We start from the raw sequence: 72,089 nt of genomic DNA on the forward strand, positions 1-72,089 counted from the left end.
AGTAAATCATGTGGAGGTCGATAAATAGCATGGGGTATGACTTACATGTGGAATCTAAAAACTGATACAGATCAACTGATTCACAAAACAGCGACAGACTCAGAGACTTAGAAAACAAACTTATGCTTACCAAAGGGGAAAGATGGGGGAGAGGGATACAGTAGGAGGTTGGCATTAACATGTATACATGAACATATATACAATACACACTCCACAAACACCTACTCTACAACACAGGGGACTCTGTTCAACACTTTGTCACAACATATATAAGAAAAGGATCCTAAAAAAATAGACATATGCATATGTACGACTAAATCACAACGCTTTACACCTGCAAGAGACACAACATGGTCCATCAAGTTGCTTGAAAATGAAAGAAAAATGCAGTTAAAGAAAAAGAAAGGAAGAAAATAAAAGACGTGTACTCGATTTTTTGCAGCCTCAGGGACCTGGGCTGGTGTCCCATTCCTGGAGCCTCAGCAGGCTGTGTCTCAAGGCTGGTTGTCGTGGGGCTGAGGGGACTGGGGAGGATGTGCCAGCAAATGAGCCCCCCTGGGACCTGCAGTGTCTGGTCCACTCAAAATGGAACCATAATCTCCAAATCAGGGCAGGCCCTCCTATAGCTCAACCAAGAATAGTGCACCAAAAGGAGGGTGGATCCTCTGGGCTGCAAGAGCTTTGAAACGTCACCTGATCTCCACATCTCCTGCTGCTGGGGTTCCCACCTTGAGCCTCCTGCCTTTGTGTTGTACCAACTACAGTACCCTCGGCACCCTCCCTCAGTGTAGCACTTTGGCAAGGGTTGCGACTTGTGTGGGGGTGAAGGGTAACAGGCAGAAAGGAAGGAGACACAAGCCCTTGGGTGCTGGTTCTGGCACGTGCCCCTCCAAGTTACAACCCGGGAGCACCGCTTTCTTTCGCTAAGGCTCTGGTTGCCAGAGGGACCAGAGATGGGCACGAAGAAGCCTGCCGCCTTGTGGACGATTCCTGGAACAACAACTTGGAAACCGGTGCTTCTGGGTACTACTATTCACAAGGCCTGCAGGGCTTTAGAAAAATAACACCTGCGCTCAAGAAATGTCCTAGGATACGTAATTGAAAAGACTTCAGAACAGGCCAGATTTGTCAGAAGACAATTTCAAGAGGTACATTTCACTCACACTGTTGGGAAAGAAGAAAAAGAAAAACAACATGAAAAGAGGCTGAAGATCACCAAGTACTTGAGAATTGCAAATCGAAAGAGCAAAGAGATATCATCTGACAGCAGTCAGAATGACCATCATGAAAATGTCTCCAAACAATTAATTCCAGAGAGGGCATGGAGAAATCAAACCCTCCTCCACTGATGGGGGGAATGTAACTGGTACAGCCACTGGGAAGTACACTTGGGAGGTTCCTTCAAAAACGAAACATAGAACTACCATCTGATCCCCAATCACACTTCTGGGCAAAACACCCAGAGAAAACCATAGTTCAAACACCTACACGCACCCCAACCTGCATGACAGCACTCTATAAAGCAATCGAGACACCGAAGCAGGCAAAATGTCCCCCGACAGACGACTGGATACAGAAGATGTGGTACATATCTACGATGGAATACTACTCAGCCATACAAAAGACGGAAATACTGCCATTCGCAGCAACACGGAAGGACCTCGAGATGATCTAACTAAGTGAAGTAAATCAGGTGGAGGTCGATAAATAGCATGGGATATGACTTACATGTGGAATCTAAAAACTGATACAGATCAACTGATTCACAAAACAGCGACAGACTCAGAGACTTAGAAAACAAACTTATGCTTACCAAAGGGGAAAGATGGGGGAGAGGGATACAGTAGGCGGTTGGCATTAACATGTATACATGAACATATATACAATACACACTCCACAAACACCTACTCTACAACACAGGGGACTCTGTTCAACACTTTGTCACAACCTATATAAGAAAAGGATCCTAAAAAAATAGACATATGCATATGTACGACTAAATCACAATGCTTTACACCTGCAAGAGACACAACATGGTCAATCAAGTTGCTTGAAAATGAAAGAAAAATGCAGTGAAAGAAAAAGAAAGGAAGAAAATAAAAGACGTGTACTCGATTTTTGGCAGCCTCAGGGACCTGGGCTGGTGTCACATTCCTGGAGCCTCAGCAGGCTGTGTCTCAAGGCTGGTTGTCGTGGGGCTGAGGGGACTGGGGAGGATGTGACAGCAAATGAGCCCCCCTGGGACCTGCAGTGTCTGGACCACTCAAAATGGAACCACAATCTCCAAATCAGGGCAGGCCCTCCTATAGCTCAACCAAGAATAGTGCACCCAAAGGAGGGTGGATCCTCTGGGCTGCAAGAGCTTTCAAACGTCACCTGATCTCCACATCTCCTGCTGCTGGGGTTCCCACCTGCAGCCTCCTGCCTTCCTGTCGTACCAACTACAGTACCCTCGGCACCCTCCCTCAGTGTAGCACTTTGGCAAGGGTTGCGACTTGTGTGGGGGTGAAGGGTAACAGGCAGAAAGGAAGGAGACACAAGCCCTTGGGTGTTGGTTCTGCACGTGCCCCTCCAAGTTACAACCCGGGAACACTGCTTTCTTTCCCTAAGGCTCTGGTTGCCAGAGGGACCAGAGATGGGCACGAAGAAGCCTGCCGCCTTGTGGACGATTCCTGGAACAACAACTGGGAAACCGATGCTTCTGGGCACTACCATTCTCAAGGGCTGCAGGGCTTTAAAAAAATAACACCTGCGCTCAAGAAATGTCCTAGGATACGTAATTGCAGAGACTTCAGAACAGGCCGGATTTCTCAGAAGACAATTTCAAGCGGTACATTTCACTCACACTGTTGGGAAAGAAGAAAAAAAAACATGAAAAGATGCTGAAGATCACCAATTACTGGAGAATTGCAAATCAAAAGAGCAACGAGGTATCATCTGACACCAGTCAAAACGGCCATCATGAAAATGTCTCCAAAGAATAAATTCCAGAGAGGGCATGGAGAAATCAAACCCTCCTCCACTGCTGAGGGGAATGTAACTGGTACAGCCACTGGGAAGTACACTTGGGAGGTTCCTTCAAAAACGAAACATAGAACTACCATCTGATCCCCAATCACACTTCTGGGCAAACACCCAGAGAAAACCATAGTTCAAACACCTACACGCACCCCAACCTGCATGACAGCACTCTATAAAACAATCGAGACACCGAAGCAGGCAAAATGTCCCCCGACAGATGACTGGATACAGAAGATGTGGTACATATCTACGACGGAATACTACTCAGCCATACAAAAGACGGAAATACTGCCATTTGCAGCAACACGGAAGGACCTCGAGATGATCTAACTAAGTGAATTAAATCAGATGGAGGTCGATAAATAGCATAGGATATGACTTACATGTGGAATCTAAAAACTGATACAGATCAACTGATTCACAGAACAGCGAAAGACACAGAGACTAAGAAAACAAACTTATGCTTACCAAAGGGGAAAGATGGGGGAGAGGGATACATTAGGAGGTTGGCATTAACATGTATACATGAACATATATAGAATACATACTCCACAAAGACCTACTCTACAACACAGGGGACTCTGTTCAACACTTTGTCACAACCTATATGAGAAAAGGATCCTAAAAGAATAGACATATGCATATGAACGACTAAATCACAACGCTTTACACCTGCAAGAGACACAACATGGTCCATCAAGTTGCTTGAAAATGAAAGAAAAATGCAGTTAAAGAAAAAGAAAGAAAGAAAATAAAAGACGTGTACTCGATTTTTGGCAGCCTCGGGGACCTGGCCTGGTGTCACATCCCTGGAGCCTCAGCAGGCTGTGTCTCAAGGCTGGTTGTCGTGGGGCTGAGGGGACTGGGGAGGATGTGCCAGCAAATGAGTCCCCCTGGGACCTGCAGTGTCTGGCCCACTCGAAATGGGACCACAATCTCCAGATCCAGGCAGGCCCTCCTATAGCTCAACCAAGCCTAGTGCACCCAAAGGAGAGTCTATCCTCTGGGCTGCAAGAGCTTTGAAACGTCACCTGATCTCCACATCTACTGCTGCTGGGGTTCCCACCTCCAGCCTCCTGCCTTCCTGTCGTACCAACTACAGTACCCTCGGCACCCTCCCTCAGTGTAGCACTTTGGCAAGGGTTGCGACTTGTGTGGGGGTGAAGGGTAACAGGCAGAAAGGAAGGAGACACAAGCCCTTGGGTGCTGGTTCTGGCACGTGCCCCTCCAAGTTACAACCCGGGAACACCGCTTTCTTTCGCTAAGGCTCTGGTTGCCAGAGGGACCAGAGATGGGCACGTAGAAGCCTGCCGCCTTGTGGACGATTCCTGGAACAACAACTTGGAAACCGGTGCTTCTGGGTACTACCATTCACAAGGCCTGCACGGCTTTAGAAAAATAACACCTGCGCTCAAGAAATGTCCTAGGATACGTAATTGAAAAGACTTCAGAACAGGCCAGATTTGTCAGAAGACAATTTCAAGAGGTACATTTCACTCACACTGTTGGGAAAGAAGAAGAAGAAAAACAACATGAAAAGAGGCTAAGATCACCAATTACTTGAGAATTGCAAATCAAAAGAGCAAAGAGGTATCATCTGACAGCAGTCAGAATGACCATCATGAAAATGTCTCCAAACAATTAATTCCAGAGAGGGCATGGAGAAATCAAACCCTCCTCCACTGCTGGGGGGAATGTAACTGGTACAGCCACTGGGAAGTACACTTGGGAGGTTCCTTCAAAAACGAAACATAGAACTACCATCTGATCCCCAATCACACTTCTGGGCAAAACACCCAGAGAAAACCATAGTTCAAAAACCTACACGCAGGGCTTCCCTGGTGGCGCAGTGGTCGCGAGTCGGCCTGCTAATGCAGGGTACACGGGTTTGGGCCCTGATGTGGGAAGATCCCGCATGCCGCGGAGCTGTTGGGCCCGTGAGCCACAACTGCTGAGCCTGCGCGTTTGCAGCCTGTGCCCCGCAACGGGAGGGGCCGCGATAGTGAGAGGCCCGCGCACCGCGATGAAGAGTGGCCCCCGCTTGCCGCAACTAGAAAAAACCCACGCACGAAACGAAGACCCAACACAGCCAAAAATAAATAAATAAATAAATAGAGTAGCTATTAATTTAAAAATCAAAAAAAACCTACACACACCCCAACGTGCATGACAGCACTATATACAACAACCGAGACACCGAAGGAGGCAAAATGTCACCCGACAGATGACTGGATACAGAAGATGTGGTACATATCTACGATGGAATACTACTCAGCCATACAAAAGATTGAAATACTGCCATTCGCAGCAACACGGAAGGACCTCGAGATGATCTAACTAAGTGAAGTAAATCATGTGGAGGTCGATAAATAGCATGGGATATGACCTACATGTGGAATCTAAAAACTGATACAGATCAACAGATTCACAAAACAGCGACAGACTCAGAGACTTAGAAAACAAACTTATGCTTACCAAAGGGGAAAGATGGGGGAGAGGGATACAGTAGGAGGTTGGCATTAACATGTATACATGAACATATATACAATACACACTCCACAAAGACCTACTCTACAACACAGGGGACTCTGTTCAACACTTTGTCACAACCTATATAAGAAAAGGATCCTAAAAAAATAGACATATGCATATGTACGACTAAATCACAACGCTTTATACCTGCAAGAGACACAACATGGTCCATCAAGTTGCTTGAAAATGAAAGAAAAATGCAGTTAAAGAAAAAGAAAGGAAGAAAATAAAAGACGTGTACTCGATTTTTGGCAGCCTCAGGGACCTGGGCTGGTGTCACATTCCTGGAGCCTCAGCAGGCTGTGTCTCAAGGCTGGTTGTCGTGGGGCTGAGCGGACTGGGGAGGATGTGCCAGCAAATGAGCCCCCCTGGGACCTGCAGTGTCTGGTCCACTCAAAATGGAACTACAATCTCCAAATCGGGGCAGGCCCTCCTATAGCTCAACCAAGAATAGTGCACCCAAAGGAGGGTGGATCCTCTGGGCTGCAAGAGCTTTCAAACGTCACCTGATCTGCACATCTCCTGCTGCTGGGGTTCCCACCTCCAGCCTCCTGCCTTCCTGTCGTACCAACTACAGTACCCTCGGCACCCTCCCTCAGTGTAGCACTTTGGCAAGGGTTGCGACTTGTGTGGGGGTGAAGGGTAACAGGCAGAAAGGAAGGAGACACAAGCCCTTGGGTGTCGGTTCTGCACGTGCCCCTCCAAGTTACAACCCGGGAACACCGCTTTCTTTCCCTAAGGCTCTGGTTGCCAGAGGGACCAGAGATGGGCACGAAGAAGCCTGCCGCCTTGTGGACGATTCCTGGAGCAACAACTGGGAAACCGCTGCTTCTGGGCACTACCATTCTCAAGGGCTGCAGGGCTTTAAAAAAATAACACCTGCGCTCAAGAAATGTCCTAGGATACGTAATTGAATAGACTTCAGAACAGGCCGGATTTCTCAGAAGACAATTTCAAGAGGTACATTTCACTCACACTGTTGGGAAAGAAGAAAAAAAAACATGAAAAGATGCTGAAGATCACCAATTACTGGAGAATTGCAAATCAAAAGAGCAACGAGGTATCATCTGACACCAGTCAAAACGGCCATCATGAAAATGTCTCCAAACAATAAATTCCAGAGAGGGCATGGAGAAATCAAACCCTCCTCCACTGCTGAGGGGAATGTAACTGGTACAGCCACTGGGAAGTACACTTGGGAGGTTCCTTCAAAAACGAAACATAGAACTACCATCTGATCCCCAATCACACTTCTGGGTAAACACCCAGAGAAAACCATAGTTCAAACACCTACACGCACCCCAACCTGCATGACAGCACTCTATAAAGCAATCGAGACACCGAAGCAGGCAAAATGTCCCCCGACAGATGACTGGATACAGAAGATGTGGTACATATCTACGATGGAATACTACTCAGCCATACAAAAGACAGAAATACTGCCATTTGCAGCAACACGGAAGGACCTCGAGATGATCTAACTTAAGTGAATGAAATCAGATAGAGGTCGATAAATAGCATAGGATATGACTTACATGTGGAATCTAAAAACTGTTACAGATCAACTGAGTCACAGAACAGCGACAGACTCAGAGACTAAGAAAACAAACTTATGCTTACCAAAGGGGAAAGATGGGGGAGAGGGATACATTAGGAGGTTGGCATTAACATGTATACATGAACATATATAGAATACATACTCCACAAAGACCTACTCTACAACACAGGGGACTCTGTTCAACACTTTGTCACAACCTATATGAGAAAAGGATCCTAAAAGAATAGACATATGCATATGAACGACTAAATCACAACGCTTTACACCTGCAAGAGACACAACATGGTCCATCAAGTTGCTTGAAAATGAAAGAAAAATGCAGTTAAAGAAAAAGAAAGACAGAAAATAAAAGACGTGTACTCGATTTTTGGCAGCCTCGGGGACCTGGCCTGGTGTCACATCCCTGGAGCCTCAGCAGGCTGTGTCTCCAGGCTGGTTGTCGTGGGGCTGAGGGGACTGGGGAGGATGTGCCAGCAAATGTGTCCCCCTGGGACCTGCAGTGTCTGGCCCACTCGAAATGGGACCACAATCTCCAGATCCAGGCAGGCCCTCCTATAGCTCAACCAAGCCTAGTGCACCCAAAGGAGAGTCTATCCTCTGTGCTGCAAGAGATTTGAAACGTCACCTGATCTCCACATCTCCTCCTGCTGGGGTTCCCACCTCCAGCCTCCTGCCTTCCTGTCGTACCAACTACAGTACCCTCGGCACCCTCCCTCAGTGTAGCACTTTGGCAAGGGTTGCGACTTGTGTGGGGGTGAAGGGTAACAGGCAGAAAGGAAGGAGACACAAGCCCTTGGGTGCTGGTTCTGGCACGTGCCCCTCCAAGTTACAACCCGGGAGCACCGCTTTCTTTCGCTAAGGCTCTGGTTGCCAGAGGGACCAGAGATGGGCACGTAGAAGCCTGCCGCCTTGTGGACGATTCCTGGAACAACAACTTGGAAACCGGTGCTTCTGGGTACTACCATTCACAAGGCCTGCAGGGCTTTAGAAAAATAACACCTGCGCTCAAGAAATGTCCTAGGATACGTAATTGAAAAGACTTCAGAACAGGCCAGATTTGTCAGAAGACAATTTCAAGAGGTACATTTCACTCACACTGTTGGGAAAGAAGAAAAAGAAAAACAACATGAAAAGAGGCTGAAGATCACCAATTACTTGAGAATTGCAAATCAAAAGAGCAAAGAGGTATCATCTGACAGCAGTCAGAATGACCATCATGAAAATGTCTCCAAACAATAAATTCCAGAGAGGGCATGGAGAAATCAAACCCTCCTCCACTGCTGGGGGGAATGTAACTGGTACAGCCACTGGGAAGTACACTTGGGAGGTTCCTTCAAAAACGAAACTTAGAACTACCATCTGATCCCCAATCACACTTCTGGGCAAAACACCCAGAGAAAACCATAGTTCAAAAACCTACACGCAGGGCTTCCCTGGTGGCGCAGTGGTCGCGAGTCGGCCTGCTAATGCAGGGGACACGGGTTTGGGCCCTGGTGTGGGAAGATCCCGCATGCCGCGGAGCGGTTGGGCCCGTGAGCCACAACTGCTGAACCTGCGCGTTTGCAGCCTGTGCCCCGCAACGGGAGGAGCCGCGATAGTGAGAGGCCCGCGCACCGCGATGAAGAGTGGCCCCCGCTTGCCGCAACTAGAAAAAACCCACGCACGAAACGAAGACCCAACACAGCCAAAAATAAATAAATAAATAAATAGAGTAGCTATTAATTTAAAAATCAAAAAAAACCTACACACACCCCAACGTGCATGACAGCACTATATACAACAACCGAGACACCGAAGCAGGCAAAATGTCCCCCGACAGACGACTGGATACAGAAGATGTGGTACATATCTACGATGGAATACTACTCAGCCATACAAAAGACGGAAATACTGCCATTCGCAGCAACACGGAAGGACCTCGAGATGATCTAACTAAGTGAAGTAAATCAGGTGGAGGTCGATAAATAGCATGGGATAAGACTTACATGTGGAATCTAAAAACTGATACAGATCAACTGATTCACAAAACAGCGACAGACTCAGAGACTTAGAAAACAAACTTATGCTTACCAAAGGGGAAAGATGGGGGAGAGGGATACAGTAGGAGGTTGGCATTAACATGTATACATGAACATATATACAATACACACTCCACAAAGACCTACTCTACAACACAGGGGACTCTGTTCAACACTTTGTCACAACCTATATAAGAAAAGGATCCTAAAAAAATAGACATATGCATATGTACGACTAAATCACAACGCTTTACACCTGCAAGAGACACAACATGGTCCATCAAGTTGCTTGAAAATGAAAGAAAAATGCAGTGAAAGAAAAAGAAAGGAAGAAAATAAAAGACGTGTACTCGATTTTTGGCAGCCTCAGGGACCTGGGCTGCTGTCACATTCCTGGAGCCTCAGCAGGCTGTGTCTCAAGGCTGGTTGTCGTGGGGCTGAGGGGACTGGGGAGGATGTGCCAGCAAATGAGCCCCCCTGGGACCTGCAGTGTCTGGTCCACTCAAAATGGAACTACAATCTCCAAATCGGGGCAGGCCCTCCTATAGCTCAACCAAGAATAGTGCACCCAAAGGAGGGTGGATCCTCTGGGCTGCAAGAGCTTTCAAACGTCACCTGATCTCCACATCTCCTGCTGCTGGGGTTCCCACCTCCAGCCTCCTGCCTTCCTGTCGTACCAACTACAGTACCCTCGGCACCCACCCTCAGTGTAGCACTTTGGCAAGGGTTGAGACTTGTGTGGGGGTGAAGGGTAACAGGCAGAAAGGAAGGAGACACAAGCCCTTGGGTGTTGGTTCTGCACGTGCCCCTCCAAGTTACAACCCGGGAACACCGCTTTCTTTCCCTAAGGCTCTGGTTGCCGGAGGGACCAGAGATGGGCACGAAGAAGCCTGCCGCCTTGTGGACGATTCCTGGAACAACAACTGGGAAACCGGTGCTTCTGGGCACTACCATTCTCAAGGGCTGCAGGGCTTTAAAAAAATAACACCTGCGCTCAAGAAATGTCCTAGGATACGTAATTGAAGAGACTTCAGAACAGGCCGGATTTCTCAGAAGACAATTTCAAGAGGTACATTTCACTCACACTGTTGGGAAAGAAGAAAAAAAAAACATGAAAAGATGCTGAAGATCACCAATTACTGGAGAATTGCAAATCAAAAGAGCAACGAGGTATCATCTGACACCAGTCAAAACGGCCATCATGAAAATGTCTCCAAACAATAAATTCCAGAGAGGGCATGGAGAAATCAAACCCTCCTCCACTGCTGAGGGGAATGTAACTGGTACAGCCACTGGGAAGTACACTTGGGAGGTTCCTTCAAAAACGAAACATAGAACTACCATCTGATCCCCAATCACACTTCTGGGCAAACACCCAGAGAAAACCATAGTTCAAACACCTACACGCACCCCAACCTGCATGACAGCACTCTATAAAACAATCGAGACACCGAAGCAGGCAAAATGTCCCCCGACAGATGACTGGATACAGAAGATGTGGTACATATCTACGACGGAATACTACTCAGCCATACAAAAGACGGAAATACTGCCATTTGCAGCAACACGGAAGGACCTCGAGATGATCTAACTAAGTGAATTAAATCAGATGGAGGTCGATAAATAGCATAGGATATGACTTACATGTGGAATCTAAAAACTGATACAGATCAACTGATTCACAGAAGAGCGAAAGACACAGAGACTAAGAAAACAAACTTATGCTTACCAAAGGGGAAAGATGGGGGAGAGGGATACATTAGGAGGTTGGCATTAACATGTATACATGAACATATATAGAATACATACTCCACAAAGACCTACTCTACAACACAGGGGACTCTGTTCAACACTTTGTCACAACCTATATGAGAAAAGGATCCTAAAAGAATAGACATATGCATATGAACGACTAAATCACAACGCTTTACACCTGCAAGAGACACAACATGGTCCATCAAGTTGCTTGAAAATGAAAGAAAAATGCAGTTAAAGAAAAAGAAAGAAAGAAAATAAAAGACGTGTACTCGATTTTTGGCAGCCTCGGGGACCTGGCCTGGTGTCACATCCCTGGAGCCTCAGCAGGCTGTGTCTCAAGGCTGGTTGTCGTGGGGCTGAGGGGACTGGGGAGGATGTGCCAGCAAATGAGTCCCCCTGGGACCTGCAGTGTCTGGCCCACTCGAAATGGGACCACAATCTCCAGATCCAGGCAGGCCCTCCTATAGCTCAACCAAGCCTAGTGCACCCAAAGGAGAGTCTATCCTCTGGGCTGCAAGAGCTTTGAAACGTCACCTGATCTCCACATCTACTGCTGCTGGGGTTCCCACCTCCAGCCTCCTGCCTTCCTGTCGTACCAACTACAGTACCCTCGGCACCCTCCCTCAGTGTAGCACTTTGGCAAGGGTTGCGACTTGTGTGGGGGTGAAGGGTAACAGGCAGAAAGGAAGGAGACACAAGCCCTTGGGTGCTGGTTCTGGCACGTGCCCCTCCAAGTTACAACCCGGGAACACCGCTTTCTTTCGCTAAGGCTCTGGTTGCCAGAGGGACCAGAGATGGGCACGTAGAAGCCTGCCGCCTTGTGGACGATTCCTGGAACAACAACTTGGAAACCGGTGCTTCTGGGTACTACCATTCACAAGGCCTGCACGGCTTTAGAAAAATAACACCTGCGCTCAAGAAATGTCCTAGGATACGTAATTGAAAAGACTTCAGAACAGGCCAGAGTTGTCAGAAGACAATTTCAAGAGGTACATTTCACTCACACTGTTGGGAAAGAAGAAGAAGAAAAACAACATGAAAAGAGGCTAAGATCACCAATTACTTGAGAATTGCAAATCAAAAGAGCAAAGAGGTATCATCTGACAGCAGTCAGAATGACCATCATGAAAATGTCTCCAAACAATTAATTCCAGAGAGGGCATGGAGAAATCAAACCCTCCTCCACTGCTGGGGGGAATGTAACTGGTACAGCCACTGGGAAGTACACTTGGGAGGTTCCTTCAAAAACGAAACATAGAACTACCATCTGATCCCCAATCACACTTCTGGGCAAAACACCCAGAGAAAACCATAGTTCAAAAACCTACACGCAGGGCTTCCCTGGTGGCGCAGTGGTCGCGAGTCGGCCTGCTAATGCAGGGTACACGGGTTTGGGCCCTGATGTGGGAAGATCCCGCATGCCGCGGAGCTGTTGGGCCCGTGAGCCACAACTGCTGAGCCTGCGCGTTTGCAGCCTGTGCCCCGCAACGGGAGGGGCCGCGATAGTGAGAGGCCCGCGCACCGCGATGAAGAGTGGCCCCCGCTTGCCGCAACTAGAAAAAACCCACGCACGAAACGAAGACCCAACACAGCCAAAAATAAATAAATAAATAAATAGAGTAGCTATTAATTTAAAAATCAAAAAAAACCTACACACACCCCAACGTGCATGACAGCACTATATACAACAACCGAGACACCGAAGGAGGCAAAATGTCACCCGACAGATGACTGGATACAGAAGATGTGGTACATATCTACGATGGAATACTACTCAGCCATACAAAAGATTGAAATACTGCCATTCGCAGCAACACGGAAGGACCTCGAGATGATCTAACTAAGTGAAGTAAATCATGTGGAGGTCGATAAATAGCATGGGATATGACCTACATGTGGAATCTAAAAACTGATACAGATCAACAGATTCACAAAACAGCGACAGACTCAGAGACTTAGAAAACAAACTTATGCTTACCAAAGGGGAAAGATGGGGGAGAGGGATACAGTAGGAGGTTGGCATTAACATGTATACATGAACATATATACAATACACACTCCACAAAGACCTACTCTACAACACAGGGGACTCTGTTCAACACTTTGTCACAACCTATATAAGAAAAGGATCCTAAAAAAATAGACATATGCATATGTACGACTAAATCACAACGCTTTATACCTGCAAGAGACACAACATGGTCCATCAAGTTGCTTGAAAATGAAAGAAAAATGCAGTTAAAGAAAAAGAAAGGAAGAAAATAAAAGACGTGTACTCGATTTTTGGCAGCCTCAGGGACCTGGGCTGGTGTCACATTCCTGGAGCCTCAGCAGGCTGTGTCTCAAGGCTGGTTGTCGTGGGGCTGAGCGGACTGGGGAGGATGTGCCAGCAAATGAGCCCCCCTGGGACCTGCAGTGTCTGGTCCACTCAAAATGGAACTACAATCTCCAAATCGGGGCAGGCCCTCCTATAGCTCAACCAAGAATAGTGCACCCAAAGGAGGGTGGATCCTCTGGGCTGCAAGAGCTTTCAAACGTCACCTGATCTGCACATCTCCTGCTGCTGGGGTTCCCACCTCCAGCCTCCTGCCTTCCTGTCGTACCAACTACAGTACCCTCGGCACCCTCCCTCAGTGTAGCACTTTGGCAAGGGTTGCGACTTGTGTGGGGGTGAAGGGTAACAGGCAGAAAGGAAGGAGACACAAGCCCTTGGGTGTCGGTTCTGCACGTGCCCCTCCAAGTTACAACCCGGGAACACCGCTTTCTATCCCTAAGGCTCTGGTTGCCAGAGGGACCAGAGATGGGCACGAAGAAGCCTGCCGCCTTGTGGACGATTCCTGGAGCAACAACTGGGAAACCGCTGCTTCTGGGCACTACCATTCTCAAGGGCTGCAGGGCTTTAAAAAAATAACACCTGCGCTCAAGAAATGTCCTAGGATACGTAATTGAAGAGACTTCAGAACAGGCCGGATTTCTCAGAAGACAATTTCAAGAGGTACATTTCACTCACACTGTTGGGAAAGAAGAAAAAAAAACATGAAAAGATGCTGAAGATCACCAATTACTGGAGAATTGCAAATCAAAAGAGCAACGAGGTATCATCTGACACCAGTCAAAACGGCCATCATGAAAATGTCTCCAAACAATAAATTCCAGAGAGGGCATGGAGAAATCAAACCCTCCTCCACTGCTGAGGGGAATGTAACTGGTACAGCCACTGGGAAGTACACTTGGGAGGTTCCTTCAAAAACGAAACATAGAACTACCATCTGATCCCCAATCACACTTCTGGGTAAACACCCAGAGAAAACCGTAGTTCAAACACCTACACGCACCCCAACCTGCATGACAGCACTCTATAAAGCAATCGAGACACCGAAGCAGGCAAAATGTCCCCCGACAGATGACTGGATACAGAAGATGTGGTACATATCTACGATGGAATACTACTCAGCCATACAAAAGACAGAAATACTGCCATTTGCAGCAACACGGAAGGACCTCGAGATGATCTAACTTAAGTGAATGAAATCAGATAGAGGTCGATAAATAGCATAGGATATGACTTACATGTGGAATCTAAAAACTGTTACAGATCAACTGAGTCACAGAACAGCGACAGACTCAGAGACTAAGAAAACAAACTTATGCTTACCAAAGGGGAAAGATGGGGGAGAGGGATACATTAGGAGGTTGGCATTAACATGTATACATGAACATATATAGAATACATACTCCACAAAGACCTACTCTACAACACAGGGGACTCTGTTCAACACTTTGTCACAACCTATATGAGAAAAGGATCCTAAAAGAATAGACATATGCATATGAACGACTAAATCACAACGCTTTACACCTGCAAGAGACACAACATGGTCCATCAAGTTGCTTGAAAATGAAAGAAAAATGCAGTTAAAGAAAAAGAAAGACAGAAAATAAAAGACGTGTACTCGATTTTTGGCAGCCTCGGGGACCTGGCCTGGTGTCACATCCCTGGAGCCTCAGCAGGCTGTGTCTCCAGGCTGGTTGTCGTGGGGCTGAGGGGACTGGGGAGGATGTGCCAGCAAATGTGTCCCCCTGGGACCTGCAGTGTCTGGCCCACTCGAAATGGGACCACAATCTCCAGATCCAGGCAGGCCCTCCTATAGCTCAACCAAGCCTAGTGCACCCAAAGGAGAGTCTATCCTCTGTGCTGCAAGAGATTTGAAACGTCACCTGATCTCCACATCTCCTCCTGCTGGGGTTCCCACCTCCAGCCTCCTGCCTTCCTGTCGTACCAACTACAGTACCCTCGGCACCCTCCCTCAGTGTAGCACTTTGGCAAGGGTTGCGACTTGTGTGGGGGTGAAGGGTAACAGGCAGAAAGGAAGGAGACACAAGCCCTTGGGTGCTGGTTCTGGCACGTGCCCCTCCAAGTTACAACCCGGGAGCACCGCTTTCTTTCGCTAAGGCTCTGGTTGCCAGAGGGACCAGAGATGGGCACGTAGAAGCCTGCCGCCTTGTGGACGATTCCTGGAACAACAACTTGGAAACCGGTGCTTCTGGGTACTACCATTCACAAGGCCTGCAGGGCTTTAGAAAAATAACACCTGCGCTCAAGAAATGTCCTAGGATACGTAATTGAAAAGACTTCAGAACAGGCCAGATTTGTCAGAAGACAATTTCAAGAGGTACATTTCACTCACACTGTTGGGAAAGAAGAAAAAGAAAAACAACATGAAAAGAGGCTGAAGATCACCAATTACTTGAGAATTGCAAATCAAAAGAGCAAAGAGGTATCATCTGACAGCAGTCAGAATGACCATCATGAAAATGTCTCCAAACAATTAATTGCAGAGAGGGCATGGAGAAATCAAACCCTCCTCCACTGCTGGGGGGAATGTAACTGGTACAGCCACTGGGAAGTACACTTGGGAGGTTCCTTCAAAAACGAAACTTAGAACTACCATCTGATCCCCAATCACACTTCTGGGCAAAACACCCAGAGAAAACCATAGTTCAAAAACCTACACGCAGGACTTCCCTGGTGGCGCAGTGGTCACGAGTCGGCCTGCTAATGCAGGGGACACGGGTTTGGGCCCTGGTGTGGGAAGATCCCGCATGCCGCGGAGCGGTTGGGCCCGTGAGCCACAACTGCTGAGCCTGCGCGTTTGGAGCCTGTGCCCCGCAACGGGAGGGGCCGCGATAGTGAGAGGCCCGCGCACCGCGATGAAGAGTGGCCCCCGCTTGCCGCAACTAGAAAAAACCCACGCACAAAACGAAGACCTAACACAGCCAAAAATAAATAAATAAATAAATAGAGTAGCTATTAATTTAAAAATTAAAAAAAACCTACACACACCCCAACGTGCATGACAGCACTACATACAACAACCGAGACACCGAAGCAGGCAAAATGTCCCCCGACAGACGACTGGATACAGAAGATGTGGTACATATCTACGATGGAATACTACTCAGCCATACAAAAGACGGAAATACTGCCATTCGCAGCAACACGGAAGGACCTCGAGATGATCTAACTAAGTGAATTAAATCATGTGGAGTTCGATAAATAGCATGGGATATGACTTACATGTGGAATCTAAAAACTGATACAGATCAACTGATTCACAAAACAGCGACAGACTCAGAGACTTAGAAAACAAACTTATGCTTACCAAAGGGGAAAGATGGGGGAGTGGGATACAGTAGGAGGTTGGCATTAACATGTATACATGAACATATATACAATACACACTCCACAAAGACCTACTCTACAACACAGGGGACTCTGTTCAACACTTTGTCACAACCTATATAAGAAAAGGATCCTAAAAAAATAGACATATGCATATGTACGACTAAATCACAACGCTTTACACCTGCAAGAGACACAACATGGTCCATCAAGTTGCTTGAAAATGAAAGAAAAATGCAGTTAAAGAAAAAGAAAGGAAGAAAATAAAAGACGTGTACTCGATTTTTGGCAGCCTCAGGGACCTGGGCTGGTGTCACATTCCTGGAGCCTCAGCAGGCTGTGTCTCAACGCTGGTTGTCGTGGGGCTGAGCGGACTGGGGAGGATGTGCCAGCAAATGAGCCCCCCTGGGACCTGCAGTGTCTGGTCCACTCAAAATGGAACTACAATCTCCAAATCGGGGCAGGCCCTCCTATAGCTCAACCAAGAATAGTGCACCCAAAGGAGGGTGGATCCTCTGGGCTGCAAGAGCTTTCAAACGTCACCTGATCTCCACATCTCCTGCTGCTGGGGTTCCCACCTCCAGCCTCCTGCCTTCCTGTCGTACCAACTACAGTACCCTCGGCACCCTCCCTCAGTGTAGCACTTTGGCAAGGGTTGCGACTTGTGTGGGGGTGAAGGGTAACAGGCAGAAAGGAAGGAGACACAAGCCCTTGGGTGTTGGTTCTGCACGTGCCCCTCCAAGTTACAACCCGGGAACACCACTTTCTTTCCCTAAGGCTCTGGTTGCCGGAGGGACCAGAGATGGGCACGAAGAAGCCTGCCGCCTTGTGGACGATTCCTGGAACAACAACTGGGAAACCGGTGCTTCTGGGCACTACCATTCACAAGGCCTGCAGGGCTTTAGAAAAATAAAACCTGCGCTCAAGAAATGTCCTAGGATACGTAATTGAAGAGACTTCAGAACAGGCCGGATTTCTCAGAAGACAATTTCAAGAGGTACATTTCACTCACACTGTTGGGAAAGAAGAAAAAAAAAACAATAAAAGATGCTGAAGATCACCAATTACTGGAGAATTGCAAATCAAAAGAGCAACGAGGTATCATCTGACACCAGTCAAAACGGCCATCATGAAAATGTCTCCAAACAATAAATTCCAGAGAGGGCATGGAGAAATCTAACCCTCCTCCACTGCTGAGGGGAATGTAACTGGTACAGCCACTGGGAAGTACACTTGGGAGGTTCCTTCAAAAACGAAACATAGAACTACCATCTGATCCCCAATCACACTTCTGGGCAAACACCCAGAGAAAACCATAGTTCAAATACCTACACGCACCCCAACCTGCATGACAGCACTCTATAAAGCAATCGAGACACCGAAGCAGGCAAAATGTCCCCCGACAGATGACTGGATACAGAAGATGTGGTACATATCTACGATGGAATACTACTCAGCCATACAAAAGACGGAAATACTGCCATTTGCAGCAACACGGAAGGACCTCGAGATGATCTAACTAAGTGAATTAAATCAGATGGAGGTCGATAAATAGCATAGGATATGACTTACATGTGGAATCTAAAAACTGATACAGATCAACTGATTCACAGAACAGCGACAGACTCAGAGACTAAGAAAACAAACTTATGCTTACCAAAGGGGAAAGATGGGGGAGAGGGATACAGTAGGCGGTTGGCATTAACATGTATACATGAACATATATAGAATACATACTCCACAAAGACCTACTCTACAACACAGGGGACTCTGTTCAACACTTTGTCACAACCTATATAAGAAAAGGATCCTAAAAGAATAGACATATGCATATGAACGACTAAATCACAACGCTTTACACCTGCAAGAGACACAACATGGTCCATCAAGTTGCTTGAAAATGAAAGAAAAATGCAGTTAAAGAAAAAGAAAGAAAGAAAATAAAAGACGTGTACTCGATTTTTGGCAGCCTCGGGGACCTGGCCTGGTGTCACATCCCTGGAGCCTCAGCAGGCTGTGTCTCAAGGCTGGTTGTCGTGGGGCTGAGGTGACTGGGGAGGATGTGCCAGCAAATGAGTCCCCCTGGGACCTGCAGTGTCTGGCCCACTCAAAATGGGACCACAATCTCCAGATCCAGGCAGGCCCTCCTATAGCTCAACCAAGCCTAGTGCACCCAAAGGAGAGTCTATCCTCTGGGCTGCAAGAGCTTTGAAATGTCACCTGATCTCCACATCTCCTGCTGCTGGGGTTCCCACCTCCAGCCTCCTGCCTTCCTGTCGTACCAACTACAGTACCCTCGGCACCCTCCCTCAGTGTAGCACTTTGGCAAGGGTTGCGACTTGTGTGGGGGTGAAGGGTAACAGGCAGAAAGGAACGAGACACAAGCCCTTGGGTGCTGGTTCTGGCACGTGCCCCTCCAAGTTACAACCCGGGAGCACCGCTTTCTTTCGCTAAGGATCTGGTTGCCAGAGGGACCAGAGATGGGCACGTAGAAGCCTGCCGCCTTGTGGACGATTCCTGGAACAACAACTTGGAAACCGGTGCTTCTGGGTACTACCATTCACAAGGCCTGCAGGGCTTTAGAAAAATAACACCTGCGCTCAAGAAATGTCCTAGGATACGTAATTGAAAAGACTTCAGAACAGGCCAGATTTGTCCGAAGACAATTTCAAGAGGTACATTTCACTCACACTGTTGGGAAAGAAGAAAAAAAAACATGAAAAGATGCTGAAGATCACCAATTACTGGAGAATTGCAAATCAAAAGAGCAACGAGGTATCATCTGACACCAGTCAAAACGGCCATCATGAAAATCTCTCCAAACAATAAATTCCAGAGAGGGCATGGAGAAATCTAACCCTCCTCCACTGCTGAGGGGAATGTAACTGGTACAGCCACTGGGAAGTACACTTGGGAGGTTCCTTCAAAAACGAAACATAGAACTACCATCTGATCCCCAATCACACTTCTGGGCAAACACCCAGAGAAAACCATAGTTCAAATACCTACACGCACCCCAACCTGCATGACAGCACTCTATAAAGCAATCGAGACACCGAAGCAGGCAAAATGTCCCCCGACAGATGACTGGATACAGAAGATGTGGTACATATCTACGATGGAATACTACTCAGCCATACAAAAGACGGAAATACTGCCATTTGCAGCAACACGGAAGGACCTCGAGATGATCTAACTAAGTGAATTAAATCAGATGGAGGTCGATAAATAGCATAGGATATGACTTACATGTGGAATCTAAAAACTGATACAGATCAACTGAGTCACAGAACAGCGACAGACTCAGAGACTAAGAAAACAAACTTATGCTTACCAAAGGGGAAAGATGGGGGAGAGGGATACAGTAGGCGGTTGGCATTAACATGTATACATGAACATATATAGAATACATACTCCACAAAGACCTACTCTACAACACAGGGGACTCTGTTCAACACTTTGTCACAACCTATATAAGAAAAGGATCCTAAAAGAATAGACATATGCATATGAACGACTAAATCACAACGCTTTACACCTGCAAGAGACACAACATGGTCCATCAAGTTGCTTGAAAATGAAAGAAAAATGCAGTTAAAGAAAAAGAAAGAAAGAAAATAAAAGACGTGTACTCGATTTTTGGCAGCCTCGGGGACCTGGGCTGGTGTCACATCCCTGGAGCCTCAGCAGGCTGTGTCTCAAGGCTGGTTGTCGTGGGACTGAGGGGACTGGGGAGGATGTGCCAGCAAATGAATCCCCCTGAGACCTGCAGTGTCTGGCCCACTCAAAATGGGACCACAATCTCCAGATCCAGGCAGGCCCTCCTATAGCTCAACCAAGCCTAGTGCACCCAAAGGAGAGTCTATCCTCTGTGCTGCAAGAGATTTGAAACGTCACCTGATCTCCACATCTCCTGCTGCTGGGGTTCCCACCTCCAGCCTCCTGCCTTCCTGTCGTACCAACTACAGTACCCTCGGCACCCTCCCTCAGTGTAGCACTTTGGCAAGGGTTGCGACTTGTGTGGGGGTGAAGGGTAACAGGCAGAAAGGAAGGAGACACAAGCCCTTGGGTGCTGGTTCTGGCACGTGCCCCTCCAAGTTACAACCCGGGAGCACCGCTTTCTTTCGCTAAGGCTCTGGTTGCCAGAGGGACCAGAGATGGGCACGTAGAAGCCTGCCGCCTTGTGGACGATTCCTGGAACAACAACTTGGAAACCGGTGCTTCTGGGTACTACCATTCACAAGGCCTGCAGGGCTTTAGAAAAATAACACCTGCGCTCAAGAAATGTCCTAGGATACGTAATTGAAAAGACTTCAGAACAGGCCAGATTTGTCAGAAGACAATTTCAAGAGGTACATTTCACTCACACTGTTGGGAAAGAAGAAAAAGAAAAACAACATGAAAAGATGCTGAAGATCACCAATTACTTGAGAATTGCAAATCAAAAGAGCAAAGAGGTATCATCTGACAGCAGTCAGAATGACCATCATGAAAATGTCTCCAAACAATAAATTCCAGAGAGGGCATGGAGAAATCAAACCCTCCTCCACTGCTGGGGGGAATGTAACTGGTACAGCCACTGGGAAGTACACTTGGGAGGTTCCTTCAAAAACGAAACTTAGAACTACCATCTGATCCCCAATCACACTTCTGGGCAAAACACCCAGAGAAAACCATAGTTCAAAAACCTACACGCAGGGCTTCCCTGGTGGCGCAGTGGTCGCGAGTCGGCCTGCTAATGCAGGGGACACGGGTTTGGGCCCTGGTGTGGGAAGATCCCGCATGCCGCGGAGCGGTTGGGCCCGTGAGCCACAACTGCTGAGCCTGCGCGTTTGGAGCCTTTGCCCCGCAACGGGAGGGGCCGCGATAGTGAGAGGCCCGCGCACCGCGATGAAGAGTGGCCCCCGCTTGCCGCAACTAGAAAAAACCCACGCACAAAACGGAGACCCAACACAGCCAAAAATAAATAAATAAATAAATAGAGTAGCTATTAATTTAAAAATTAAAAAAAACCTACACACACCCCAACGTGCATGACAGCACTATGTACAACAACCGAGACACCGAAACAGGCAAAATGTCCCCCGACAGACGACTGGATACAGAAGATGTGGTACATATCTACGATGGAATACTACTCAGCCATACAAAAGACGGAAATACTGCCATTCGCAGCAACACGGAAGGAACTCGAGATGATCTAACTAAGTGAAGTAAATCATGTGGAGGTCGATAAATAGCATGCGATATGACTTACATGTGGAATCTAAAAACTGATACAGATCAACTGATTCACAAAACAGCGACAGACTCAGAGACTTAGAAAACAAACTTATGCTTACCAAAGGGGAAAGATGGGGGAGAGGGATACAGTAGGCGGTTGGCATTAACATGTATACATGAACATATATACAATACACACTCCACAAAGACCTACTCTACAACACAGGGGACTCTGTTCAACACTTTGTCACAACCTATATAAGAAAAGGATCCTAAAAAAATAGACATATGCATATGTACGACTAAATCACAACGCTTTACACCTGCAAGAGACACAACATGGTCCATCAAGTTGCTTGAAAATGAAAGAAAAATGCAGTTAAAGAAAAAGAAAGGAAGAAAATAAAAGACGTGTACTCGATTTTTGGCAGCCTCAGGGACCTGGGCTGGTGTCACAGTCCTGGAGCCTCAGCAGGCTGTGTCTCAAGGCTGGTTGTCGTGGGGCTGAGGGGACTGGGGAGGATGTGCCAGCAAATGAGCCCCCCTGGGACCTGCAGTGTCTGGTCCACTCAAAATGGAACTACAATCTCCAAATCGGGGCAGGCCCTCCTATAGCTCAACCAAGAATAGTGCACCCAAAGGAGGGTGGATCCTCTGGGCTGCAAGAGCTTTCAAACGTCACCTGATCTCCACATCTCCTGCTGCTGGGGTTCCCACCTCCAGCCTCCTGCCTTCCTGTCGTACCAACTACAGTACCCTCGGCACCCTCCCTCAGTGTAGCACTTTGGCAAGGGTTGCGACTTGTGTGGGGGTGAAGGGTAACAGGCAGAAAGGAAGGAGACACAAGCCCTTGGGTGTTGGTTCTGCACGTGCCCCTCCAAGTTACAACCCGGGAACACCACTTTCTTTCCCTAAGGCTCTGGTTGCCGGAGGGACCAGAGATGGGCACGAAGAAGCCTGCCGCCTTGTGGACGATTCCTGGAACAACAACTGGGAAACCGGTGCTTCTGGGCACTACCATGCTCAAGGGCTGCAGGGCTTTAAAAAAATAACACCTGCGCTCAAGAAATGTCCTAGGATACGTAATTGAAGAGACTTCAGAACATGACAGATTTCTCAGAAGACAATTTCAAGAGGTACATTTCACTCACACTGTTGGGTAAGAAGAAAAAAAAAACATTAAAAGATGCGGAAGATCACCAATTACTGGAGAATTGCAAATCAAAAGAGCAATGAGGTATCATCTGACACCAGTCAAAACGGCCCATCATGAAAATGTCTCCAAACAATAAATTCCAGAGAGGGCATGGAGAAATCTAACCCTCCTCCACTGCTGAGGGGAATGTAACTGGTACAGCTACTGGGAAGTACACTTGGGAGGTTCCTTCAAAAACGAAATATAGAACTACCATCTGATCCCCAATCACACTTCTGGGCAAACACCCAGAGAAAACCATAGTTCAAACACCTACACGCACCCCAACCTGCATGACAGCACTCGATAAAACAATCGAGACACCGAAGCAGGCAAAATGTCCCCCGACAGATGACTGGATACAGAAGATGTGGTACATATCTACGATGGAATACTACTCAGCCATACAAAAGACGGAAATACTGCCATTTGCAGCAACACGGAAGGACCTCGAGATGATCTAACTAAGTGAATTAAATCAGATGGAGGTCGATAAATAGCATAGGATATGACTTACATGTGGAATCTAAAAACTGATACAGATCAACTGAGTCACAGAACAGCGACAGACTCAGAGACTAAGAAAACAAACTTATGCTTACCAAAGGGGAAAGATGGGGTAGAGGGATACATTAGGAGGTTGGCATTAACATGTATACATGAACATATATAGAATACATACTCCACAAAGACCTACTCTACAACACAGGGGACTCTGTTCAACACTTTGTCACAACCTATATGAGAAAAGGATCCTAAAAGAATAGACATATGCATATGAACGACTAAATCACAACGCTTTACACCTGCAAGAGACACAACATGGTCCATCAAGTTGCTTGAAATTGAAAGAAAAATGCAGTTAAAGAAAAAGAAAGACAGAAAATAAAAGACGTGTACTCGATTTTTGGCAGCCTCGGGGACCTGGCCTGGTGTCACATCCCTGGAGCCTCAGCAGGCTGTGTCTCAAGGCTGGTTGTCGTGGGGCTGAGGGGACTGGGGAGGATGTGCCAGCAAATGAGTCCCCCTGGGACCTGCAGTGTCTGGCCCACTCGAAATGGGACCACAATCTCCAGATCCAGGCAGGCCCTCCTATAGCTCAACCAAGCCTAGTGCACCCAAAGGAGAGTCTATCCTCTGGGCTGCAAGAGCTTTGAAACGTCACCTGATCTCCACATCTCCTGCTGCTGGGGTTCCCACCTCGAGCATCCTGCCTTCGTGTTGTACCAACTACAGTACCCTCGGAAACCTCCCTCAGTGTAGCACTTTGGCAAGGGTTGCGACTTGTGTGGGGGTGAAGGGTAACAGGCAGAAAGGAAGGAGACACAAGCCTTGGGTGCTGGTTCTGGCACGTGCCCCTCCAAGTTACAACCCGGGAGCACCGCTTTCTTTCGCTAAGGCTCTGGTTGCCAGAGGGACCAGAGATGGGCACGTAGAAGCCTGCCGCCTTGTGGACGATTCCTGGAACAACAACTTGGAAACCGGTGCTTCTGGGTACTACCATTCACAAGGCCTGCAGGGCTTTAGAAAAATAACACCTGCGCTCAAGAAATGTCCTAGGATACGTAATTGAAGAGACTTCAGAACACGCCGGATTTCTCAGAAGACAATTTCAAGAGGTACATTTCACTCACACTGTTGGGAAAGAAGAAAAAAAAAACATGAAAAGATGCTGAAGATCACCAATTACTGGAGAATTGCAAATCAAAAGAGCAATGAGGTATCATCTGACACCAGTCAAAACGGCCCATCATGAAAATGTCTCCAAACAATAAATTCCAGAGAGGGCATGGAGAAATCTAACCCTCCTCCACTGCTGAGGGGAATGTAACTGGTACAGCCACTGGGAAGTACACTTGGGAGGTTCCTTCAAAAACGAAACATAGAACTACCATCTGATCCCCAATCACACTTCTGGGCAAACACCCAGAGAAAACCATAGTTCAAACACCTACACGCACCCCAACCTGCATGACAGCACTCTATAAAGCAATCGAGACACCGAAGCAGGCAAAATGTCCCCCGACAGATGACTGGATACAGAAGATGTGGTACATATCTACGATGGAATACTACTCAGCCATACAAAAGACGGAAATACTGCCATTTGCAGCAACACGGAAGGAACTCGAGATGATCTAACTAAGTGAATTAAATCAGATGGAGGTCGATAAATACCATAGGATATGACTTACATGTGGAATCTAAAAACTGATACAGATCAACTGAGTCACAGAACAGCGACAGACTCAGAGACTAAGAAAACAAACTTATGCTTACCAAAGGGGAAAGATGGGGGAGAGGGATACAGTAGGCGGTTGGCATTAACATGTATACATGAACATATATAGAATACATACTCCACAAAGACCTACTCTACAACACAGGGGACTCTGTTCAACACTTTGTCACAACCTATGTAAGAAAAGGATCCTAAAAGAATAGACATATGCATATTAACGACTAAATCACAACGCTTTACACCTGCAAGAGACACAACATGGTCCATCAAGTTGCTTGAAAATGAAAGAAAAATGCAGTTAAAGAAAAAGAAAGAAAGAAAATAAAAGACGTGTACTCGATTTTTGGCAGCCTCGGGGACCTGGTCTGGTGTTACATCCCTGGAGCCTCAGCAGGCTGTGTCTCAAGGCTGGTTGTCATGGGGCTGAGGGGACTGGGGAGGATGTGCCAGCAAATGAGTCCCCCTGGGACCTGCAGTGTCTGGCCCACTTGAAATGGGACCACAATCTCCAGATCCACGCAGGCCCTCCTATAGCTAAACCAAGCCTAGTGCACCCAAAGGAGAGTCTATCCTCTGGGCTGCAAGAGCTTTGAAACGTCACCTGATCTCCACATCTCCTGCTGCTGGGGTTCCCACCTCCAGCCTCCTGCCTTCCTGTCGTACCAACTACAGTACCCTCGGCACCCTCCCTCAGTGTAGCACTTTGGCAAGGGTTGCGACTTGTGTGGGGGTGAAGGGTAACAGGCAGAAAGGAAGGAGACACAAGCCCTTGGGTGCTGGTTCTGGCACGTGCCCCTCCAAGTTACAACCCGGGAGCACCGCTTTCTTTCGCTAAGGCTCTGGTTGCCAGAGGGACCAGAGATGGGCACGTAGAAGCCTGCCGCCTTGTGGACGATTCCTGGAACAACAACTTGGAAACCGGTGCTTCTGGGTACTACCATTCACAAGGCCTGCAGGGCTTTAGAAAAATAACACCTGCGCTCAAGAAATGTCCTAGGATACGTAATTGAAAAGACTTCAGAACAGGCCAGATTTGTCAGAAGACAATTTCAAGAGGTACATTTCACTCACACTGTTGGGAAAGAAGAAAAAGAAAAACAACATGAAAAGAGGCTGAAGATCACCAATTACTTGAGAATTGCAAATCAAAAGAGCAAAGAGGTATCATCTGACAGCAGTCAGAATGACCATCATGAAAATGTCTCCAAACAATTAATTCCAGAGAGGGCATGGAGAAATCAAACCCTCCTCCACTGCTGGGGGGAATGTAACTGGTACAGCCACTGGGAAGTACACTTGGGAGGTTCCTTCAAAAACAAAACATAGAACTACCATCTGATCCCCAATCACGCTTCTGGGCAAAACACCCAGAGAAAACCATAGTTCAAAAACCTACACGCAGGGCTTCCCTGGTGGTGCAGTGGTCGCGAGTCGGCCTGCTAATGCAGGGGACACGGGTTTGGGCCCTGGTGTGGGAAGATCCCGCATGCCGCGGAGCGGTTGGGCCCGTGAGCCACAACTGCTGAGCCTGCGCGTTTGGAGCCTGTGCCCCGCAACGGGAGGGGCCGCGATAGTGAGAGGCCCGCGCACCGCGATGAAGAGTGGCCCCCGCTTGCCGCAACTAGAAAAAACCCACGCACAAAACGAAGACCCAACACAGCCAAAAATAAATAAATAAATAAATAGAGTAGCTATTAATTTAAAAATTTAAAAAAACCTACACACACCCCAACGTGCATGACAGCACTACATACAAGAACCAAGACACCGAAACAGGCAAAATGTCCCCCGACAGACGACTGGATACAGAAGATGTGGTACATATCTACGATGGAATACTACACAGCCATACAAAAGACGGAAATACTGCCATTCGCAGCAACACGGAAGGACCTCGAGATGATCTAACTAAGTGAAGTAAATCATGTGGAGGTCGATAAATAGCATGGGATATGACTTACATGTGGAATCTAAAAACTGATACAGATCAACTGATTCACAAAACAGCGACAGACTCAGAGACTTAGAAAACAAACTTATGCTTACCAAAGGGGAAAGATGGGGGAGAGGGATACAGTAGGCGGTTGGCATTAACATGTATACATGAACATATATAAAATACACACTCCACAAAGACCTACTCTACAACACAGGGGACTCTGTTCAACACTTTGTCACAACCTATATAAGAAAAGGATCCTAAAAAAATAGACATATGCATATGTACGACTAAATCACAACGCTTTACACCTGCAAGAGACACAACATGGTCCATCAAGTTGCTTGAAAATGAAAGAAAAATGCAGTTAAAGAAAAAGAAAGGAAGAAAATAAAAGACGTGTACTCGATTTTTTGCAGCCTCAGGGACCTGGGCTGGTGTCACATTCCTAGAGCCTCAGCAGGCTGTGTCTCAAGGCTGGTTGTCGTGGGGCTGAGGGGACTGGGGAGGATGTGCCAGCAAATGAGTCCCCCTGGGACCTGCAGTGTCTGGCCCACTCGAAATGGGACCACAATCTCCAGATCCAGGCAGGCCCTCCTATAGCTCAAGCAAGCCTAGTGCACCCAAAGGAGAGTCTATCCTCTGGGCTGCAAGAGATTTGAAACGTCACCTGATCTCCACATCTCCTGCTGCTGGGGTTCCCACCTCCAGCCTCCTGCCTTCCTGTCGTACCAACTACAGTACCCTCGGCACCCTCCCTCAGTGTAGCACTTTGGCAAGGGTTGCGACTTGTGTGGGGGTGAAGGGTGACAGGCAGAAAGGAAGGAGACACAAGCCCTTGGGTGCTGGTTCTGGCACGTGCCCCTCCAAGTTACAACCCGGGAGCACCGCTTTCTTTCGCTAAGGCTCTGGTTGCCAGAGGGACCAGAGATGGGCACGTAGAAGCCTGCCGCCTTGTGGACGATTCCTGGAACAACAACTTGGAAACCGGTGCTTCTGGGTACTACCATTCACAAGGCCTGCAGGGCTTTAGAAAAATAACACCTGCGCTCAAGAAATGTCCTAGGATACGTAATTGAAAAGACTTCAGAACAGGCCAGATTTGTCAGAAGACAATTTCAAGAGGTACATTTCACTCACACTGTTGGGAAAGAAGAAAAAGATAAACAACATGAAAAGAGGCTGAAGATCACCAATTACTTGAGAATTGCAAATCAAAAGAGCAAAGAGGTATCATCTGACAGCAGTCAGAATGACCATCATGAAAATGTCTCCAAACAATTAATTCCAGAGAGGGCATGGAGAAATCAAACCCTCCTCCACTGCTGGGGGGAATGTAACTGGTACAGCCACTGGGAAGTACACTTGGGAGGTTCCTTCAAAAACGAAACATAGAACTACCATCTGATCCCCAATCACACTTCTGGGCAAAACACCCAGAGAAAACCATAGTTCAAAAACCTACACGCAGGACTTCCCTGGTGGCGCAGTGGTCACGAGTCCGCCTGCTAATGCAGGGGACACGGGTTTGGGCCCTGGTGTGGGAAGATCCCGCATGCCGCGGAGCGGTTGGGCCCGTGAGCCACAACTGCTGAGCCTGCGCGTTTGGAGCCTGTGCCCCGCAACGGGAGGGGCCGCGATAGTGAGAGGCCCGCGCACCGCGATGAAGAGTGGCCCCCGCTTGCCGCAACTAGAAAAAACCCACGCACAAAACGGAGACCCAACACAGCCAAAAATAAATAAATAAATAAATAGAGTAGCTATTAATTTAAAAATTAAAAAAACCTACACACACCCCAACGTGCATGACAGCACTATGTACAACAACCGAGACACCGAAGCAGGCAAAATGTCCCGCGACAGACGACTGGATACAGAAGATGTGGTACATATCTACGATGGAATACTACTCAGCCATACAAAAGACGGAAATACTGCCATTCGCAGCAACACGGAAGGACCTCGAGATGATCTAACTAAGTGAAGTAAATCATCTGGAGGTCGATAAATAGCATGGGATATGACTTACATGTGGAATCTAAAAACTGATACAGATCAACTGATTCACAAAACAGCGACAGACTCAGAGACTTAGAAAACAAACTTATGCTTACCAAAGGGGAAAGATGGGGGAGAGGGATACAGTAGGCGGTTGGCATTAACATGTATACATGAACATATATACAATACACACTCCACAAAGACCTACTCTACAACACAGGGGACTCTGTTCAACACTTTGTCACAACCTATATAAGAAAAGGATCCTAAAAAAATAGACATATGCATATGTACGACTAAATCACAACGCTTTACACCTGCAAGAGACACAACATGGTCCATCAAGTTGCTTGAAAATGAAAAAAAAATGCAGTTAAAGAAAAAGAAAGGAAGAAAATAAAAGACGTGTACTCGATTTTTGGCAGCCTCAGGGACCTGGGCTGGTGTCACATTCCTGGAGCCTCAGCAGGCTGTGTCTCAACGCTGGTTGTCGTGGGGCTGAGCGGACTGGGGAGGATGTGCCAGCAAATGAGCCCCCCTGGGACCTGCAGTGTCTGGTCCACTCAAAATGGAACTACAATCTCCAAATCGGGGCAGGCCCTCCTATAGCTCAACCAAGAATAGTGCACCCAAAGGAGGGTGGATCCTCTGGGCTGCAAGAGCTTTCAAACGTCACCTGATCTCCACATCTCCTGCTGCTGGGGTTCCCACCTCCAGCCTCCTGCCTTCCTGTCGTACCAACTACAGTACCCTCGGCACCCTCCCTCAGTGTAGCACTTTGGCAAGGGTTGCGACTTGTGTGGGGGTGAAGGGTAACAGGCAGAAAGGAAGGAGACACAAGCCCTTGGGTGTTGGTTCTGCACGTGCCCCTCCAAGTTACAACCGGGAACACCACTTTCTTTCCCTAAGGCTCTGGTTGCCGGAGGGACCAGAGATGGGCACGAAGAAGCCTGCCGCCTTGTGGACGATTCCTGGAACAACAACCGGGAAACCGGTGCTTCTGGGCACTACCATTCACAAGGCCTGCAGGGCTTTAGAAAAATAAAACCTGCGCTCAAGAAATGTCCTAGGATACGTAATTGAAGAGACTTCAGAACAGGCCGGATTTCTCAGAAGACAATTTCAAGAGGTACATTTCACTCACACTGTTGGGAAAGAAGAAAAAAAAAACAATAAAAGATGCTGAAGATCACCAATTACTGGAGAATTGCAAATCAAAAGAGCAACGAGGTATCATCTGACACCAGTCAAAACGGCCATCATGAAAATGTCTCCAAACAATAAATTCCAGAGAGGGCATGGAGAAATCTAACCCTCCTCCACTGCTGAGGGGAATGTAACTGGTACAGCCACTGGGAAGTACAGTTGGGAGGTTCCTTCAAAAACGAAACATAGAACTACCATCTGATCCCCAATCACACTTCTGGGCAAACACCCAGAGAAAACCATAGTTCAAATACCTACACGCACCCCAACCTGCATGACAGCACTCTATAAAGCAATCGAGACACCGAAGCAGGCAAAATGTCCCCCGACAGATGACTGGATACAGAAGATGTGGTACATATCTACGATGGAATACTACTCAGCCATACAAAAGACGGAAATACTGCCATTTGCAGCAACACGGAAGGACCTCGAGATGATCTAACTAAGTGAATTAAATCAGATGGAGGTCGATAAATAGCATAGGATATGACTTACATGTGGAATCTAAAAACTGATACAGATCAACTGATTCACAGAACAGCGACAGACTCAGAGACTAAGAAAACAAACTTATGCTTACCAAAGGGGAAAGATGGGGGAGAGGGATACAGTAGGCGGTTGGCATTAACATGTATACATGAACATATATAGAATACATACTCCACAAAGACCTACTCTACAACACAGGGGACTCTGTTCAACACTTTGTCACAACCTATATAAGAAAAGGATCCTAAAAGAATAGACATATGCATATGAACGACTAAATCACAACGCTTTACACCTGCAAGAGACACAACATGGTCCATCAAGTTGCTTGAAAATGAAAGAAAAATGCAGTTAAAGAAAAAGAAAGAAAGAAAATAAAAGACGTGTACTCGATTTTTGGCAGCCTCGGGGACCTGGCCTGGTGTCACATCCCTGGAGCCTCAGCAGGCTGTGTCTCAAGGCTGGTTGTCGTGGGGCTGAGGTGACTGGGGAGGATGTGCCAGCAAATGAGTCCCCCTGGGACCTGCAGTGTCTGGCCCACTCAAAATGGGACCACAATCTCCAGATCCAGGCAGGCCCTCCTATAGCTCAACCAAGCCTAGTGCACCCAAAGGAGAGTCTATCCTCTGGGCTGCAAGAGCTTTGAAATGTCACCTGATCTCCACATCTCCTGCTGCTGGGGTTCCCACCTCCAGCCTCCTGCCTTCCTGTCGTACCAACTACAGTACCCTCGGCACCCTCCCTCAGTGTAGCACTTTGGCAAGGGTTGCGACTTGTGTGGGGGTGAAGGGTAACAGGCAGAAAGGAACGAGACACAAGCCCTTGGGTGCTGGTTCTGGCACGTGCCCCTCCAAGTTACAACCCGGGAGCACCGCTTTCTTTCGCTAAGGATCTGGTTGCCAGAGGGACCAGAGATGGGCACGTAGAAGCCTGCCGCCTTGTGGACGATTCCTGGAACAACAACTTGGAAACCGGTGCTTCTGGGTACTACCATTCACAAGGCCTGCAGGGCTTTAGAAAAATAACACCTGCGCTCAAGAAATGTCCTAGGATACGTAATTGAAAAGACTTCAGAACAGGCCAGATTTGTCCGAAGACAATTTCAAGAGGTACATTTCACTCACACTGTTGGGAAAGAAGAAAAAAAAAACATGAAAAGATGCTGAAGATCACCAATTACTGGAGAATTGCAAATCAAAAGAGCAACGAGGTATCTTCTGACACCAGTCAAAACGGCCATCATGAAAATGTCTCCAAACAATAAATTCCAGAGAGGGCATGGAGAAATCTAACCCTCCTCCACTGCTGAGGGGAATGTAACTGGTACAGCCACTGGGAAGTACACTTGGGAGGTTCCTTCAAAAACGAAACATAGAACTACCATCTGATCCCCAATCACACTTCTGGGCAAACACCCAGAGAAAACCATAGTTCAAACACCTACACGCACCCCAACCTGCATGACAGCACTCTATAAAGCAATCGAGACACCGAAGCAGGCAAAATGTCCCCCGACAGATGACTGGATACAGAAGATGTGGTACATATCTACGATGGAATACTACTGAGCCATACAAAAGACGGAAATACTGCCATTTGCAGCAACACGGAAGGACCTCGAGATGATCTAACTAAGTGAATTAAATCAGATGGAGGTCGATAAATAGCATAGGATATGACTTACATGTGGAATCTAAAAACTGATACAGATCAACTGAGTCACAGAACAGCGACAGACTCAGAGACTAAGAAAACAAACTTATGCTTACCAAAGGGGAAAGATGGGGGAGAGGGATACAGTAGGCGGTTGGCATTAACATGTATACATGAACATATATAGAATACATACTCCACAAAGACCTACTCTACAACACAGGGGACTCTGTTCAACACTTTGTCACAACCTATATAAGAAAAGGATCCTAAAAGAATAGACATATGCATATGAACGACTAAATCACAACGCTTTACACCTGCAAGAGACACAACATGGTCCATCAAGTTGCTTGAAAATGAAAGAAAAATGCAGTTAAAGAAAAAGAAAGAAAGAAAATAAAAGACGTGTACTCGATTTTTGGCAGCCTCGGGGACCTGGGCTGGTGTCACATCCCTGGAGCCTCAGCAGGCTGTGTCTCAAGGCTGGTTGTCGTGGGACTGAGGGGACTGGGGAGGATGTGCCAGCAAATGAATCCCCCTGAGACCTGCAGTGTCTGGCCCACTCAAAATGGGACCACAATCTCCAGATCCAGGCAGGCCCTCCTATAGCTCAACCAAGCCTAGTGCACCCAAAGGAGAGTCTATCCTCTGTGCTGCAAGAGATTTGAAACGTCACCTGATCTCCACATCTCCTGCTGCTGGGGTTCCCACCTCCAGCCTCCTGCCTTCCTGTCGTACCAACTACAGTACCCTCGGCACCCTCCCTCAGTGTAGCACTTTGGCAAGGGTTGCGACTTGTGTGGGGGTGAAGGGTAACAGGCAGAAAGGAAGGAGACACAAGCCCTTGGGTGCTGGTTCTGGCACGTGCCCCTCCAAGTTACAACCCGGGAGCACCGCTTTCTTTCGCTAAGGCTCTGGTTGCCAGAGGGACCAGAGATGGGCACGTAGAAGCCTGCCGCCTTGTGGACGATTCCTGGAACAACAACTTGGAAACCGGTGCTTCTGGGTACTACCATTCACAAGGCCTGCACGGCTTTAGAAAAATAACACCTGCGCTCAAGAAATGTCCTAGGATACGTAATTGAAAAGACTTCAGAACAGGCCAGATTTGTCAGAAGACAATTTCAAGAGGTACATTTCACTCACACTGTTGGGAAAGAAGAAAAAGAAAAACAACATGAAAAGAGGCTGAAGATCACCAATTACTTGAGAATTGCAAATCAAAAGAGCAAAGAGGTATCATCTGACAGCAGTCAGAATGACCATCATGAAAATGTCTCCAAACAATTAATTCCAGAGAGGGCATGGAGAAATCAAACCCTCCTCCACTGCTGGGGGGAATGTAACTGGTACAGCCACTGGGAAGTACACTTGGGAGGTTCCTTCAAAAACGAAACTTAGAACTACCATCTGATCCCCAATCACACTTCTGGGCAAAACACCCAGAGAAAACCATAGTTCAAAAACCTACACGCAGGGCTTCCCTGGTGGCGCAGTGGTCGCGAGTCGGCCTGCTAATGCAGGGGACACGGGTTTGGGCCCTGGTGTGGGAAGATCCCGCATGCCGCGGAGCGGTTGGGCCCGTGAGCCACAACTGCTGAGCCTGCGCATTTGGAGCCTTTGCCCCGCAACGGGAGGGGCCGCGATAGTGAGAGGCCCGCGCACCGCGATGAAGAGTGGCCCCCGCTTGCCGCAACTAGAAAAAACCCACGCACAAAACGGAGACCCAACACAGCCAAAAATAAATAAATAAATAAATAGAGTAGCTATTAATTTAAAAATTAAAAAAAACCTACACACACCCCAACGTGCATGACAGCACTATGTACAACAACCGAGACACCGAAGCAGGCAAAATGTCCCACGACAGACGACTGGATACAGAAGATGTGGTACATATCTACGATGGAATACTACTCAGCCATACAAAAGACGGAAATACTGCCATTCGCAGCAACACGGAAGGAACTCGAGATGATCTAACTAAGTGAAGTAAATCATGTGGAGGTCGATAAATAGCATGCGATATGACTTACATGTGGAATCTAAAAACTGATACAGATCAACTGATTCACAAAACAGCGACAGACTCAGAGACTTAGAAAACAAACTTATGCTTACCAAAGGGGAAAGATGGGGGAGAGGGATACAGTAGGCGGTTGGCATTAACATGTATACATGAACATATATACAATACACACTCCACAAAGACCTACTCTACAACACAGGGGACTCTGTTCAACACTTTGTCACAACCTATATAAGAAAAGGATCCTAAAAAAATAGACATATGCATATGTACGACTAAATCACAACGCTTTACACCTGCAAGAGACACAACATGGTCCATCAAGTTGCTTGAAAATGAAAGAAAAATGCAGTTAAAGAAAAAGAAAGGAAGAAAATAAAAGACGTGTACTCGATTTTTGGCAGCCTCAGGGACCTGGGCTGGTGTCACAGTCCTGGAGCCTCAGCAGGCTGTGTCTCAAGGCTGGTTTTCGTGGGACTGAGGGGACTGGGGAGGATGTACCAGCAAATGAGCCCCCCTGGGACCTGCAGTGTCTGGTCCACTCAAAATGGAACTACAATCTCCAAATCGGGGCAGGCCCTCCTATAGCTCAACCAAGAATAGTGCACCCAAAGGAGGGTGGATCCTCTGGGCTGCAAGAGCTTTCAAACGTCACCTGATCTCCACATCTCCTGCTGCTGGGGTTCCCACCTCCAGCCTCCTGCCTTCCTGTCGTACCAACTACAGTACCCTCGGCACCCTCCCTCAGTGTAGCACTTTGGCAAGGGTTGCGACTTGTGTGGGGGTGAAGGGTAACAGGCAGAAAGGAAGGAGACACAAGCCCTTGGGTGTTGGTTCTGCACGTGCCCCTCCAAGTTACAACCCGGGAACACCACTTTCTTTCCCTAAGGCTCTGTTTGCCGGAGGGACCAGAGATGGGCACGAAGAATCCTGCCGCCTTGTGGACGATTCCTGGAACAACAACTGGGAAACCGGTGCTTCTGGGCACTACCATGCTCAAGGGCTGCAGGGCTTTAAAAAAATAACACCTGCGCTCAAGAAATGTCCTAGGATACGTAATTGAAGAGACTTCAGAACATGACAGATTTCTCAGAAGACAATTTCAAGAGGTACATTTCACTCACACTGTTGGGTAAGAAGAAAAAAAAAACATTAAAAGATGCGGAAGATCACCAATTACTGGAGAATTGCAAATCAAAAGAGCAACGAGGTATCATCTGACACCAGTCAAAACGGCCATCATGAAAATGTCTCCAAACAATAAATTCCAGAGAGGGCATGGAGAAATCTAACCCTCCTCCACTGCTGAGGGGAATGTAACTGGTACAGCTACTGGGAAGTACACTTGGGAGGTTCCTTCAAAAACGAAATATAGAACTACCATCTGATCCCCAATCACACTTCTGGGCAAACACCCAGAGAAAACCATAGTTCAAACACCTACACGCACCCCAACCTGCATGACAGCACTCGATAAAACAATCGAGACACCGAAGCAGGCAAAATGTCCCCCGACAGATGACTGGATACAGAAGATGTGGTACATATCTACGATGGAATACTACTCAGCCATACAAAAGACGGAAATACTGCCATTTGCAGCAACACGGAAGGACCTCGAGATGATCTAACTAAGTGAATTAAATCAGATGGAGGTCGATAAATAGCATAGGATATGACTTACATGTGGAATCTAAAAACTGATACAGATCAACTGAGTCACAGAACAGCGACAGACTCAGAGACTAAGAAAACAAACTTATGCTTACCAAAGGGGAAAGATGGGGTAGAGGGATACATTAGGAGGTTGGCATTAACATGTATACATGAACATATATAGAATACATACTCCACAAAGACCTACTCTACAACACAGGGGACTCTGTTCAACACTTTGTCACAACCTATATGAGAAAAGGATCCTAAAAAAATAGACATATGCATATGAACGACTAAATCACAACGCTTTACACCTGCAAGAGACACAACATGGTCCATCAAGTTGCTTGAAATTGAAAGAAAATGCAGTTAAAGAAAAAGAAAGACAGAAAATAAAAGACGTGTACTCGATTTTTGGCAGCCTCGGGGACCTGGCCTGGTGTCACATCCCTGGAGCCTCAGCAGGCTGTGTCTCAAGGCTGGTTGTCGTGGGGCTGAGGGGACTGGGGAGGATGTGCCAGCAAATGAGTCCCCCTGGGACCTGCAGTGTCTGGCCCACTCGAAATGGGACCACAATCTCCAGATCCAGGCAGGCCCTCCTATAGCTCAACCAAGCCTAGTGCACCCAAAGGAGAGTCTATCCTCTGGGCTGCAAGAGCTTTGAAACGTCACCTGATCTCCACATCTCCTGCTGCTGGGGTTCCCACCTCGAGCATCCTGCCTTCGTGTTGTACCAACTACAGTACCCTCGGAAACCTCCCTCAGTGTAGCACTTTGGCAAGGGTTGCGACTTGTGTGGGGGTGAAGGGTAACAGGCAGAAAGGAAGGAGACACAAGCCTTGGGTGCTGGTTCTGGCACGTGCCCCTCCAAGTTACAACCCGGGAGCACCGCTTTCTTTCGCTAAGGCTCTGGTTGCCAGAGGGACCAGAGATGGGCACGTAGAAGCCTGCCGCCTTGTGGACGATTCCTGGAACAACAACTTGGAAACCGGTGCTTCTGGGTACTACCATTCACAAGGCCTGCAAGGCTTTAGAAAAATAACACCTGCGCTCAAGAAATGTCCTAGTATACGTAATTGAAGAGACTTCAGAACACGCCGGATTTCTCAGAAGACAATTTCAAGAGGTACATTTCACTCACACTGTTGGGAAAGAAGAAAAAAAAAACATGAAAAGATGCTGAAGATCACCAATTACTGGAGAATTGCAAATCAAAAGAGCAATGAGGTATCATCTGACACCAGTCAAAACGGCCCATCATGAAAATGTCTCCAAACAATAAATTCCAGAGAGGGCATGGAGAAATCTAACCCTCCTCCACTGCTGAGGGGAATGTAACTGGTACAGCCACTGGGAAGTACACTTGGGAGGTTCCTTCAAAAACGAAACATAGAACTACCATCTGATCCCCAATCACACTTCTGGGCAAACACCCAGAGAAAACCATAGTTCAAACACCTACACGCACCCCAACCTGCATGACAGCACTCTATAAAGCAATCGAGACACCGAAGCAGGCAAAATGTCCCCCGACAGATGACTGGATACAGAAGATGTGGTACATATCTACGATGGAATACTACTCAGCCATACAAAAGACGGAAATACTGCCATTTGCAGCAACACGGAAGGACCTCGAGATGATCTAACTAAGTGAATTAAATCAGATGGAGGTCGATAAATACCATAGGATATGACTTACATGTGGAATCTAAAAACTGATACAGATCAACTGAGTCACAGAACAGCGACAGACTCAGAGACTAAGAAAACAAACTTATGCTTACCAAAGGGGAAAGATGGGGGAGAGGGATACAGTAGGCGGTTGGCATTAACATGTATACATGAACATATATAGAATACATACTCCACAAAGACCTACTCTACAACACAGGGGACTCTGTTCAACACTTTGTCACAACCTATGTAAGAAAAGGATCCTAAAAGAATAGACATATGCATATGAACGACTAAATCACAACGCTTTACACCTGCAAGAGACACAACATGGTCCATCAAGTTGCTTGAAAATGAAAGAAAAATGCAGTTAAAGAAAAAGAAAGAAAGAAAATAAAAGACGTGTACTCGATTTTTGGCAGCCTCGGGGACCTGGCCTGGTGTCACATCCCTGGAGCCTCAGCAGGCTGTGTCTCAAGGCTGGTTGTCATGGGGCTGAGGGGACTGGGGAGGATGTGCCAGCAAATGAGTCCCCCTGGGACCTGCAGTGTCTGGCCCACTTGAAATGGGACCACAATCTCCAGATCCACGCAGGCCCTCCTATAGCTCAACCAAGCCTAGTGCACCCAAAGGAGAGTCTATCCTCTGGGCTGCAAGAGATTTGAAACGTCACCTGATCTCCACATCTCCTGCTGTTGGGGTTCCCACCTCCAGCCTCCTGCCTTCCTGTCGTACCAACTACAGTACCCTCGGCACCCTCCCTCAGTGTAGCACTTTGGCAAGGGTTGCGACTTGTGTGGGGGTGAAGTGTAACAGGCAGAAAGGAAGGAGACACAAGCCCTTGGGTGCTGGTTCTGGCACGTGCCCCTCCAAGTTACAACCCGGGAGCACCGCTTTCTTTCGCTAAGGCTCTGGTTGCCAGAGGGACCAGAGATGGGCACGTAGAAGCCTGCCGCCTTGTGGACGATTCCTGGAACAACAACTTGGAAACCGGTGCTTCTGGGTACTACCATTCACAAGGCCTGCAGGGCTTTAGAAAAATAACACCTGCGCTCAAGAAATGTCCTAGGATACGTAATTGAAAAGACTTCAGAACAGGCCAGATTTGTCAGAAGACAATTTCAAGAGGTACATTTCACTCACACTGTTGGGAAAGAAGAAAAAGAAAAACAACATGAAAAGAGGCTGAAGATCACCAATTACTTGAGAATTGCAAATCAAAAGAGCAAAGAGGTATCATCTGACAGCAGTCAGAATGACCATCATGAAAATGTCTCCAAACAATTAATTCCAGAGAGGGCATGGAGAAATCAAACCCTCCTCCACTGCTGGGGGGAATGTAACTGGTACAGCCACTGGGAAGTACACTTGGGAGGTTCCTTCAAAAACAAAACATTGGACTACCATCTGATCCCCAATCACGCTTCTGGGCAAAACACCCAGAGAAAACCATAGTTCAAAAACCTACACGCAGGGCTTCCCTGGTGGTGCAGTGGTCGCGAGTCGGCCTGCTAATGCAGGGGACACGGGTTTGGGCCCTGGTGTGGGAAGATCCCGCATGCCGCGGAGCGGTTGGGCCCGTGAGCCACAACTGCTGAGCCTGCGCGTTTGGAGCCTGTGCCCCGCAACGGGAGGGGCCGCGATAGTGAGAGGCCCTCGCACCGCGATGAAGAGTGGCCCCCGCTTGCCGCAACTAGAAAAAACCCACGCACAAAACGAAGACCCAACACAGCCAAAAATAAATAAATAAATAAATAGAGTAGCTATTAATTTAAAAATTAAAAAAAACCTACACACACCCCAACGTGCATGACAGCACTACATACAAGAACCAAGACACCGAAACAGGCAAAATGTCCCCCGACAGACGACTGGATACAGAAGATGTGGTACATATCTACGATGGAATACTACACAGCCATACAAAAGACGGAAATACTGCCATTCGCAGCAACACGGAAGGACCTCGAGATGATCTAACTAAGTGAAGTAAATCATGTGGAGGTCGATAAATAGCATGGGATATGACTTACATGTGGAATCTAAAAACTGATACAGATCAACTGATTCACAAAACAGCGACAGACTCAGAGACTTAGAAAACAAACTTATGCTTACCAAAGGGGAAAGATGGGGGAGAGGGATACAGTAGGCGGTTGGCATTAACATGTATACATGAACATATATAAAATACACACTCCACAAAGACCTACTCTACAACACAGGGGACTCTGTTCAACACTTTGTCACAACCTATATAAGAAAAGGATCCTAAAAAAATAGACATATGCATATGTACGACTAAATCACAACGCTTTACACCTGCAAGAGACACAACATGGTCCATCAAGTTGCTTGAAAATGAAAGAAAAATGCAGTTAAAGAAAAAGAAAGGAAGAAAATAAAAGACGTGTACTCGATTTTTTGCAGCCTCAGGGACCTGGGCTGGTGTCACATTCCTGGAGCCTCAGCAGGCTGTGTCTCAAGGCTGGTTGTCGTGGGGCTGAGGGGACTGGGGAGGATGTGCCAGCAAATGAGTCCCCCTGGGACCTGCAGTGTCTGGCCCACTCGAAATGGGACCACAATCTCCAGATCCAGGCAGGCCCTCCTATAGCTCAACCAAGCCTAGTGCACCCAAAGGAGAGTCTATCCTCTGGGCTGCAAGAGATTTGAAACGTCACCTGATCTCCACATCTCCTGCTGCTGGGGTTCCCACCTCCAGCCTCCTGCCTTCCTGTCGTACCAACTACAGTACCCTCGGCACCCTCCCTCAGTGTAGCACTTTGGCAAGGGTTGCGACTTGTGTGGGGGTGAAGGGTGACAGGCAGAAAGGAAGGAGACACAAGCCCTTGGGTGCTGGTTCTGGCACGTGCCCCTCCAAGTTACAACCCGGGAGCACCGCTTTCTTTCGCTAAGGCTCTGGTTGCCAGAGGGACCAGAGATGGGCACGTAGAAGCCTGCCGCCTTGTGGACGATTCCTGGAACAACAACTTGGAAACCGGTGCTTCTGGGTACTACCATTCACAAGGCCTGCAAGGCTTTAGAAAAATAACACCTGCGCTCAAGAAATGTCCTAGTATACGTAATTGAAGAGACTTCAGAACACGCCGGATTTCTCAGAAGACAATTTCAAGAGGTACATTTCACTCACACTGTTGGGAAAGAAGAAAAAAAAAACATGAAAAGATGCTGAAGATCACCAATTACTGGAGAATTGCAAATCAAAAGAGCAATGAGGTATCATCTGACACCAGTCAAAACGGCCCATCATGAAAATGTCTCCAAACAATAAATTCCAGAGAGGGCATGGAGAAATCTAACCCTCCTCCACTGCTGAGGGGAATGTAACTGGTACAGCCACTGGGAAGTACACTTGGGAGGTTCCTTCAAAAACGAAACATAGAACTACCATCTGATCCCCAATCACACTTCTGGGCAAACACCCAGAGAAAACCATAGTTCAAACACCTACACGCACCCCAACCTGCATGACAGCACTCTATAAAGCAATCGAGACACCGAAGCAGGCAAAATGTCCCCCGACAGATGACTGGATACAGAAGATGTGGTACATATCTACGATGGAATACTACTCAGCCATACAAAAGACGGAAATACTGCCATTTGCAGCAACACGGAAGGACCTCGAGATGATCTAACTAAGTGAATTAAATCAGATGGAGGTCGATAAATACCATAGGATATGACTTACATGTGGAATCTAAAAACTGATACAGATCAACTGAGTCACAGAACAGCGACAGACTCAGAGACTAAGAAAACAAACTTATGCTTACCAAAGGGGAAAGATGGGGGAGAGGGATACAGTAGGCGGTTGGCATTAACATGTATACATGAACATATATAGAATACATACTCCACAAAGACCTACTCTACAACACAGGGGACTCTGTTCAACACTTTGTCACAACCTATGTAAGAAAAGGATCCTAAAAGAATAGACATATGCATATGAACGACTAAATCACAACGCTTTACACCTGCAAGAGACACAACATGGTCCATCAAGTTGCTTGAAAATGAAAGAAAAATGCAGTTAAAGAAAAAGAAAGAAAGAAAATAAAAGACGTGTACTCGATTTTTGGCAGCCTCGGGGACCTGGCCTGGTGTCACATCCCTGGAGCCTCAGCAGGCTGTGTCTCAAGGCTGGTTGTCATGGGGCTGAGGGGACTGGGGAGGATGTGCCAGCAAATGAGTCCCCCTGGGACCTGCAGTGTCTGGCCCACTTGAAATGGGACCACAATCTCCAGATCCACGCAGGCCCTCCTATAGCTCAACCAAGCCTAGTGCACCCAAAGGAGAGTCTATCCTCTGGGCTGCAAGAGATTTGAAACGTCACCTGATCTCCACATCTCCTGCTGTTGGGGTTCCCACCTCCAGCCTCCTGCCTTCCTGTCGTACCAACTACAGTACCCTCGGCACCCTCCCTCAGTGTAGCACTTTGGCAAGGGTTGCGACTTGTGTGGGGGTGAAGTGTAACAGGCAGAAAGGAAGGAGACACAAGCCCTTGGGTGCTGGTTCTGGCACGTGCCCCTCCAAGTTACAACCCGGGAGCACCGCTTTCTTTCGCTAAGGCTCTGGTTGCCAGAGGGACCAGAGATGGGCACGTAGAAGCCTGCCGCCTTGTGGACGATTCCTGGAACAACAACTTGGAAACCGGTGCTTCTGGGTACTACCATTCACAAGGCCTGCAGGGCTTTAGAAAAATAACACCTGCGCTCAAGAAATGTCCTAGGATACGTAATTGAAAAGACTTCAGAACAGGCCAGATTTGTCAGAAGACAATTTCAAGAGGTACATTTCACTCACACTGTTGGGAAAGAAGAAAAAGAAAAACAACATGAAAAGAGGCTGAAGATCACCAATTACTTGAGAATTGCAAATCAAAAGAGCAAAGAGGTATCATCTGACAGCAGTCAGAATGACCATCATGAAAATGTCTCCAAACAATTAATTCCAGAGAGGGCATGGAGAAATCAAACCCTCCTCCACTGCTGGGGGGAATGTAACTGGTACAGCCACTGGGAAGTACACTTGGGAGGTTCCTTCAAAAACAAAACATTGGACTACCATCTGATCCCCAATCACGCTTCTGGGCAAAACACCCAGAGAAAACCATAGTTCAAAAACCTACACGCAGGGCTTCCCTGGTGGTGCAGTGGTCGCGAGTCGGCCTGCTAATGCAGGGGACACGGGTTTGGGCCCTGGTGTGGGAAGATCCCGCATGCCGCGGAGCGGTTGGGCCCGTGAGCCACAACTGCTGAGCCTGCGCGTTTGGAGCCTGTGCCCCGCAACGGGAGGGGCCGCGATAGTGAGAGGCCCTCGCACCGCGATGAAGAGTGGCCCCCGCTTGCCGCAACTAGAAAAAACCCACGCACAAAACGAAGACCCAACACAGCCAAAAATAAATAAATAAATAAATAGAGTAGCTATTAATTTAAAAATTAAAAAAAACCTACACACACCCCAACGTGCATGACAGCACTACATACAAGAACCAAGACACCGAAACAGGCAAAATGTCCCCCGACAGACGACTGGATACAGAAGATGTGGTACATATCTACGATGGAATACTACACAGCCATACAAAAGACGGAAATACTGCCATTCGCAGCAACACGGAAGGACCTCGAGATGATCTAACTAAGTGAAGTAAATCATGTGGAGGTCGATAAATAGCATGGGATATGACTTACATGTGGAATCTAAAAACTGATACAGATCAACTGATTCACAAAACAGCGACAGACTCAGAGACTTAGAAAACAAACTTATGCTTACCAAAGGGGAAAGATGGGGGAGAGGGATACAGTAGGCGGTTGGCATTAACATGTATACATGAACATATATAAAATACACACTCCACAAAGACCTACTCTACAACACAGGGGACTCTGTTCAACACTTTGTCACAACCTATATAAGAAAAGGATCCTAAAAAAATAGACATATGCATATGTACGACTAAATCACAACGCTTTACACCTGCAAGAGACACAACATGGTCCATCAAGTTGCTTGAAAATGAAAGAAAAATGCAGTTAAAGAAAAAGAAAGGAAGAAAATAAAAGACGTGTACTCGATTTTTTGCAGCCTCAGGGACCTGGGCTGGTGTCACATTCCTGGAGCCTCAGCAGGCTGTGTCTCAAGGCTGGTTGTCGTGGGGCTGAGGGGACTGGGGAGGATGTGCCAGCAAATGAGTCCCCCTGGGACCTGCAGTGTCTGGCCCACTCGAAATGGGACCACAATCTCCAGATCCAGGCAGGCCCTCCTATAGCTCAACCAAGCCTAGTGCACCCAAAGGAGAGTCTATCCTCTGGGCTGCAAGAGATTTGAAACGTCACCTGATCTCCACATCTCCTGCTGCTGGGGTTCCCACCTCCAGCCTCCTGCCTTCCTGTCGTACCAACTACAGTACCCTCGGCACCCTCCCTCAGTGTAGCACTTTGGCAAGGGTTGCGACTTGTGTGGGGGTGAAGGGTGACAGGCAGAAAGGAAGGAGACACAAGCCCTTGGGTGCTGGTTCTGGCACGTGCCCCTCCAAGTTACAACCCGGGAGCACCGCTTTCTTTCGCTAAGGCTCTGGTTGCCAGAGGGACCAGAGATGGGCACGTAGAAGCCTGCCGCCTTGTGGACGATTCCTGGAACAACAACTTGGAAACCGGTGCTTCTGGGTACTACCATTCACAAGGCCTGCAGGGCTTTAGAAAAATAACACCTGCGCTCAAGAAATGTCCTAGGATACGTAATTGAAAAGACTTCAGAACAGGCCAGATTTGTCAGAAGACAATTTCAAGAGGTACATTTCACTCACACTGTTGGGAAAGAAGAAAAAGAAAAACAACATGAAAAGAGGCTGAAGATCACCAATTACTTGAGAATTGCAAATCAAAAGAGCAAAGAGGTATCATCTGACAGCAGTCAGAATGACCATCATGAAAATGTCTCCAAACAATTAATTCCAGAGAGGGCATGGAGAAATCAAACCCTCCTCCACTGCTGGGGGGAATGTAACTGGTACAGCCACTGGGAAGTACACTTGGGAGGTTCCTTCAAAAACGAAACATAGAACTACCATCTGATCCCCAATCACACTTCTGGGCAAAACACCCAGAGAAAACCATAGTTCAAAAACCTACACGCAGGGCTTCCCTGGTGGCGCAGTGGTCACGAGTCGGCCTGCTAATGCAGGGGACACGGGTTTGGGCCCTGGTGTGGGAAGATCCCGCATGCCGCGGAGCGGTTGGGCCCGTGAGCCACAACTGCTGAGCCTGCGCGTTTGGAGCCTGTGCCCCGCAACGGGAGGGGCCGCGATAGTGAGAGGCCCGCGCACCGCGATGAAGAGTGGCCCCCGCTTGCCGCAACTAGAAAAAACCCACGCACAAAACGGAGACCCAACACAGCCAAAAATAAATAAATAAATAAATAGAGTAGCTATTAATTTAAAAATTAAAAAAAACCTACACACACCCCAACGTGCATGACAGCACTATGTACAACAACCGAGAAACCGAAGCAGGCAAAATGTCCCGCGACAGACGACTGGATACAGAAGATGTGGTACATATCTACGATGGAATACTACTCAGCCATACAAAAGACGGAAATACTGCCATTCGCAGCAACACGGAAGGACCTCGAGATGATCTAACTAAGTGAAGTAAATCATGTGGAGGTCGATAAATAGCATGGGATATGACTTACATGTGGAATCTAAAAACTGATACAGATCAACTGATTCACAAAACAGCGACAGACTCAGAGACTTAGAAAACAAACTTATGCTTACCAAAGGGGAAAGATGGGGGAGAGGGATACAGTAGGCGGTTGGCATTAACATGTATACATGAACATATATACAATACACACTCCACAAAGACCTACTCTACAACACAGGGGACTCTGTTCAACACTTTGTCACAACCTATATAAGAAAAGGATCCTAAAAAAATAGACATATGCATATGTACGACTAAATCACAACGCTTTACACCTGCAAGAGACACAACATGGTCCATCAAGTTGCTTGAAAATGAAAGAAAAATGCAGTTAAAGAAAAAGAAAGAAAGAAAATAAAAGACGTGTACTCGATTTTTGGCAGCCTCGGGGACCTGGCCTGGTGTCACATCCCTGGAGCCTCAGCAGGCTGTGTCTCAAGGCTGGTTGTCGTGGGGCTGAGGTGACTGGGGAGGATGTGCCAGCAAATGAGTCCCCCTGGGACCTGCAGTGTCTGGCCCACTCAAAATGGGACCACAATCTCCAGATCCAGGCAGGCCCTCCTATAGCTCAACCAAGCCTAGTGCACCCAAAGGAGAGTCTATCCTCTGGGCTGCAAGAGCTTTGAAATGTCACCTGATCTCCACATCTCCTGCTGCTGGGATTCCCACCTCCAGCCTCCTGCCTTCCTGTCGTACCAACTACAGTACCCTCGGCACCCTCCCTCAGTGTAGCACTTTGGCAAGGGTTGCGACTTGTGTGGGGGTGAAGGGTAACAGGCAGAAAGGAACGAGACACAAGCCCTTGGGTGCTGGTTCTGGCACGTGCCCCTCCAAGTTACAACCCGGGAGCACCGCTTTCTTTCGCTAAGGATCTGGTTGCCAGAGGGACCAGAGATGGGCACGTAGAAGCCTGCCGCCTTGTGGACGATTCCTGGAACAACAACTTGGAAACCGGTGCTTCTGGGTACTACCATTCACAAGGCCTGCAGGGCTTTAGAAAAATAACACCTGCGCTCAAGAAATGTCCTAGGATACGTAATTGAAAAGACTTCAGAACAGGCCAGATTTGTCCGAAGACAATTTCAAGAGGTACATTTCACTCACACTGTTGGGAAAGAAGAAAAAAAAAACATGAAAAGATGCTGAAGATCACCAATTACTGGAGAATTGCAAATCAAAAGAGCAACGAGGTATCATCTGACACCAGTCAAAACGGCCATCATGAAAATGTCTCCAAACAATAAATTCCAGAGAGGGCATGGAGAAATCTAACCCTCCTCCACTGCTGAGGGGAATGTAACTGGTACAGCCACTGGGAAGTACACTTGGGAGGTTCCTTCAAAAACGAAACATAGAACTACCATCTGATCCCCAATCACACTTCTGGGCAAACACCCAGAGAAAACCATAGTTCAAACACCTACACGCACCCCAACCTGCATGACAGCACTCTATAAAGCAATCGAGACACCGAAGCAGGCAAAATGTCCCCCGACAGATGACTGGATACAGAAGATGTGGTACATATCTACGATGGAATACTACTCAGCCATACAAAAGACGGAAATACTGCCATTTGCAGCAACACGGAAGGACCTCGAGATGATCTAACTAAGTGAATTAAATCAGATGGAGGTCGATAAATAGCATAGGATATGACTTACATGTGGAATCTAAAAACTGATACAGATCAACTGAGTCACAGAACAGCGACAGACTCAGAGACTAAGAAAACAAACTTATGCTTACCAAAGGGGAAAGATGGGGGAGAGGGATACAGTAGGCGGTTGGCATTAACATGTATACATGAACATATATAGAATACATACTCCACAAAGACCTACTCTACAACACAGGGGACTCTGTTCAACACTTTGTCACAACCTATATAAGAAAAGGATCCTAAAAGAATAGACATATGCATATGAACGACTAAATCACAACGCTTTACACCTGCAAGAGACACAACATGGTCCATCAAGTTGCTTGAAAATGAAAGAAAAATGCAGTTAAAGAAAAAGAAAGAAAGAAAATAAAAGACGTGTACTCGATTTTTGGCAGCCTCGGGGACCTGGGCTGGTGTCACATCCCTGGAGCCTCAGCAGGCTGTGTCTCAAGGCTGGTTGTCGTGGGGCTGAGGGGACTGGGGAGGATGTGCCAGCAAATGAGTCCCCCTGGGACCTGCAGTGTCTGGCCCACTTGAAATGGGACCACAATCTCCAGATCCACGCAGGCCCTCCTATAGCTCAACCAAGCCTAGTGCACCCAAAGGAGAGTCTATCCTCTGGGCTGCAAGAGATTTGAAACGTCACCTGATCTCCACATCTCCTGCTGCTGGGGTTCCCACCTCCAGCCTCCTGCCTTCCTGTCGTACCAACTACAGTACCCTCGGCACCCTCCCTCAGTGTAGCACTTTGGCAAGGGTTGCGACTTGTGTGGGGGTGAAGGGTGACAGGCAGAAAGGAAGGAGACACAAGCCCTTGGGTGCTGGTTCTGGCACGTGCCCCTCCAAGTTACAACCCGGGAGCACCGCTTTCTTTCGCTAAGGCTCTGGTTGCCAGAGGGACCAGAGATGGGCACGTAGAAGCCTGCCGCCTTGTGGACGATTCCTGGAACAACAACTTGGAAACCGGTGCTTCTGGGTACTACCATTCACAAGGCCTGCAGGGCTTTAGAAAAATAACACCTGCGCTCAAGAAATGTCCTAGGATACGTAATTGAAAAGACTTCAGAACAGGCCAGATTTGTCAGAAGACAATTTCAAGAGGTACATTTCACTCACACTGTTGGGAAAGAAGAAAAAGAAAAACAACATGAAAAGAGGCTGAAGATCACCAATTACTTGAGAATTGCAAATCAAAAGAGCAAAGAGGTATCATCTGACAGCAGTCAGAATGACCATCATGAAAATGTCTCCAAACAATTAATTCCAGAGAGGGCATGGAGAAATCAAACCCTCCTCCACTGCTGGGGGGAATGTAACTGGTACAGCCACTGGGAAGTACACTTGGGAGGTTCCTTCAAAAACGAAACATAGAACTACCATCTGATCCCCAATCACACTTCTGGGCAAAACACCCAGAGAAAACCATAGTTCAAAAACCTACACGCAGGGCTTCCCTGGTGGCGCAGTGGTCGCGAGTCGGCCTGCTAATGCAGGGGACACGGGTTTGGGCCCTGGTGTGGGAAGATCCCGCATGCCGCGGAGCGGTTGGGCCCGTGAGCCACAACTGCTGAGCCTGCGCATTTGGAGCCTTTGCCCCGCAACGGGAGGGGCCGCGATAGTGAGAGGCCCGCGCACCGCGATGAAGAGTGGCCCCCGCTTGCCGCAACTAGAAAAAACCCACGCACAAAACGGAGACCCAACACAGCCAAAAATAAATAAATAAATAAATAGAGTAGCTATTAATTTAAAAATTAAAAAAAACCTACACACACCCCAACGTGCATGACAGCACTATGTACAACAACCGAGACACCGAAGCAGGCAAAATGTCCCACGACAGACGACTGGATACAGAAGATGTGGTACATATCTACGATGGAATACTACTCAGCCATACAAAAGACGGAAATACTGCCATTCGCAGCAACACGGAAGGAACTCGAGATGATCTAACTAAGTGAAGTAAATCATGTGGAGGTCGATAAATAGCATGCGATATGACTTACATGTGGAATCTAAAAACTGATACAGATCAACTGATTCACAAAACAGCGACAGACTCAGAGACTTAGAAAACAAACTTATGCTTACCAAAGGGGAAAGATGGGGGAGAGGGATACAGTAGGCGGTTGGCATTAACATGTATACATGAACATATATACAATACACACTCCACAAAGACCTACTCTACAACACAGGGGACTCTGTTCAACACTTTGTCACAACCTATATAAGAAAAGGATCCTAAAAAAATAGACATATGCATATGTACGACTAAATCACAACGCTTTACACCTGCAAGAGACACAACATGGTCCATCAAGTTGCTTGAAAATGAAAGAAAAATGCAGTTAAAGAAAAAGAAAGGAAGAAAATAAAAGACGTGTACTCGATTTTTGGCAGCCTCAGGGACCTGGGCTGGTGTCACAGTCCTGGAGCCTCAGCAGGCTGTGTCTCAAGGCTGGTTGTCGTGGGGCTGAGGGGACTGGGGAGGATGTGCCAGCAAATGAGCCCCCCTGGGACCTGCAGTGTCTGGTCCACTCAAAATGGAACTACAATCTCCAAATCGGGGCAGGCCCTCCTATAGCTCAACCAAGAATAGTGCACCCAAAGGAGGGTGGATCCTCTGGGCTGCAAGAGCTTTCAAACGTCACCTGATCTCCACATCTCCTGCTGCTGGGATTCCCACCTCCAGCCTCCTGCCTTCCTGTCGTACCAACTACAGTACCCTCGGCACCCTCCCTCAGTGTAGCACTTTGGCAAGGGTTGCGACTTGTGTGGGGGTGAAGGGTAACAGGCAGAAAGGAAGGAGACACAAGCCCTTGGGTGCTGGTTCTGGCACGTGCCCCTCCAAGTTACAACCCGGGAACACCACTTTCTTTCCCTAAGGCTCTGGTTGCCGGAGGGACCAGAGATGGGCACGAAGAAGCCTGCCGCCTTGTGGACGATTCCTGGAACAACAACTGGGAAACCGGTGCTTCTGGGCACTACCATGCTCAAGGGCTGCAGGGCTTTAAAAAAATAACACCTGCGCTCAAGAAATGTCCTAGGATACGTAATTGAAGAGACTTCAGAACATGACAGATTTCTCAGAAGACAATTTCAAGAGGTACATTTCACTCACACTGTTGGGTAAGAAGAAAAAAAAAACATTAAAAGATGCGGAAGATCACCAATTACTGGAGAATTGCAAATCAAAAGAGCAACGAGGTATCATCTGACACCAGTCAAAACGGCCATCATGAAAATGTCTCCAAACAATAAATTCCAGAGAGGGCATGGAGAAATCTAACCCTCCTCCACTGCTGAGGGGAATGTAACTGGTACAGCTACTGGGAAGTACACTTGGGAGGTTCCTTCAAAAACGAAATATAGAACTACCATCTGATCCCCAATCACACTTCTGGGCAAACACCCAGAGAAAACCATAGTTCAAACACCTACACGCACCCCAACCTGCATGACAGCACTCGATAAAACAATCGAGACACCGAAGCAGGCAAAATGTCCCCTGACAGATGACTGGATACAGAAGATGTGGTACATATCTACGATGGAATACTACTCAGCCATACAAAAGACGGAAATACTGCCATTTGCAGCAACACGGAAGGACCTCGAGATGATCTAACTAAGTGAATTAAATCAGATGGAGGTCGATAAATAGCATAGGATATGACTTACATGTGGAATCTAAAAACTGATACAGATCAACTGAGTCACAGAACAGCGACAGACTCAGAGACTAAGAAAACAAACTTATGCTTCCCAAAGGGGAAAGATGGGGTAGAGGGATACATTAGGAGGTTGGCATTAACATGTATACATGAACATATATAGAATACATACTCCACAAAGACCTACTCTACAACACAGGGGACTCTGTTCAACACTTTGTCACAACCTATATGAGAAAAGGATCCTAAAAGAATAGACATATGCATATGAACGACTAAATCACAACGCTTTACACCTGCAAGAGACACAACATGGTCCATCAAGTTGCTTGACATTGAAAGAAAAATGCAGTTAAAGAAAAAGAAAGACAGAAAATAAAAGACGTGTACTCGATTTTTGGCAGCCTCGGGGACCTGGCCTGGTGTCACATCCCTGGAGCCTCAGCAGGCTGTGTCTCAAGGCTGGTTGTCGTGGGGCTGAGGGGACTGGGGAGGATGTGCCAGCAAACGAGTCCCCCTGGGACCTGCAGTGTCTGGCCCACTCGAAATGGGACCACAATCTCCAGATCCAGGCAGGCCCTCCTATAGCTCAAACAAGCCTAGTGCACCCAAAGGAGAGTCTATCCTCTGGGCTGCAAGAGCTTTGAAACGTCACCTGATCTCCACATCTCCTGCTGCTGGGGTTCCCACCTCGAGCATCCTGCCTTCGTGTTGTACCAACTACAGTACCCTCGGAACCCTCCCTCAGTGTAGCACTTTGGCAAGGGTTGCGACTTGTGTGGGGGTGAAGGGTAACAGGCAGAAAGGAAGGAGACACAAGCCTTGGGTGCTGGTTCTGGCACGTGCCCCTCCAAGTTACAACCCGGGAGCACCGCTTTCTTTCGCTAAGGCTCTGGTTGCCAGAGGGACCAGAGATGGGCACGTAGAAGCCTGCCGCCTTGTGGACGATTCTTGGAACAACAACTTGGAAACCGGTGCTTCTGGGTACTACCATTCACAAGGCCTGCAGGGCTTTAGAAAAATAACACCTGCGCTCAAGAAATGTCCTAGGATACGTAATTGAAGAGACTTCAGAACACGCCGGATTTCTCAGAAGACAATTTCAAGAGGTACATTTCACTCACACTGTTGGGAAAGAAGAAAAAAAAAACATGAAAAGATGCTGAAGATCACCAATTACTGGAGAATTGCAAATCAAAAGAGCAATGAGGTATCATCTGACACCAGTCAAAACGGCCCATCATGAAAATGTCTCCAAACAATAAATTCCAGAGAGGGCATGGAGAAATCTAACCCTCCTCCACTGCTGAGGGGAATGTAACTGGTACAGCCACTGGGAAGTACACTTGGGAGGTTCCTTCAAAAACGAAACATAGAACTACCATCTGATCCCCAATCACACTTCTGGGCAAACACCCAGAGAAAACCATAGTTCAAACACCTACACGCACCCCAACCTGCATGACAGCACTCTATAAAGCAATCGAGACACCGAAGCAGGCAAAATGTCCCCCGACAGATGACTGGATACAGAAGATGTGGTACATATCTACGATGGAATACTACTCAGCCATACAAAAGACGGAAATACTGCCATTTGCAGCAACACGGAAGGACCTCGAGATGATCTAACTAAGTGAATTAAATCAGATGGAGGTCGATAAATACCATAGGATATGACTTACATGTGGAATCTAAAAACTGATACAGATCAACTGAGTCACAGAACAGCGACAGACTCAGAGACTAAGAAAACAAACTTATGCTTACCAAAGGGGAAAGATGGGGGAGAGGGATACAGTAGGCGGTTGGCATTAACATGTATACATGAACATATATAGAATACATACTCCACAAAGACCTACTCTACAACACAGGGGACTCTGTTCAACACTTTGTCACAACCTATGTAAGAAAAGGATCCTAAAAGAATAGACATATGCATATGAACGACTAAATCACAACGCTTTACACCTGCAAGAGACACAACATGGTCCATCAAGTTGCTTGAAAATGAAAGAAAAATGCAGTTAAAGAAAAAGAAAGAAAGAAAATAAAAGACGTGTACTCGATTTTTGGCAGCCTCGGGGACCTGGCCTGGTGTCACATCCCTGGAGCCTCAGCAGGCTGTGTCTCAAGGCTGGTTGTCATGGGGCTGAGGGGACTGGGGAGGATGTGCCAGCAAATGAGTCCCCCTGGGACCTGCAGTGTCTGGCCCACTTGAAATGGGACCACAATCTCCAGATCCACGCAGGCCCTCCTATAGCTCAACCAAGCCTAGTGCACCCAAAGGAGAGTCTATCCTCTGTGCTGCAAGAGATTTGAAACGTCACCTGATCTCCACATCTCCTGCTGCTGGGGTTCCCACCTCCAGCCTCCTGCCTTCCTGTCGTACCAACTACAGTACCCTCGGCACCCTCCCTCAGTGTAGCACTTTGGCAAGGGTTGCGACTTGTGTGGGGGTGAAGGGTAACAGGCAGAAAGGAAGGAGACACAAGCCCTTGGGTGCTGGTTCTGGCACGTGCCCCTCCAAGTTACAACCCGGGAGCACCGCTTTCTTTCGCTAAGGCTCTGGTTGCCAGAGGGACCAGAGATGGGCACGTAGAAGCCTGCCGCCTTGTGGACGATTCCTGGAACAACAACTTGGAAACCGGTGCTTCTGGGTACTACCATTCACAAGGCTTGCAGGGCTTTAGAAAAATAACACCTGCGCTCAAGAAATGTCCTAGGATACGTAATTGAAAAGACTTCAGAACAGGCCAGATTTGTCAGAAGACAATTTCAAGAGGTACATTTCACTCACACTGTTGGGAAAGAAGAAAAAGAAAAACAACATGAAAAGAGGCTGAAGATCACCAATTACTTGAGAATTGCAAATCAAAAGAGCAAAGAGGTATCATCTGACAGCAGTCAGAATGACCATCATGAAAATGTCTCCAAACAATTAATTCCAGAGAGGGCATGGAGAAATCAAACCCTCCTCCACTGCTGGGGGGAATGTAACTGGTACAGCCACTGGGAAGTACACTTGGGAGGTTCCTTCAAAAACGAAACATAGAACTAACATCTGATCCCCAATCACACTTCTGGGCAAAACACCCAGAGAAAACCATAGTTCAAAACCTACACGCAGGACTTCCCTGGTGGCGCAGTGGTCACGAGTCGACCTGCTAATGCAGGGGACACGGGTTTGGGCCCTGGTGTGGGAAGATCCCGCATGCCGCGGAGCGGTTGGGCCCGTGAGCCACAAGTGCTGAGCCTGCGCGTTTGGAGCCTGTGCCCCGCAACGGGAGGGGCCGCGATAGTGAGAGGCCCGCGCACCGCGATGAAGAGTGGCCCCCGCTTGCCGCAACTAGAAAAAACCCACGCACAAAACGGAGACCCAACACAGCCAAAAATAAATAAATAAATAAATAGAGTAGCTATTAATTTAAAAATTAAAAAAACCTACACACACCCCAACGTGCATGACAGCACTATATACAACAACCGAGACACCGAAGCAGGCAAAATGTCCCGCGACAGACGACTGGATACAGAAGATGTGGTACATATCTACGATGGAATACTACTCAGCCATACAAAAGACGGAAATACTGCCATTCGCAGCAACACGGAAGGACCTCAAGATGATCTAACTACGTGAAGTAAATCATGTGGAGGTCGATAAATAGCATGGGATATGACCTACATGTGGAATCTAAAAACTGATACAGATCAACAGATTCACAAAACAGCGACAGACTCAGAGACTAAGAAAACAAACTTATGCTTACCAAAGGGGAAAGATGGGGGAGAGGGATACATTAGGAGGTTGGCATTAACATGTATACATGAACATATATACAATACACACTCCACAAAGACCTACTCTACAACACAGGGGACTCTGTTCAACACTTTGTCACAACCTATATAAGAAAAGGATCCTAAAAAAATAGACATATGCATATGTACGACTAAATCACAACGCTTTACACCTGCAAGAGACACAACATGGTCCATCAAGTTGCTTGAAAATGAAAGAAAAATGCAGTTAAAGAAAAAGAAAGGAAGAAAATAAAAGACGTGTACTCGATTTTTGGCAGCCTCAGGGACCTGGGCTGGTGTCACATTCCTGGAGCCTCAGCACGCTGTGTCTCAAGGCTGGTTGTCGTGGGGCTGAGCGGACTGGGGAGGATGTGCCAGCAAATGAGCCCCCCTGGGACCTGCAGTGTCTGGCCCACTTGAAATGGGACCACAATCTCCAGATCCACGCAGGCCCTCCTATAGCTCAACCAAGCCTAGTGCACCCAAAGGAGAGTCTATCCTCTGGGTTGCAAGAGGTTTCAAACGTCACCTGATCTCCACATCTCCTGCTGCTGGGGTTCCCACCTCCAGCCTCCTGCCTTCCTGTCGTACCAACTACAGTACCCTCGGCACCCTCCCTCAGTGTAGCACTTTGACAAGGGTTGCGACTTGTGTGGGGGTGAAGGGTAACAGGCAGAAAGGAAGGAGACACAAGCCTTGGGTGCTGGTTCTGGCACGTGCCCCTCCAAGTTACAACCCGGGAACACCGCTTTCTTTCCCTAAGGCTCTGGTTGCCAAAAGGACCAGAGATGGGCACGTACAAGCCTGCCGCCTTGTGGACGATTCTTGGAACAACAACTTGGAAACCGGTGCTTCTGGGTACTACCATTCACAAGGCCTGCAGGGCTTTAGAAAAATAACACCTGCGCTCAAGAAATGTCCTAGGATACGTAATTGAAGAGACTTCAGAACAGGACGGATTTCTCAGAAGACAATTTCAAGAGGTACATTTCACTCACACTGTTGGGAAAGAAGAAAAAAAAAACATGAAAAGATGCTGAAGATCACCAATTACTGGAGAATTGCAAATCAAAAGAGCAACGAGGTATCATCTGACACCAGTCAAAACGGCCATCATGAAAATGTCTCCAAACAATAAATTCCAGAGAGGGCATGGAGAAATCTAACCCTCCTCCACTGCTGAGGGGAATGTAACTGGTACAGCCACTGGGAAGTACACTTGGGAGGTTCCTTCAAAAACGAAACATAGAACTACCATCTGATCCCCAATCACACTTCTGGGCAAACACCCAGAGAAAACCATAGTTCAAACACCTACACGCACCCCAACCTGCATGACAGCACTCTATAAAGCAATCGAGACACCGAAGCAGGCAAAATGTCCCCCGACAGATGACTGGATACAGAAGATGTGGTACATATCTACGATGGAATACTACTCAGCCATACAAAAGACGGAAATACTGCCATTCGCAGAAACACGGAAGGACCTCGAGATGATCTAACTAAGTGAATTAAATCAGATGGAGGTCGATAAATAGCATGGGATATGACTTACATGTGGAATCTAAAAACTGATACAGATCAACTGAATCACAGAACAGCGATAGACTCAGAGACTTAGAAAACAAACTTATGCTTACCAAAGGGGAAAGATGGGGGAGAGGGATACAGTAGGCGGTTGGCATTAACATGTATACATGAACATATATACAATACACACTCCACAAAGACCTACTCTACAACACAGGGGACTCTGTTGAACACTTTGTCACAACCTATATAAGAAAAGGATCCTAAAAAATAGACATATGCATAGATACGACTAAATCACAACGCTTTACACCTGCAAGAGACACAACATGGTCCATCAAGTTGCTTGAAAATGAAAGAAAAATGCAGTTCAAGAAAAAGAAAGGAAGAAAATAAAAGACGTGTACTCGATTTTTGGCAGCCTCGGGGACCTGGGCGGGTGTCACATTCCTGGAGCCTCAGCAGGCTGTGTCTCAAGGCTGGTTGTCGTGGGGCTGAGGGGACTGGGGGGGATGTGCCAGCAAATGAGCCCCCCTGGGACCTGCAGTGTCTGGTCCACTCGAAATGGAACCACAATCTCCAAATCAGGGCAGGCCCTCCTATAGCTCAACCAAGAATAGTGCACCCAAAGGAGGGTGGATCCTCTGGGCTGCAAGAGCTTTCAAACGTCACCTGATCTCCACATCGTCTGCTGCTGGGGTTCCCACCTCCAGCCTCCTGCCTTCCTGTCGTACCAACTACAGTACCCTCGGCACCCTCCCTCAGTGTAGCACTTTGGCAATGGTTGCGACTTGTGTGGGGGTGAAGGGTAACAGGCAGAAAGGAAGGAGACACAAGCCCTTGGGTGTTGGTTCTGCACGTGCCCCTCCAAGTTACAACCCGGGAACACCGCTTTCTTTCCCTAAGGCTCTGGTTGCCAGAGGGACCAGAGATGGGCACGAAGAATCCTGCTGCCTTGTGGACGATTCCTGGAACAACAACTGGGAAACCGGTGCTTCTGGGCACTACCATGCTCAAGGGCTGCAGGGCTTTAAAAAAATAACACCTGCGCTCAAGAAATGTCCTAGGATACGTAATTGAAGAGACTTCAGAACAGGACAGATTTCTCAGAAGACAATTTCAAGAGGTACATTTCACTCACACTGTTGGGTAAGAAGAAAAAAAAAACATGAAAAGATGCTGAAGATCACCAATTACTGGAGAATTGCAAATAAAAAGAGCAACGAGGTATCATCTGATACCAGTCAAAATGGCCATCATGAAAATGTCTCCAAACAATAAATTCCAGAGAGGGCATGGAGAAATCAAACCCTCCTCCACTGCTGAGGGGAATGTAACTGGTACAGCTACTGGGAAGTACACTTGGGAGGTTCCTTCAAAAACGAAACATAGAACTACCATCTGATCCCCAATCACACTTCTGGGCAAACACCCAGAGAAAACCATAGTTCAAACACCTACACGCACCCCAACCTGCATGACAGCACTCGATATAACAATCGAGACACCGAAGCAGGCAAAATGTCCCCCGACAGATGACTGGATACAGAAGATGTGATACAAATCTACGATGGAATACTACTCAGCCATACAAAAGACGGAAATACTGCCATTTGCAGCAACACGGAAGGACCTCGAGATGATCTAACTAAGTGAATTAAATCAGATGGAGGTCGATAAATAGCATAGGATATGACTTACATGTGGAATCTAAAAACTGATACAGATCAACTGAGTCACAGAACAGCGACAGACTCAGAGACTAAGAAAACAAACTTATGCTTACCAAAGGGGAAAGATGGGGGAGAGGGATACATTAGGAGGTTGGCATTAACATGTATACATGAACATATATAGAATACATACTCCACAAAGACCTACTCTACAACACAGGGGACTCTGTTCAACACTTTGTCACAACCTATATGAGAAAAGGATCCTAAAAGAATAGACATATGCATATGAACGACTAAATCACAACGCTTTACACCTGCAAGAGACACAACATGGTCCATCAAGTTGCTTGAAATTGAAAGAAAAATGCAGTTAAAGAAAAAGAAAGAAAGAAAATAAAAGACGTGTACTCGATTTTTGGCAGCCTCGGGGACCTGGCCTGGTGTAACATCCCTGGAGCCTCAGCAGGCTGTGTCTCAAGGCTGGTTGTCGTGGGGCTGAGGGGACTGGGGAGGATGTGCCAGCAAATGAGTCCCCCTGGGACCTGCAGTGTCTGGCCCACTCGAAATGGGACCACAATCTCCAGATCCAGGCAGGCCCTCCTATAGCTCAACCAAGCCTAGTGCACCCAAAGGAGAGTCTATCCTCTGGGCTGCAAGAGCTTTGAAACGTCACCTGATCTCCACATCTCCTGCTGCTGGGGTTCCCACCTCGAGCCTCCTGCCTTCGTGTCGTACCAACTACAGTACCCTCGGCACCCTCCCTCAGTGCAGCACTTTGGCAAGGGTTGCGACTTGTGTGGGGGTGAAGGGTAACAGGCAGAAAGGAAGGAGACACAAGCCCTTGGGTGCTGGTTCTGGCACGTGCTCCTCCAAGTTACAACCCGGGAACACCGCTTTCTTTCCCTAAGGCTCTGGTTGCCAGAGGGACCAGAGATGGGCACGTACAAGCCTGCCGCCTTGTGGACGATTCTTGGAACAACAACATGGAAACTGGTGCTTCTGGGTACTACCATTCACAAGGCCTGCAGGGCTTTAGAAAAATAACACCTGCGCTCAAGAAATGTCCTAGGATACGTAATTGAAGAGACTTCAGAACAGGCCGGATTTCTCAGAAGACTATTTCAAGAGGTACATTTCACTCACACTGTTGGGAAAGAAAAAAAAAACATGAAAAGATGCTGAAGATCACCAATTACTGGAGAATTGCAAATCAAAAGAGCAACGAGATATCATCTGACACCAGTCAAAACGGCCATCATGAAAATGTCTCCAAACAATAAATTCCAGAGAGGGCATGGAGAAATCAAACCCTCCTCCACTGCTGAGGGGAATGTAACTGGTACAGCCACTGGGAAGTACACTTGGGAGGTTCCTTCAAAAACGAAACATAGAACTACCATCTGATCCCTAATCACGCTTCTGGGCAAAACACCCAGAGAAAACCATAGTTCAAACACCTACACGCACCCCAACCTGCATGACAGCACTCTATAAAGCAATCGAGACACCGAAGCAGGCAAAATGTCCCCCGACAGATGACTGGATACAGAAGATGTGGTACATATCTACGATGGAATACTACTCAGCCATACAAAAGACGGAAATACTGCCATTTGCAGCAACACGGAAGGACCTCGAGATGATCTAACTAAGTGAATTAAATTAGATGGAGGTCGATAAATAGCATAGGATATGACTTACTTGTGGAATCTAAAAACTGATACAGATCAACTGATTCACAGAACAGCGACAGACTTAGAGACTAAGAAAACAAACTTATGCTTACCAAAGGGGAAAGATGGGGGGGAGGGATACAGTAGGCGGTTGGCATTAACATGTATACATGAACATATATAGAATACACACTCCACAAAGACCTACTCTACAACACAGGGGACTCTGTTCAACACTTTGTCACAACCTATATAAGAAAAGGATCCTAAAAGAATAGACATATGCATATGAACGACTAAATCACAACGTTTACACCTGCAAGAGACACAACATGGTCCATCAAGTTGCTTGAAAATGAAAGAAAAATGCAGTTAAAGAAAAAGAAAGAAAGAAAATAAAAGACGTGTACTCGATTTTTGGCAGCCTCGGGGACCTGGCCTGGTGTCACATCCCTGGAGCCTCAGCAGGCTGTGTCTCAAGGCTGGTTGTCGTGGGGCTGAGGGGACTGGGGAGGATGTGCCAGCAAATGAGTCCCCCTGGGACCTGAAGTGTCTGGCCCACTCAAAATGGGACCACAATCTCCAGATCCAGGCAGGCCCTCCTATAGCTCAACCAAGCCTAGTGCACCCAAAGGAGAGTCTATCCTCTGGGCTGCAAGAGCTTTGAAACGTCACCTGATCTCCACATCTCCTGCTGCTGGGGTTCCCAACTCCAGCCTCCTGCCTTCCTGTCGTACCACCTACAGTACCCTCGGCACCCTCCCTCAGTGTAGCACTTTGGCAAGGGTTGCGACTTGTGTGGGGGTGAAGGGTAACAGGCAGAAAGGAAGGAGACACAAGCCCTTGGGTGCTGGTTCTGGCACGTGCCCCTCCAAGTTACAACCCGGGAGCACCGCTTTCTTTCGCTAAGGCTCTGGTTGCCAGAGGGACCAGAGATGGGCACGTAGAAGCCTGCCGCCTTGTGGACGATTCCTGGAACAACAACTTGGAAACCGGTGCTTCTGGGTACTACCATTCACAAGGCCTGCAGGGCTTTAGAAAAATAACACCTGCGCTCAAGAAATGTCCTAGGATACGTAATTGAAAAGACTTCAGAACAGGCCAGATTTGTCAGAAGACAATTTCAAGAGGTACATTTCACTCACACTGTTGGGAAAGAAGAAAAAGAAAAACAACATGAAAAGAGGCTGAAGATCACCAATTACTTGAGAATTGCAAATCAAAAGAGCAAAGAGGTATCATCTGACAGCAGTCAGAATGACCATCATGAAAATGTCTCCAAACAATTAATTTCAGAGAGGGCATGGAGAAATCAAACCCTCCTTCACTGCTGGCGGGAATGTAACTGGTACAGCCACTGGGAAGTACACTTGGGAGGTTCCTTCAAAAACGAAACATAGAACTACCATCTGATCCCCAATCACACTTCTGGGCAAAACACCCAGAGAAAACCATAGTTCAAAAACCTACACGCAGGGCTTCCCTGGTGGCGCAGTGGTCGCGAGTCGGCCTGCTAATGCAGGGGACACGGGTTTGGGCCCTGGTGTGGGAAGATCACGCATGCCGCGGAGCGGTTGGGCCCGTGAGCCACAACTGCTGAGCCTGCGCGTTTGCAGCCTGTGCCCCGCAACGAGAGGGGCCGCGATAGTGAGAGGCCCGCGCACCGGGATGAAGAGTGGCCCCCGCTTGCCGCAACTAGAAAAAACCCACGCACAAAACGAAGACCCAACACAGCCAAAAATAAATAAATAAATAAATAGAGTAGGTATTAATTTAAAAATTAAAAAAAACCTACACACACCCCAACGTGCATGACAGCACTACATACAACAACCGAGACACCGAAGCAGGCAAAATGTCCCCCGACAGACGACTGGATACAGAAGATGTGGTACATATCTACGATGGAATACTACTCAGCCATACAAAAGATTGAAATACTGCCATTCGCAGCAACACGGAAGGACCTCGAGATGATCTAAGTAAGTGAAGTAAATCATGTGGAGGTCGATAAATAGCATGGGATATGACTTACATGTGGAATCTAAAAACTGATACAGATCAACTGATTCACAAAACAGCGACAGACTCAGAGACTTAGAAAACAAACTTATGCTTACCAAAGGGGAAAGATGGGGGAGAGGGATACAGTAGGCGGTTGGCATTAACATGTATACATGAACATATATACAATACACACTCCACAAAGACCTACTCTACAACACAGGGGACTCTGTTCAACACTATGTCACAACCTATATAAGAAAAGGATCCTAAAAAAATAGACATATGCATATGTACGACTAAATCACAACGCTTTACACCTGCAAGAGACACAACATGGTCCATCAAGTTGCTTGAAAATGAAAGAAAAATGCAGTTACAGAAAAAGAAAGGAAGAAAATAAAAGACGTGTACTCGATTTTTTGCAGCCTCAGGGACCTGGGCTGGTGTCACATTCCTGGAGCCTCAGCAGGCTGTGTCTCAAGGCTGGTTGTCGTGGGGCTGAGGAGACTGGGGAGGATGTGCCAGCAAATGAGCCCCCCTGGGACCTGCAGTGTCTGGTCCACTCAAAATGGAACTACAATCTCCAAATCGGGGCAGGCCCTCCTATAGCTCAACCAAGAATAGTGCACCCAAAGGAGGGTGGATCCTCTGGGCTGCAAGAGCTTTGAAACGTCACCTGATCTCCACATCTCCTGCTGCTGGGGTTCCCACCTCCAGCCTCCTGCCTTCCTGTCGTACCAACTACAGTACCCTCGGCACCCTCCCTCAGTGTAGCACTTTGGCAAGGGTTGCGACTTGTGTGGGGGTGAAGGGTAACAGGCAGAAAGGAAGGAGACACAAGCCCTTGGGTGTTGGTTCTGCACGTGCCCCTCCAAGTTACAACCCGGGAACACCGCTTTCTTTCCCTAAGGCTCTGGTTGCCAGAGGGACCAGAGATGGGCACGAAGAAGCCTGCCGCCTTGTGGACGATTCCTGGAACAACAACTGGGAAACTGGTGCTTCTGGGCAATACCATTCTCAAGGGCTGCAGGGCTTTAAAAATATAACACCTGCGCTCAAGAAATTTCCTAGGATACGTAATTGAAGAGACTTCAGAACAGGCCGGATTTCTCAGAAGACAATTTCAAGAGGTACATTTCACTCACACTGTTGGGAAAGAAGAAAAAAAAAACATGAAAAGATGCTGAAGATCACCAATTACTGGAGAATTGCAAATCAAAAGAGCAACGAGGTATCATCTGACACCAGTCAAAACGGCCATCATGAAAATGTCTCCAAACAATAAATTCCAGAGAGGGCATGGAGAAATCAAACCCTCCTCCACTGCTGGGGGGAATGTAACTGGTACAGCCACTGGGAAGTACACTTGGGAGGTTCCTTCAAAAACGAAACATAGAACTACCATCTGATCCCCAATCACACTTCTGGGCAAACACCCAGAGAAAACCATAGTTCAAACACCTACACGCACCCCAACCTGCATGACAGCACTCTATAAAACAATCGAGACACTGAAGCAGGCAAAATGTCCCCCGACAGATGACTGGATACAGAAGATGTGGTACATATCTACGATGGAATACTACTCAGCCATACAAAAGACGGAAATACTGCCATTTGCAGCAACACGGAAGGACCTCGAGATGATCTAACTAAGTGAATTAAATCAGATGGAGGTCGATAAATAGCATAGGATATGACTTACATGTGGAATCTAAAAACTGATACAGATCAACTGATTCACAGAACAGCGACAGACTCAGAGACTAAGAAAACAAACTTATGCTTACCAAAGGGGAAAGATGGGGAAAGGGATACAGTAGGCGGTTGGCATTAACATGTATACATGAACATATATAGAATACATACTCCACAAAGACCTACTCTACAACACAGGGGACTCTGTTCAACACTTTGTCACAACCTATATGAAAAAAGGATCCTAAAAGAATAGACATATGCATATGAACGACTAAATCACAACGCTTTACACCTGCAAGAGACACAACATGGTCCATCAAGTTGCTTGAAAATGAAAGAAAAATGCAGTTAAAGAAAAAGAAAGAAAGAAAATAAAAGACGTGTACTCGATTTTTGGCAGCCTCGGGGACCTGGCCTGGTGTCACATCCCTGGAGCCTCAGCAGGCTGTGTCTCAAGGCTGGTTGTCGTGGGGCTGAGGGGACTGGGGAGGATGTGCCAGCAAATGAGTCCCCCTGGGACCTGCAGTGTCTGGCCCACTCAAAATGGGACCGCAATCTCCAGATCCAGGCAGGCCCTCCTATAGCTCAACCAAGCCTAGTGCACCCAAAGGAGAGTCTATCCTCTGGGCTGCAAGAGCTTTGAAACGTCACCTGATCTCCACATCTCCTGCTGCTGGGGTTCCCACCTCGAGCCTCCTGCCTTCGTGTTGTACCAACTACAGTACCCTCGGGACCCTCCCTCAGTGTAGCACTTTGGCAAGGGTTGCGACTTGTGTGGGGGTGAAGGGTAACAGGCAGAAAGGAAGGAGACACAAGCCCTTGGGTGCTGGTTCTGGCACGTGCCCCTCCAAGTTACAACCCGGGAACACCGCTTTCTTTCCCTAAGGCTCTGGTTGCCAGAGGGACCAGAGATGGGCACGAAGAAGCCTGCTGCCTTGTGGACGATTCCTGCAACAACAACTTGGAAACCGGTGCTTCTGGGCACTACCATTCTCAAGGCCTGCAGGGCTTTAAAAAAATAACACCTGCGCTCAAGAAATGTTCTAGGATACGTAATTGAAGAGACTTCAGAACAGGCCGGATTTCTCAGAAGACAATTTCAAGAGGTACATTTCACTCACACTGTTGGGAAAGAAGAAAAAAAAAACATGAAAAGATGCTGAAGATCACCAATTACTGGAGAATTGCAAATCAAAAGAGCAACGAGGTATCATCTGACACCAGTGAAAACGGCCATCATGAAAATGTCTCCAAACAATTAATTCCAGAGAGGGCATGGAGAAATCAAACCCTCCTCCACTGCTGAGGGGAATGTAACTGGTACAGCCACTGGGAAGTACACTTGGGAGGTTCCTTCAAAAACGAAACTTAGAACTACCATCTGATCCCCAATCACACTTCTGGGCAAAACACCCAGAGAAAACCATAGTTCATAAACCTACATGCAGGGTTTCCCTGGTGGCGCAGTGGTCGCGAGTCGGCCTGCTAATGCAGGGGACACGGGTTTGGGCCCTGGTGTGGAAAGATCCCACATGCCGCGGAGCGGTTGGGCCCGTGAGCCACAACTGCTGAGCCTGCGCGTTTGGAGCCTGTGCCCCGCAACGGGAGGGGCCGCGATAGTGAGAGGCCCGCGCACCGCGATGAAGCGTGGCCCCCGCTTGCCGCAACTAGAAAAAACCCACGCACGAAACGAAGACCCAACACAGCCAAAAATAAATAAATAAATAAATAGAGTAGCTATTAATTTAAAAATCAAAAAAACCCTACACACACCCCAACGTGCATGACAGCACTATATACAACAACCGAGACACCGAAGCAGGCAAAATGTCCCCCGACAGACGACTGGATACAGAAGATGTGGTACATATCTACGATGGAATACTACTCAGCCATACAAAAGATTGAAATACTGCCATTCGCAGCAACACGGAAGGACCTCGAGATGATCTAACTAAGTGAAGTAAATCATGTGGAGGTCGATAAATAGCATGGGATATGACCTACATGTGGAATGTAAAAACTGATACAGATCAACAGATTCACAAAACAGCGACAGACTCAGAGACTTAGAAAACAAACTTATGCTTACCAAAGGGGAAAGATGGGGGAGAGGGATACAGTAGGAGGTTGGCATTAACATGTATACATGAACATATATACAATACACACTCCACAAAGACCTACTCTACAACACAGGGGACTCTGTTCAACACTTTGTCACAACCTATATAAGAAAAGGATCCTAAAAAAATAGACATATGCATATGTACGACTAAATCACAACGCTTTACACCTGCAAGAGACACAACATGGTCCATCAAGTTGCTTGAAAATGAAAGAAAAATGCAGTTAAAGAAAAAGAAAGGAAGAAAATAAAAGACGTGTACTCGATTTTTGGCAGCCTCAGGGACCTGGGCTGGTGTCACATTCCTGGAACCTCAGCAGGCTGTGTCTCAAGGCTGGTTGTAGTGGGGCTGAGCGGACTGGGGAGGATGTGCCAGCAAATGAGCCCCCCTGGGACCTGCAGTGTCTGGTCCACTCAAAATGGAACTACAATCTCCAAATCGGGGCAGGCCCTCCTATAGCTCAACCAAGAATAGTGCACCCAAAGGAGGGTGGATCCTCTGGGCTGCAAGAGCTTTCAAACGTCACCTGATCTCCACATCTCCTGCTGCTGGGGTTCCCACCTCCAGCCTCCTGCCTTCCTGTCGTACCAACTTCAGTACCCTCGGCACCCTCCCTCAGTGTAGCACTTTGGCAAGGGTTGCGACTTGTGTGGGGGTGAAGGGTAACAGGCAGAAAGGAAGGAGACACAAGCCCTTGGGTGTTGGTTTTGCACGTGCCCCTCCAAGTTACAACCCGGGAACACCGCTTTCTTTCCCTAAGATTCTGGTTGCCAGAGGGACCAGAGATGGGCACGAAGAAGCCTGCCGCCTTGTGGACGATTCCTGGAACAACAACTGGGAAACTGGTGCTTCTGGGCACTACCATTCTCAAGGGCTGCAGGGCTTTAAAAATATAACACCTGCGCTCAAGAAATGTCCTAGGATACGTAATTGAAGAGACTTCAGAACAGGCCGGATTTCTCAGAAGACAATTTCAAGAGGTACATTTCACTCACACTGTTGGGAAAGAAGAAAAAAAAAACATGAAAAGATGCTGAAGATCACCAATTACTGGAGAATTGCAAATCAAAAGAGCAACGAGGTATCATCTGACACCAGTCAAAACGGCCATCATGAAAATGTCTCCAAACAATTAATTCCAGAGAGGGCATGGAGAAATCAAACCCTCCTCCACTGCTGGGGGGAATGTAACTGGTACAGCCACTGGGAAGTACACTTGGGAGGTTCCTTCAAAAACGAAACATAGAACTACCATCTGATCCCCAATCACACTTCTGGGCAAACACCCAGAGAAAACCATAGTTCAAACACCTACACGCACCCCAACCTGCATGACAGCACTCTATAAAACAATCGAGACACTGAAGCAGGCAAAATGTCCCCCGACAGATGACTGGATACAGAAGATGTGGTACATATCTACGATGGAATACTACTCAGCCATACAAAAGACGGAAATACTGCCATTTGCAGCAACACGGAAGGACCTCGAGATGATCTAACTAAGTGAATTAAATCAGATGGAGGTCGATAAATAGCATAGGATATGACTTACATGTGGAATCTAAAAACTGATACAGATCAACTGATTCACAGAACAGCGACAGACTCAGAGACTAAGAAAACAAACTTATGCTTACCAAAGGGGAAAGATGGGGGAGAGGGATACATTAGGAGGTTGGCATTAACATGTATACATGAACATATATAGAATACATACTCCACAAAGACCTACTCTACAACACAGGGGACTCTGTTCAACACTTTGTCACAACCTATATAAGAAAAGGATCCTAAAAGAATAGACATATGCATATGAACGACTAAATCACAACGCTTTACACCTGCAAGAGACACAACATGGTCCATCAAGTTGCTTGAAAATGAAAGAAAAATGCAGTTAAAGAAAAAGAAAGAAAGAAAATAAAAGACGTGTACTCGATTTTTGGCAGCCTCGGGGACCTGGCCTGGTGTCACATCCCTGGAGCCTCAGCAGGCTGTGTCTCAAGGCTGGTTGTCGTGGGGCTGAGGGGACTGGGGAGGATGTGCCAGCAAATGAGTCCCCCTGGGACCTGCAGTGTCTGGCCCACTCGAAATGGGACCACAATCTCCAGATCCAGGCAGGCCCTCCTATAGCTAAACCAAGCCTAGTGCACCCAAAGGAGAGTCTATCCCCTGGGCTGCAAGAGATTTGAAACGTCACCTGATCTCCACATCTCCTGCTGCTGGGGTTCCCACCTCCAGCCTCCTGCCTTCCTGTCGTACCAACTACAGTACCCTCGGCACCCTCCCTCAGTGTAGCACTTTGGCAAGGGTTGCGACTTTTGGGGGGGTGAAGGGTAACAGGCAGAAAGGAAGGAGACACAAGCCCTTGGGTGCTGGTTCTGGCACGTGCCCCTCCAAGTTACAACCCGGGAGCACCGCTTTCTTTCGCTAAGGCTCTGGTTGCCAGAGGGACCAGAGATGGGCACGTAGAAGCCTGCCGCCTTGTGGACGATTCCTGGAACAACAACTTGGAAACCGGTGCTTCTGGGTACTACCATTCACAAGGCCTGCAGGGCTTTAGAAAAATAACACCTGCGCTCAAGAAATGTCCTAGGATACGTAATTGAAAAGACTTCAGAACAGGCCAGATTTGTCAGAAGACAATTTCAAGAGGTACATTTCACTCACACTGTTGGGAAAGAAGAAAAAGAAAAACAACATGAAAAGAGGCTGAAGATCACCAATTACTTGAGAATTGCAAATCAAAAGAGCAAAGAGGTATCATCTGACAGCAGTCAGAATGACCATCATGAAAATGTCTCCAAACAATTAATTCCAGAGAGGGCATGGAGAAATCAAACCCTCCTCCACTGCTGGGGGGAATGTAACTGGTACAGCCACTGGGAAGTACACTTGGGAGGTTCCTTCAAAAACGAAACATAGAACTACCATCTGATCCCCAATCACGCTTCTGGGCAAAACACCCAGAGAAAACCATAGTTCAAAAACCTACACGCAGGGCTTCCCTGGTGGTGCAGTGGTCGCGAGTCGGCCTGCTAATGCAGGGGACACGGGTTTGGGCCCTGGTGTGGGAAGATCCCGCATGCCGCGGAGCGGTTGGGCCCGTGAGCCACAACTGCTGAGCCTGCGCGTTTGGAGCCTGTGCCCCGCAACGGGAGGGGCCGCGATAGTGAGAGGCCCGCGCACCGCGATGAAGAGTGGCCCCCGCTTGCCGCAACTAGAAAAAACCCACGCACAAAACGAAGACCCAACACAGCCAAAAATAAATAAATAAATAAATAGAGTAGCTATTAATTTAAAAATTTAAAAAAACCTACACACACCCCAACGTGCATGACAGCACTACATACAACAACCAAGACACCGAAGCAGGCAAAATGTCCCCCGACAGACGACTGGATACAGAAGATGTGGTACATATCTACGATGGAATACTACTCAGCCATACAAAGGACGGAAATACTGCCATTCGCAGCAACACGGAAGGACCTCGAGATGATCTAACTAAGTGAAGTAAATCATGTGGAGGTCGATAAATAGCATGGGATATGACCTACATGTGGAATCTAAAAACTGATACAGATCAACAGATTCACAAAACAGCGACAGACTCAGAGACTTAGAAAACAAACTTATGCTTACCAAAGGGGAAAGATGGGGGAGAGGGATACATTAGGAGGTTGGCATTAACATGTATACATGAACATATATACAATACACACTCCACAAAGACCTACTCTACAACACAGGGGACTCTGTTCAACACTTTGTCACAACCTATATAAGAAAAGGATCCTAAAAAAATAGACATATGCATATGTACGACTAAATCACAACGCTTTACACCTGCAAGAGACACAACATGGTCCATCAAGTTGCTTGAAAATGAAAGAAAAATGCAGTTAAAGAAAAAGAAAGGAAGAAAATAAAAGACGTGTACTCGATTTTTGGCAGCCTCAGGGACCTGGGCTGGTGTCACATTCCTGGAGCCTCAGCAGGCTGTGTCTCAAGGCTGGTTGTCGTGGGGCTGAGCGGACTGGGGAGGATGTGCCAGCAAATGAGCCCCCCTGGGACCTGCAGTGTCTGGTCCACTCAAAATGGAACTACAATCTCCAAATCGGGGCAGGCCCTCCTATAGCTCAACCAAGAATAGTGCACCCAAAGGAGGGTGGATCCTCTGGGTTGCAAGAGCTTTCAAACGTCACCTGATCTCCACATCTCCTGCTGCTGGGGTTCCCACCTCCAGCCTCCTGCCTTCCTGTCGTACCAACTACAGTACCCTCGGCACCCTCCCTCAGTGTAGCACTTTGGCAAGGGTTGCGACTTGTGTGGGGGTGAAGGGTAAAAGGCAGAAAGGAAGGAGACACAAGCCCTTGGGTGTTGGTTCTGCACGTGCCCCTCCAAGTTACAACCCGGGAACACCGCTTTCTTTCCCTAAGGCTCTGGTTGCCAGAGGGACCAGAGATGGGCACGAAGAAGCCTGCCGCCTTGTGGACGATTCCTGGAACAACAACTGGGAAACCGGTGCTTCTGGGCACTACCATTCTCAAGGGCTGCAGGGCTTTAAAAAAATAACACCTGCGCTCAAGAAATGTCCTAGGATACGTAATTGAAGAGACTTCAGAACAGGCCGGATTTCTCAGAAGACAATTTCAAGAGGTACATTTCACTCACACTGTTGGGAAAGAAGAAAAAAAAACATGAAAAGATGCTGAAGATCACCAATTACTGGAGAATTGCAAATCAAAAGAGCAACGAGGTATCATCTGACACCAGTCAAAACGGCCATCATGAAAATGTCTCCAAACAATAAATTCCAGAGAGGGCATGGAGAAATCAAACCCTCCTCCACTGCTGAGGGGAATGTAACTGGTACAGCCACTGGGAAGTACACTTGGGAGGTTCCTTCAAAAACGAAACATAGAACTACCATCTGATCCCCAATAACAGTTCTGGGTAAACACCCAGAGAAAACCATAGTTCAAACACCTACACGCACCCCAACCTGCATGACAGCACTCTATAAAGCAATCGAGACACCGAAGCAGGCAAAATGTCCCCTGACAGATGACTGGATACAGAAGATGTGGTACATATCTACGATGGAATACTACTCAGCCATACAAAAGACGGAAATACTGCCATTTGCAGCAACACGGAAGGACCTCGAGATGATCTAACTAAGTGAATTAAATCAGATGGAGGTCGATAAATAGCATAGGATATGACTTACATGTGGAATCTAAAAACTGATACAGATCAACTGAGTCACAGAACAGCGACAGACTCAGAGACTAAGAAAACAAACTTATGCTTACCAAAGGGGAAAGATGGGGGGGAGGGATACATTAGGAGGTTGGCATTAACATGTATACATGAACATATACAGAATACATACTCCACAAAGACCTACTCTACAACACAGGGGACTCTGTTCAACACTTTGTCACAACCTATATGAGAAAAGGATCCTAAAAGAATAGACATATGTAAATGAACGACTAAATCACAACGCTTTACACCTGCAAGAGACACAACATGGTCCATCAAGTTGCTTGAAATTGAAAGAAAAATGCAGTTAAAGAAAAAGAAAGAAAGAAAATAAAAGACGTGTACTCGATTTTTGGCAGCCTCGGGGACCTGGGCTGGTGTCACATCCCTGGAGCCTCAGCAGGCTGTGTCTCAAGGCTGGTTGTCGTGGGGCTGAGGGGACTGGGGAGGATGTGCCAGCAAATGAGTCCCCCTGGGACCTGCAGTGTCTGGCCCACTCAAAATGGGACCACAATCTCCAGATCCAGGCAGGCCCTCCTATAGCTCAACCAAGCCTAGTGCACCCAAAGGAGAGTCTATCCTCTGGGCTGCAAGAGCTTTGAAACGTCACCTGATCTCCACATCTCCTGCTGCTGGGGTTCCCACCTCCAGCCTCCTGCCTTCCTGTCGTACCAACTACAGTACCCTCGGCACCCTCCCTCAGTGTAGCACTTTGGCAAGGGTTGCGACTTGTGTCGGGGTGAAGGGTAACAGGCAGAAAGGAAGGAGACACAAGCCCTTGGGTGCTGGTTCTGGCACGTGCCCCTCCAAGTTACAATCCGGGAACACCGCTTTCTTTCGCTACGGCTCTGGTTGCCAGAGGGACCAGAGACGGGCACGTAGAAGCCTGCCGCCTTGTGGACGATTCCTGGAACAACAACTTGGAAACCGGTGCTTCTGGGTACTACCATTCACAAGGCCTGCAGGGCTTTAGAAAAATAACACCTGCGCTCAAGAAATGTCCTAGGATAAGTAATTGAAAAGACTTCAGAACAGGCCAGATTTGTCAGAAGACAATTTCAAGAGGTACATTTCACTCACACTGTTGGGAAAGAAGAAAAAGAAAAACAACATGAAAAGAGGCTGAAGATCACCAATTACTTGAGAATTGCAAATCAAAAGAGCAAAGAGGTATCATCTGACAGCAGTCAGAATGACCATCATGAAAATGTCTCCAAACAATTAATTCCAGAGAGGGCATGGAGAAATCAAACCCTCCTCCACTGCTGGGGGGAATGTAACTGGTACAGCCACTGGGAAGTACACTTGG

The sequence above is a fragment of the Eschrichtius robustus genome, chromosome 12 (assembly GCF_028021215.1).
Source record: "Eschrichtius robustus isolate mEscRob2 chromosome 12, mEscRob2.pri, whole genome shotgun sequence".
NCBI classification, from domain to species: Eukaryota; Metazoa; Chordata; class Mammalia; order Artiodactyla; family Eschrichtiidae; genus Eschrichtius; species Eschrichtius robustus.